A 57,095-nucleotide genomic window follows, 5' to 3' on the forward strand; every position below is an offset into this window, starting at 1 on the left:
CGATACGCCAAATAAAGGCAACAATGATATACCGCTGTTCGAAATTCATAAATCAATTGAGAAAAAAACAATCCGGGCTACAAACTAAAACTAAGGGCGGTCCTACTAAAAAGCGCACGGGAGCAGAAAAAGCGCCCGGAGAAGAAAATTAGCGCCCGGGGAGAAGAAAATAATAATATTTTATAACAATATTTTTTTCCTTAAAAAATAACTTATCATTGCTTGTTTTGTCCTTAATATAAATGGGGATATGTACGATGCTACATCTAAAGTGTTGTTGCACTTTTACATTTTAAATTTCAAAATTGTATATAAGTAAGTTAATAAATATAAATCAGAGTATATAGAAGAATCATGAAAAACATTGTCCTCGATCAAAATGTATATTTTGTTTTTTAAAAATAATCTGTGCCTGAGGTCTAATATTTTCGCAACTGCATGGTGAACACTTTTTTATACAGATGCTGAGATATATTTATTATATCATTTTATAAAACTAAAACTGCTTCAACATGTTCAATGGCTATGCTTATCAGGGTTTTAATGCTTAGACTTAAATTTAAACCAAACACCTGTTTTTTACCCCCTTGTTTTATAACTACAGTATATGTATAGTACTGTCTTTTTTCATGTGCTGATTTATTATGTGTACCTCTTTTAATTTTGATTAAATTAATATTTATCTATGAAATTTGGGTTGTCTTATACATTTTTCATTTTGATATCGTTTTTGAAAAACATGTCTTTTGATGTCTTACCTTTTAAAAATCTTCCGCATAAACTGTGATCCATTATTATCAATCTTTCGAAAAGTATTCATATATTATTGTTAAAATTTGAAATATTCATACTTGTTTTTGTGCTTTATTACAAATGTCTATTATCTGAATTTGCAAATTACTTCAACTTGTCTAAAATAAAAATAAAAATCAATGTTCATAACTTTGTCTCATGCCAATAAAATATCTATATATTTTCCCCGGGCGCTTTTTCTGTTCCCCGGGCGCTTTTTCTTATCCTCGGGCGCTTTTTCTTCACCCGGGCACTCCCGAGCCATTTTTAGTAAGACCCATTAAGGGAAACTCCCGACATGACTTTGTACGGATTGGCTGAGTCTCTTTATTGTTTTATTATTTCATAATTATGTATATCTATACTATTAAACGAGAAGACCTCATTTTTGGTGTCGCTTCTCTCCTTTCCACAATAAATTAATCAACACGCCTCTGTGTCCTATAGGTAGAGTGCATAGTCGCATTTGTCATCCATTCATATGATTATTCAGATTGAGTTATTTTGGAAGAAAAACGAGAAAAAAGGCATCCGGATATTGTCCCGTCATTGGACAAAATTTTAAGTCAGATTAGACTTCCGGTTTGCGTTTTTCTGTATACTTTGAACATACATATACAAAGAATAAAATGTATTTTCAGAATTCTACCTGCTATCATTTTCAAGTTTACTATCCACGGCGGTCACAGAGTGTATTAAATAGAGAGGGTCTATATACTATATCAATGACCACCATGGATCGATTAGTAAACTTAGAATTGAAAGTAAATACACTATATTTATATAGATCTATATAGTAATGAATGTTCATAATATACAGATAAGCGCTAAAAATATTCATGTGAACTTTTGATACCTTTTCTGAAATTCTCCAGTCATTAAATCTTTTACAAAATTCATTGATTACAAAAAAAAGAAGATGTGGTATGATTGCCATGTTGAGACAACTCTCCACAAGAGACCAATATGACATAGAAATTAACAACTACAGGTCACCGTACGACCTTCAACAACGAGCAAAGCCCATACCGCATACTCAGCTATAAAAGGCCCCGATAAGACAATGACAATGTAAAACAATTCAAACCAGAAAACTAGCGGCCTTATTTATGTACCGAAAAAGTGAACGAAAAACAAATATGTAACACATAAACAAACGACAACTACTGAATTACAGGCTCCTTACTTAAATATTCATAACATACTAAATGAAAACTATGTTATTGAAATTGATAGAAAACCGAAAATTGGGAATTTTGGAAATAAAGGAGGAGGGATCAAAAAAAAAAAGCATTTTCCTGTCCCAAATAACCTATATATGACTTATGATACTTTTGCTGAAATTCTCCAGTCATTCAATATTTTACAAAATTCTTCCAAAAAACACTTTACATACTTTAAACTACGCTCTGAATGCCCGCGATTTCGCGGGTGTGTTCTAGTTTAATATAAAGAAAGAAGATGTGGTATAGATTTTCCCATTTGGGCACATTTGTAAAAGGAGAGCAACGAACTATAATATAATAATGGCAATTTTCCTGACTTGGTACAGGACATTTTAAGAAAAAAATGTTAGGTTGAAAACAGTTAACCTATTGATTATTATATTAGAAAAACAGATCAAAACTTAAAAACATAACTTTTAATATATAACAACTGAACCAAGAAATGACATCAAGGTCCGATGGCACTTGCTAGTTTGGTCAAGTCATTCCATACACAAAAATATAGTAGACCTACTCTTTATAGTATCTGAGATATTGACTTTACCACGAAAAACTTAACCTTGTTCTTTGATCTATTAAATGAGGTAGAGGTCAAGGGAAAACTGTATGACGGGTATTAGGACATTGCAAGATAAGTACATGCAAAACACATTTTTAATATATATATATAAGAACATCAGAATATTAAACGAATATCTTTTTTTCAAGAAGTCACTGAACCTTGAAACTGAGATAAGTGGCAGTAGACATATGACGGAGAAAATCTTCACAATACTAGGTTTCTTTATTCAACAAGTACATAGTATGAAGTCCCAAGTCTTCTACGTACTGAAATATTACGTTTTTAGCAGTTTGTTAACGCTGCAGTGACTGTCACTGCTAGATCACTATTCCTTTGTCAAGCTTTTTGAATCAAAAGTCGCAGATTCGACAAAAATGTGAATTTAGATTTCAGTTTTCAGGTTTAATACACAATTGAATGATCTCATACTAGTATCCTTTTAAATGAAATAGTTTTTTTCTCGGCATTTGTTCATGCATCATATCCAACATTTCCTAATGCGGTTGAACACATATATGTGTCTGTAAACTCATTAAGTAACTAAATCCTTTATCACAAACATCACATTTATAAGGTTTTTCACCGGTGTGTGTTCTCATGTGTTTTCTTATGATCTGTACACTACTAAATCCTTTACCACATACACCACATTTATAAGGTTTTTCACCGTTGTGTGTTCTCATATGGGTCCTTGTGATCTGTACACTACTAAATCCTTTACCACATACACCACATTTATAAGGTTTTTCACCGTTGTGTGTTCTCATGTGGGTCCTTGTGATCTCTACACGACTAAATCCTTTACCACATACACCACATTTATAAGGTCTATCATCAGTGTGTATTCTCATGTGTATTTGTAAGCTATGACCACTAGGGTAACTTTTACTGCATTGGTCACATTTATACTTTTTGTCATCAGTATGAAAAGTACTGTGTCTCTGTAAGTTACCATTCTGCCTAAACCCTTTACCACATACATCACATTTAAAAGGTTTATCAGTGTGTGTTCGCATGTGTTTCTGTATACCATGAACATACCTAAACACTTTTTCACATACACCACATTTGTAAGGATTATCTCCAGTATGAGTTCTCATGTGTGTCTGTAAGGTACCATTCTGCCCAAACCCTTTACCACATACATTACATTTATAAGGTTTATCACCAGTGTGTGTTCTCATGTGTTTCTGTAAGTTACCATTCAGCCCAAACCCTTTACCACATACATCACATGTATAAGGTTTATCACCGGTGTGTGTTCTCATATGGGTCCTCATGCTCTGTCCAACACTAAATTCTCTGCCGCATACGTCACATTTATAAGGTTTATCACCAGTGTGTGTTCTCATGTGTTTCTGTAAGTTACCATTCTCCCCAAACACTTTACCACATACATCACATTTATAAGGTTTATCTCCAGTATGAGTTCTTATGTGTCTCTTTAAACCATCATTTGTACTCAGTTCTTTATTACATGTATCACATTTAAATATGTTGAAAGTCTTTTTATCAATGTGTGATCTCATATGCGCCTTCAGATTTGTGCCATTACTGCAACGTTCACCACACACTTTACATTCAAAGTCGTTTTCGGCAGCATTTAAAATGGAGTGTTCCTTTGACTTGCCTGTTGTCTTAACCTCACCTGAATTTGAGATGGAGTGTTCCTTTGACCTATCTGTTATCTTATCAAGGGAGATTATCATGGAATCAGCTGTATTTACGTTGTTAGACATTTTATTTGTATCTTTTCTTTCTCGTCCACTTCTTACATTTTCTGAGTGAACTGGAGTCTGATGAATAAATAAAACACATTTAACATAGCTGTATATAAATCAATTTATCCTGCAATCAACCAACTAGTGTACAAATAAACTCATCATAAATACCAGGATTAAAATTTTATATATACGCCAGACAGGCGTTTCGTCTACAAAAGACTCATCAGCGAAGCTCAGATCAAAATAAGTTAATAAACAGCTGCGCAATGAGCGCATGATATACCCGACGTCTTGTGTGGAAGTTTTATGCAATAATCGTAAATAGTTTCTGAGGAAGTTTTAAGCAATAACCATTTATTGTTTTTAAGACACGGTGGGACATGTGAAACCCCCCACCCTGTTTTTTTTTTTTTTAACAAATATCACTATAATAAAATTTTGAATCAAACCAAAAAATATACAGATCTTTAAATTAGTATAACAAAGAAGTGTGTACAGTTTCAAGCAATAATCATAAATTGTTTTTGAGATACGGCGCGACATGTAAAAAAAAACCCTCCCCTTTTTTTTCAAAATACTCAAGAACTCAAAAATGAAATTTTGAGTCATCACCAAAAAGTATACAGATCTTTAGATTAATATAACAAAGAAGTGTGTAAAGTTTTAAGCAATAGTCGTAAATCGTTTTTGAGATACGGCACAACATGTAAAAAAACCCTCCCCCTTTTTTACAAAATACTCAATAACTCAAAAATGAAATTTTGAATCATCACCAAAAAGTATACAGATATTGAGATTAATATAACTAAGAAGTGTGTAAAGTTTTAAGCAATAATCAAGAAACGCTTTTGAGATACAGTGCGACATGTGAAAAAAAACACACCCCTGTTTTAGTTACAAAGTGCCGTAACTCAAAAAGTTTAAATCTTATTTTCACCAAAAAGTATACAGATCATTTGACCATCATAAGAAACAACTATATTAAATTTGGATAAGTCGTTCTCAAGTTACGGTGCGACATGTTTACGCCGGACAGACGGACAGACAGACAGACAGACAGACAGACAGACGGACGGACACCGGACATTTGTATACCATAATACGTCCCCTCAAAATTTTGACGGGCGTATTAAAAGGCAAAATAAAATACGAAGTTGATGAGCATTGAGGACCAAAATTAAGTTTTGCCAAATACAGCTAAGGTAATCTATTCCTCAGTTAAAAAAAACCTTAATATTTCAAAAATTCGACATAGAAATAGTTACTTTATAAATATAACCATATCAATGATTATATTCATGTCAACACAAAAGTGCAGACTACTGGGCTGGTAATACCCTCGGGAAAATAAATCTCCACCAGCAGTGGCATCGACAAAGTGGTTGTAAATAAACACATCATAGATACCAGGACTAAATTTTGTATACACGCCAGATGCGCGTTTCGTCTACAAAAGATTCATCGGTGTTACACTTGAATCAAAAAAGTAAAAAAAGGCAAAATAAAGCACAATTTGTACAAATAAAACTGTTGTGCGAAAACCAAGAAAAATGTTTGTGTGTGCCCCTTTTTGGCCTTTTATTCCTATACTGTTGGGACCAAAAACCCCAAAATCAAATAAACTCATCATAGATACCAGCATGAACATTTTATATTTACGCCTGACGCACGTTTCTCTTACAAAAGACTCATCAGTGGCGCTCAAATAAAAACAATGTTTAAAATGCCAAATAAAGTTCGAAGTTGAAGAGCATTGAGGAACAAAAATTCCTAAAAGTTTTGCCAAATACAGCTAAGGTAATCTATTCCTGAGGTACAAAAGCTAACTTTTTCAAAAATTCAAAGTTTCAAAGAGGTTACATGTATAAACCTTGTGTTAAAATTTTGATTGACTTCTATTTACTTAATATTCTCAATTTATTATCCGGAAATCATCTGCTTCGGACGCCCCCGAGGACGACAACGACGACATGAAACCAATATAGGACCAAAATGTTTTGAATATTTGCGGTCGTATAAAAAGTACTCAAAAAAAAATAGGGGTTGATAATTTCTATCAAAATAAATAAATAATTGCAATTGTATTAAAGACCTACAAGAGTTTTAGTATTCTTTTCCTCATAAAATTAATCAAAACATAAACAAATCTCATTTTGGTGCCCTTGAAATATACTAAACTAGTTACAAAACCAGATGCTCCACGGTTAGGGCAAGTATGGACATAACATTCAAACTGGATTCAGTTCTAACTTTGGATTGTGATTAAATAGTTGACACAGCATAGGTTTCTGACACAGAATGAATGTGGTCTAATGAACTTTAAAATGTTTTGGCCTTTGAGCAATTCACTATGTTGTTGAATATTAATCCTCTCAAAAAAAATGTTTGAAGAAATTTTCTTTTTATTTATGAAATCTGAAATGAGAACAATTGAACAACCCCCTACCCAACCCATACCCCCCCCCCCCTTTTTCCCCGATTTTTTTTTTCACATCCCCCTTTCCTTTATTCCAAAACTGATCTAATGGAGTTTGCAACAATAACTAATAACTACTCATTTAAATGCATCATAAAATATTAAAATGTAAAAAAAAATGCTTGTCATCACTGAATGGTAAAGATTGTTTTAATTTATCAGTTGGTAGTAAAGGTGAATATACATGTACATTGTATGCGTATTGTATAAAACAATGATTAAAGTTGATTCAGTTACTATTCTGGACAAAGAAAGATAACTCCAATACAGTAGTTCAGGGAAAGCTTGTTCGCGACCTAGAATTCTGAGTGGGTCAAGCGTTTAATTAAAACTCATGCGAGAATATACGAGATTTGGTTGAACTGGGGGCAAAGTCATATATGGTACACATCAATATTCGGTGTTTAATATGCGTTTATTAGGACGCCTGCCGCTTTCCCGTTTACCTGTGAAGTCGTTGAGTGTCGTCTGTTTTTTGTTTGTTTATGTTTATGTGTAATAAAGTAAAATAAGTAATATTTTGAAAAATTTCGGGACATAGTGTTTAAAAATTACGGGAGAAAATTGGAAAAGAAAATTGAAATTACTGCTTGCAAAAACGAAATGTTTGATAAAGAAGGAACGAGGTCCTTCAAGTCCCTGGAAGCTGTTAAGATCTTTGAAGAAGTTTATGTGCAGAAATATAATTTTTTGTTGATTGAGAATAATTTCCAGAAACATGCTGGCGTAATGGCATTAATTGCCAAAACAGTATAGCATACAATGGTGACACTTCATAATTTATTCTCTTTAGCCTTTTTTCGGGAGAATATAGATAAACAATCTAAACCATATGATTGTCATGTAAGACAGAGCTTTTTGAAAAGTTGTTGCTGGTCATAACACATAGTCGTAATGAATGATATTATGCGATGTATTCAATAAAAAATAAACATCATGGCCTCATAAATGTTATGTTTTCAATATCATATAAATAATCTGACCGTTAAACCTTGGTACAGTATATACGTTCCTTGTTCAAACCATAATAAAAATATAAAGTTCCCATAAAATCAAACAGCTACAGCTGGCGTCATATGGAATTAAATTCTTAGCAAAAAAGCCGCACCCACTTATAAGATATATAAATGTCTTTACTCTGACTGTTGCATTTTGAACACACGAGTTAAAGTCCAGCGCAATATAGAACAAAATAGTTTCAACATTCATATATCATTATCATGATCTTGACCAGCATGGATATGCATTTAACTTGCAATTGGACGATTAAAACAAACGGTTATTGACGACTGCACGAAAACCTTCACTTCAGACAAAACATGAAATTAACTGTTCAGGAAAAACGAAGTCCATCTAGTAGTAAACTACGGAAAAGTGAAAATAAATATTTGCAAAATTTTGCCCTGGATACTGTATTTTGGACAGAAAGAAGCTCCCAATTTCCCGAAATTCCATTATATATATATATTGGAATTAACTAGATGTTCTGTATACAATATTATGTATGCTTCACAATATATCAAAATAAAATGCTGAACGACCCATCTCCCCCTCCTTTCAAAAATTGTCAATATCCGATGCATTTGAATTAAGCACAAAACATTTATGTAAATACACGCATGCAATCAGGGCTAGCATTTTGAACATATATTTTAATGGTACCTAACTGTCAGAATATGATTACGATTATTAAGGGTATATAAATTGTCTCTAACTGTCGCCTGGTGAGATTAATAGTTTAAGGTAAAACTTTATGATACCATATGGCCTAGGTGTTGATTGACTTTTATTTTTATGACCTAAGATCAGTTCCTCAGATATGGTAATGAAATAGCACCTGTACCTTCTTGAATATACAGACGATCTGCTAAGTGAACATCACAGCATGAATCTGTCCATTTTTGCATGAAGGTAACATTCAAAGTCAGGTGACATATATCTAACCGTTCCTTTTGTCATTAAGATTAATCAACATAACGGTCAAAATAATCTGTTTTAATATGTCAGTGCAATCTTCAGCTTTAGAAGAATGTAACAAACTTTGTATTTATAAACGATATAAAGTAGTATTTGGTTTTGAAAGATACTTAGATTTTCATTGTAATGTATCTATATTAACAAAATTGCATAGCGGCACACTTAGATTAAATGTTGAAGTTGGTCGTTATCTGAATACTCAACGAGAAAATAGAATTTGTATATGTTGCAATATGAATGTTTTGGAAGACGAATATCATTTTGTTTTATCATGTCCAACGTATAGATCTGTGCGCATAGAATTTTATATTTATTCTACTATTCTTGGCCAAATCGGCACAAGTGAGATAATTTATTCTAAATCTCTGACAGTAAAACTATGCATTTATTCAAATGCAGCCGCTTGGAAAATTAGATCACATATAATGTCATAATATTATTGTATACTCTGTAACTTCTGTTCTCTGCTGCCTTTTATTTGTTATATGTTGTTTATATTTTCGTTTGCCATAGCATGTGAAAATAAGTTATGCATATGACTACAGTAATAACGATGCCGATCTGGTAAATCAATAAACTGATAATGCCCCCAGTTTATCAAATCTCGTATCTAATTAGTCGATAACGCAAAATCACGATCGATCTTGCACATGCGCATTGCTTCCCTGAACTAGAGTATTGAAAGTCTTGCTATTACACAATATTGTGCAATTGATGATTTCTTGCAATTGCTGAATACTGTGCATTTGAAAATTTCTTGCTATTGTACAATACTTAATGTAATAATTTTGGATCCTGATTTGGATCAACTTGAAAACTGGGCCCAAATCAAAAATCTAAGAACATGTTTAGATTCAGCATATCAAAGAAGCCCAAGATTTCAATTTTTGTTAAAATCAAACTTAGTTTAATGTTGGACCCTTTGGACCTAAATGTAGACCAATTGGAAAACGGGTATCAAAATTTAGAACCTATATACACAGTTAGATTTGGCATATCAAAAGACCCCAATTATTCAATTTTTGATGAAATAAAACAAAGTTTAGTTTTGGACCCCGCTTTTGACCAACTTGAAAACTGGGCAAATAATAAAAAATCTAAGTACATTTTTAGATTCAGCATATCAAAGTTCCCCAAGGACTCAATTTTTGTTAAAATCAAACTAAGTTTAATTTTGGATCCTTTGGACCTTAATGTAGACCAATTTGAAAACGGGACCAAAAATTAAAAATCTACATACACAGTTGGATTCGGCATATCAAAGAACCCCAATTATTCAATTTTTAATGAAATCAAACAACGTTTAATTTTGGACCCTTTGGGTCCCTTATTCCTAAACCCCCAAAATCAATCCTTACCTTCCTTTTTTTGTCATAAACCTTGTGTTTAAATTTCATAGATTTCTATTTACTTATACTATTAAAAGTTATACATGTTATACCTGGCCACGTCCACTTATATTTGTTGTCTATCTTATAAGTTAAGGAATGTATCTCCCTCATGCAAAGCTCTGATTTCTTTCACGGATTTGGCTATACTTTTTGGACCTTTTGGATTATAGCTCTTCATCTTTTATATTAGCTTTGGATTTCAAATATTTTGGCCACGAGCATCACTGAAGAGACATTTATTGTCGAAATGCGCATCTGGTGCAAGAAAATTGGTACCGTTAATTTTATTACTACCACTGGGTCGATGCCTCTGCTGGTCGACTATTAGTCCCCAAGGGTATCACTAGCCCAGTAGCCAGTACTTCGGTACTGGCATGAAAATACTGATTTTTTTGTGTTATTAAAATTTGCTGTTACAAAATATTTGAAATTATTATAAATTAAGGAATGTATCTCCCTCATGCATGTCATGTAAAGATTGAATGAAAAATCATGTAACTAGTATGCACTATGATGGGACCTTGTTCCATGTTGTAAATTGTATCATCTATATAACAAATTTGTAAAACCAAGTGTTTTATTTTGTTACCAGTTTACTGAAGGAAATTGCCTCTTCAATATTTTGTTGTGGAATTGAGCTCTTATGATGCCTTGAAACATTTTTTTACTTAATTGAAAACTTCTGATATTAACTCCGATTTCATATAAGTTTACCTAATATTTTTACATAACTACATGGAAATTCAAATGCAAAAAACATTTAGTTCCAATTTGACTTTGATGGATGACATAAATAAATGAGCCCAATTAAATTCAAAATGGAAGTTAAAATCAGATTTATTTATTGACAAATTGAATAAATTTTGTTTTCCATAAATTTGTGTATAAAATATGTGCTTTCTATATTTAATTCTTTATTAACTTTGAGCCTTATGGCTCATCAGTATAAACAAGTACATGTTCAGTGTAAAAACATACGGCATAATATTACAAACAATATGCATAGTACACAACAGGTGATGTCATAAGTTTCATCAATACAAAATATCTTTTATTACAATAAACTTAATCTAAAGAGAAATGTATATACTTTCCTAAGTTACAGAGCTGTTTTGTGTTTTCACCTGACAATAATTCTATTACAATGTAGTTTTTAATTAGGGAGCTACCATTTGATTTTTATGGGGGGGCTAGGATGAAATTTGAAAAAAATAGGCAGGACAGGAGTTTTGAGTAAAAAAAAGGCAGGATGAGACGCTTGCAAAAAAAAAAGTCAGGACAACAATTTAGGTAAAAAAAGGTCAGGATAAACTAAAAAAAAAAGGCAGGATCGATTAAAGTGAAAAATAAAAAGGCAGGACAGAGATTACAGCTAAAAAAAAAAATGCAGGACAAAATTTTTCATCCTAGCCCCCCCCCCCCCCCCCCCCCCCATAAAAATCAAATGGTAGCTCCCTTAGATCAAGTATTAAAAAATTTACAAACATATAATGACAATCAACCACTTTTAACTTTATTGATATTGTTATCAAGACACCTATTGTTTATTAAAATAAATGGAATAGGCCGGAAAGACGAACTATGGCTCTGTTTCGGTCCGGTGCACTACCCCTTGCCTACGAGATCGGCAGGTACTCCAGGCCGCCTATTCCGATAGAAGAAAGACTCTGTGTGTTTTGTTACCTTGGTTATGTAGAAAATGAAAAACACTTCCTTCTTGAATGTGAACTTTATAGTGACTTACGGTATAATTTATTTTCCGAATGCTCTAAATATATTGATCACTTTAGCAATCTTGATATGGACGATAAATTTATACAAATCATGAACTGTTCAAGTATCCAACACTATTTGTGTAAAATGTTACATAAGTTTTTTATTCGAAGAAAATTATTTTCATAACAAATTTATTTTAATCAGAATTTACGTTCTTTAACGTAAATATTTTTACCAGTAGAAAATTTTAATACAGGCAATAATTTTTAAGCTTTATATTACATTGTATACGTCAATTTTAATCATAGTCCAGAAATTATTATATATTCAGATTTTTAATTTGTTTTTAAAAACTTTGATATAAGAAACAATTTTAATGAGTAATGTTTAGTTGTTTTAACTATTGATCAGTAATTGTATAAAGTTTTATAATGTTAGTGTCTCATAAGTCAGTATTTATGGCTGGATATTGATTGTTTTATGTGTAAATGTTATAATTGTTTTATATGTTTTATGGCAATCAATATGTGACACTTTAATCAAATTTATATATTTATTTATTTAATGGAAGTAGTGATTAACACCTGTAAAAACATTAATGGATGTGTCCATTATGTCCAAACAGAAAATAAAATTATACCTAATTAATTTGTCCTTTTTTGTTCAGATTTTTTGTTAATTAGGCAGTTGTTTAAAATTTGTAACAAAAAATAAAGATATATCTTTTACATAGGGAAAGGACACTTGTCTATAAATAGCTATTTTATCAAATAACACATGTTACACTGTACTTGTCTATAAATTATTTAAATAAGATAAATAAATTAAGGCTTTTTAAAAAACAATCACCAAAATTAGCTTTTTTGTGAGGATAAAAGGTTAGAAAAAAAATTTGATATTGCAATATACAATGTAATCATAAGTAATCTAAAGTAATCATGATAACTTTAAAGAAAAGTAATCTAATGTAATCAATTACATATGAAATAGGGTGTAATTGTAATGTAATCGATTACATTTTATTAGCAAAGTAATTGTAATTTAATCGATTACATTTTAAAGTAATCAACCCCATCCCTGCCCAAGTCAGGAGCCTGTAATTCAGTGGTTGTCGTTTGTTTATGTGTTACATATTTGTTTTTCGTTCATTTTTTTTACATAAATAAGGCCGTTAGTTTTCTTGTTTGAATTGTTTTACATTGTCTTATCGGGGCCTTTTATAACTGACTATGCGGTATGGGCTTTGCTCATTGTTGAAGGCCCTACGGTGACCTATAGTTGTTAATGTTTTTGTCATTTTGGTCTTTTGTGGATAGTTGTCTCATTGGCAATCATACCACATCTTCTTTTTTATATTATGGTGCAAAAACCAAGAAAAATGCTTATTTGGAACTATGTCCAGTGCACGATGTTTTGTCGATATTGTCAATATCGCAATGCCAACTTTATAGTGTCGTTATTGTGTTTATATTGTATCCTATCAATATGTTCTATACCTTTCTGTTTACATCGTTCACATCGTATACATCGGGATGTTGACAATATCGTGTCGACATCGTGTTTATATTGTATATATATAGAGTCTATAGCTTTCTGTTTACATCGTTCACATCGTATGCATCGCGATGTTGACAATAACGTGTCAACATCATGTTTATATTGTATATATAAATAAAATCTATACCTTTCTGTTTACATCGTTCACATCGTATACATCGCGATGTTGACAATATTGTGTCAACATCGTATATATATAGAGTCTATACCTTTCGGTTTACATCGTTCACATCGTATACATCGCGATGTTGACAATATTGTGTCAACATCGTATTTATAGTGTATATATAGAGTCTATACCTTTCTGTTTACATCGTTCACATCGTATACATCGCGATGTTGACAATATTGTATCAACATCGTGTTTATATTGTATATATATATATATATAAAGTCTATACCTTTCTGTTTACATCAATCACATCGTATACATCGCGATGTTGACAATATTGTGTCAACATCGTGTATATATAGAGTCTATACCTTTCTGTTTACATCGTTCACATCGTATACATCGCGATGTTGACAATATCGTGTCAACATCGTGTTTATATTGTATTTATATATATAAAGTCTATACCTTTTTGTTTACATCGTTCAAATCGTATACATCGCGATGTTGACAATATTGTTTCAACATCGTGTTTATATTGTATATATAGAGTCTATACCTTTCTGTTTACATCGTTCAAATCGTATACATTGCGATGTTGACAATATCGTGTCAACATCGTGTTTATATTGTATTTATATATATAAAGTCTATACCTTTCTGTTTACATCGTTCACATCGTATACATCGCGATGTTGACAATATTGTGTCAACATCGTGTTTATATTGTATATATAGTATCTACACCTTTCTGTTTACATCGTTCACATCGTATACATCGTAATGTTAACAATGTAGTGTCAACATCTTGTTGTTGTTGTATATACATTTTTTTTTCGTTCTTTTTATTAAAATAAGTTAACATGTTTAAGCAGTTAGTTATATAGTTAAAATTGTTTTCCATTTTTCATGTGGGCGTCTTTTATTGTTAACTATGCCATATAAACTTTGTTCAATGTTAAAGGCCATACGGTTATCTATAGATGTGCCAGTTAGTATGTGTGTACTGGAAATTTTACTTATTTGCAATCATACCACTTCTTTTTTTATAAATACCTTTCTGTTTAAATTGTTCACATAACAATGCTAACAATATTGTGTCAAAATCGTGTTTATATTTTATATTGAGTCTATGGTACGTATATAAACGTTAAACTAACTGCATTTGTTTGCACCTGTCCTTAGTCAGGAATCTGTCGTTCAGTAGTTGTCGTTTGTTGAATTGTTCATAAGTGTTTCTGGTTTCATGTTTTTTTTTACATTAGACCTTTATTTTTCCTGTTCAAATAGTTTTACACTAGTGTTTTTTTGTGCCTTTCACAGCTTGCTACTCGATAAAAACCAAAACTCCGTATTAATGTCAAACTTATAGGGGTATACTTATAAAAGATGCAACTTAAATAAAAAGTTGTCTCATTTGAACTTATACCGCATCTTCTTATATGTATACATCGCTATGTTAACGATGTCAACGATGTAAACAATATATAAGAGTTCAAGCAATGTTAACAAAGTTGACTAGATATCGGTTTAATATTGTGTACACGATGTACACAATATATAAGAGTTTAAACAATGTCAACGATGTTCACCTGACATCGTTTTAACCTTGTAAACATCACGATGTTAACGATGTCAACGATGTAAACAATATATAAAAGTTCAAACAATGTCATCAATGTTGACACGACATCGTGTTTACATTGTATACATCGCAATGTTAACGATGTCAACGATGTAAACAATATATAAGGGATCAAACAATGTAAACGATGTGACACGACATCGCGTTAACATTGTAAACATCGCGATGTTAACGATGTCAACGATGTAAACAATATATAAGAGTTCAAACAATGTCAACGTTGTTGACACGACATCGTGTTTACATTGTATACATCGCAATGTTAACGATGTCAACGATGTAAACAATATATAAGGGTTCAAACAATGTAAACGATGTTAACACAACATCGTTTTAACATTGTATACATCGCGATGTCAACGATGTATACATTATATAAGGGTTCAAACAATGTAAACAATGTTGACACTATATCGTGTTAACATTGTAGATATCGCGATGTCGACAATATTGAATAAACATCCTTCACTGGACATGAATGCTTATTTGGGCCCCTTTTTGGCCCCTAATTCCTAAACTGTTGGGACCTCAACTCCTCATATCAATCCCAACCTTCCCTTTGTGGTCATAAACCTTATGTTTAAATTTCATTCATTTCTATTTACTTATACTAAAGTCATTGTGCCAAAACCAAGAATAATGCTTATTTTGGCCCTTTTTGGCCCCTAATTCCGAAACTGTTGGGAACAAAACTCCTAAAATCAATCCCAACCTTCCTTTTGTGGCCATAAACCTTGCGTCAAAATTTCATAGATTTCTATTAACTTGAACTAAAGTTATAGTGCAAAAACCAAGAAAATGCTTATTTGGGCCTTTTTTGGCCCCTAATTCCTAAACTGTTGGGTCCAAAACTCCCAAAATCAATCCCAACTTTTCTTTTGTGATCATAAACCTTGTGTTTAAATTTCATTAATTTCTATTTACTTATACTAAAGTTATAATGCGAAAAACGAAAGTCTTCGGACGACAACGACGACGCAGACGACAATGACGACGACGCCAACGTGATAACAATATATTACGATCAAAAAAATTTCAATTGTTGCGGTCGTATAAAAACACTGAATCATTCTATATCAAATGAAGAAAAATTATCAGTTTAAAGAATGCAACCGATATTTTGTATTGTATTTTCTCTGGTATACTTTTAATTTCTAATGAAAAACAGCATATATTAATGAAGAACGTCAAATACAAAAATTCAATGTCGGTCAATAATTTCCATTAAAATGAAGAAATGGTTGCATTCTTTTACAATTATAGTTTATGTATTTTTAAAAGAAAATAAGAGTTTTGATATTATTAGTTACATAGGGTCCTATTGACCTAATACGGTATTTATGGGGTCAGTAAATTCCATATATATATCGTATTACGTCACTAGCACACTATGTAACGAATTCATCTTACGGACTATCTCAATGTGTAAAATTTAGACTTGTGATCTATCATAATGAGCAAGCCAGTCTTAAATACTGTTAGCATTAAGAAACTACTTCCATTGATCCTACAAGAATAACCAACAATAACAACTTGTTAGGAGGTGATACCTAAGGCCGTGTTCACATTGACCTAAACTCGGTGTTGTGTTAGTGTAACTCACACATAAACTAAACATAATTACGTTCCCATTGATAAAACTCAATGTTTACATGTAGTTTAAATCATGTTTTGTCTACATGCAGTCGATAGTCGATGTAGGCCTTATGTAGGTTAAGTGTACACAAATTAAACTATGCATTCAGAACTTTAATTTTCCCGTGTATATTTAAAATAAGATACGATTGTTATATAAAATTGATACTTACAACACTTATTTATATAGTTCTTTATAGAAAATTTGTCGAAACTTGATGTTTATTTGTTCTAAAAACACCTCACGTAGATAAACCCTAATATCAAGACCATCACCATTGCCGAACACATAATTAATTTGAAAAGATCTTCCCGAATCAACTGGACGTACACACTGACAGAAATATTTGTCACTGGTCTTCACTCAAACAACGATTCGCTCATAAATGCATTACTAAAAAAGAGTGAGGTTAATTCTTTGTTTGTGTAGTATTTAAGATCCGTTAAAATACAGTTAGAAATAAAAAAACAAAAAAACAAAAAAATTCCCCCTCCTTTTGCCAAATACTCCTACGAGAAAAAAATACCATTTGAAACAAACAGAAAAGATCGAAATGTAGTGATTCTTAACATCACAATTCTTTTTCTTCGTCTGTATGCACGCTGTCGCAGCCTCCGTTTTTGATGCATAATCGAGACATTTTTAGACTACTGCAAATCATCAAAAATGACTTTCTGAAAGGAGCATCCACTTTATTTCAAAAAAAGGGGGGGGGGGGGTTCCGAGTCAAAATTTTTCTCGCGCGAAAGTTTATATTTAGTTTTTTTTTCGATGGTACCAATTCAATATTTGACACTAATAATGTATGCGGAAACTTTTGATTCAGAATATTTGTTCATTCTAATCTTATGTATGACCCGATTTTTAATAATCAAATTGTGGAAAAATCCCCCCCCCCCCCCTTTTTTTTTAAAGTCAAATAGTCGTTCCCAAACTGCTAAAAAAAGTTGTTAAAAAATTTGAATTCTGTTCTGCATGTTCTACTACGTAATGAACATTTAAAGGACATATAGTTTACAATTGTGAACAAAACTTATGTACAGGTAGCTAAACAAGGTGTATAGATGTAAACAAATTTAATGTGAAACTAGTGTGCATTACATTAAACCAAATGTAAACATTTTTACTGTACACGGCGTTTGGTGTGAACACGGCCTAACACTTTCACTAAAATTAAATTGGCTCGTTTAATTCTCATAAAATTTTGACAAAGTATTTACTTTGACCCTTTGTCAAAAATATAAAAATATAAAAATTTCAAAAAAATTGAATCAACCGTTTTGTCAGAAAAATTACACTGGTTATATAGCGGTTTGATATACACCAATTTTGATCATTGAGAAGCTTAATATTCCCTTAACAACACAATGTTATTTAAACGTTCAGCTGACTTTACAGAGTTATCTCCCTGTAGTGTTAGGTACCACCTTAATGAATTTATTTCAATCCTAATCATTAATTTTTTCGTCTGTTGAAACCTTTAAGATTTTTCTCAGTTCCGTTTTGTTTTTATAAAGGGACGTAACGCTACTTACCATGTATGAAATAAGCCCCGCCTCCCTACTTCCTAATATGGAATATAAAGGAACGTAACTCAACTACTAACCATGTATGAAATAAGCCCCGCCTCCCTACTCACCTAATATCAAATATACACGGTCTTCACATGAACGCTTTTAACCAATCACATTCTTAGAAATGTATAGGAGGTAAGATATATATATTTATCATATGTTTAGTACAAAATACAGCAATTTTGTATATCTTATAAAGGTTCTTTTTTCCAGTCTGTATCACCTACCCTGTATCGCATACTCCGTATCGCATGGCTAAACCTGTATCGCATACCCCATATCGCATAGCAAAACCCTTATCGCATACCTGGCATGACGTCACAATTCGAATGACGTCAACGTTTGACCTATGACATTCAGTTGCTGTATTTCCTTACTAAAATCCGTATTTTTTCCAAAAATTAATACCCGTGGTCTTTAACATATATTGAGAATGTAATAAGATTATAGGGGACATTACGATGTGGATATTATAAAGCAAATAAGGATGTCTATATAAAAAAAACCAAGTCGGCTGGTAAAATACAGGAAAATCATAATAGAATTGAGAATGGTAATGGAGAATGTGTCAAAGAGACAACAACCCAACCATAGAGCAGACAATAGCTGATGTCCACCAATGCTAGCTTATAATTTCAGACGATTTTAAAAATAAATGGATATCCCAAAAATCTGATTCTATTAAAATATATGATAAACAGAATAATACATGGCAAAATCCGTATGGCATGCCGTATCACCACTCGACCAATATCAGCCCTCGGGACCTTCGGCCCTCTGGACTGAAATTGGTTTTTCATTGTGATACAGCATGCGATACGGATTTTGCCATGTATTATTCTATATGTATCCGTCCAATTGGTGTATATGTATTTTCAATTTCGCTGTCAAAGTAACTCTCACATAGCTTATTTGATGTCTTTGACAGATTCTATGGTTCATCAATCACAGATCAGTCATTGATCAGTAAAGCATCCATCACATTAAACAGTTACGACAGTGGCAAATCCAGAAATTTTCATAAAAAGGGGGGTGTATTGACTACATAAGAGGGGACTCGTTCCCGTCATACTTCAGTGGTGACCCTATGTAATCAACCAAATTTTATCCAAGAAAAAAGTACCAAAACAGAAGATTGCCCGGCCTCATGAAAACCCGCTTAATCCGCCTCTAAACGCCTCATGTACATGACATTTTTAAAGATGATTGAACTGAGCAGGCTTTTCAAGTGGGTCTCGTTGGGGTCTAAGCGTGACGTGGGATTGCTGATTATGTATAAGCGTGACACATGAAAGTCAAATAATTATGTCGTGAAAACGGGAAACGGGGTCTAGTGGGACCTGGGAAATGACAAAAAAATTAGAATTGCTTACGTACATATATATATATGTAGGACTCGGAACCCCGATGGTACTCCGAACCGCGATGGTCACGCTGAAGTGCGATGGTGTACGCTGAAGTGCGTTGGTTAACACGCTGAAGTGCGATGGTAACATTGTGACGTTAACTTGTTGATATATACGCTGAAGTGCGATGATGGTTACGCTGAAGTGCGATGGCGGCTCTGTCAGTCTAACTATAAAGTTGACTTTAATGAAACTGTGTGATGGTTTATTCCAGCTAAATGCGATGGTCTGAAGTAAGAACTCTATTGAATGAGGTGTGGTGTAGTGGTTAGCGTTCTAGCTTCGCATTTGGGAGATCGGTTTCAATTTTTAGTCAGGTCTAATAAAAAATACATACAATTCTAATTTGCTAATCATCCGCTTAGCACGAGAAGTATGGAGTCAGAAAAAATGGGCTAGATGGCATTAATTTAGTATACGCGATTCGAGTTGGAGGAAATGTCAAGTGCGCCAAAAAAAAAAAAGGTTCAGCGTGTCGGTCTATATAGTGCTACGCAGGGTCCATCTTATTTTATCAAATATAACTTGTTCTCGTCATATCATAGCCGAGAAATTGCTCATAAGACACTCATTCATCCATTTATATAATATCGTAACAGTTTTTAACAAATAAAAGCCATCAAGTACATGTATATATGCTTGACTTATAGCGAAACGTGACGCGAGTTCTGTGAAAACTTTAGAATAAGCTGATTTTCCGCTATTCCGCAGACTAACCTGTTGCAGAAGATTTATACTGTAAGAACAATACAATTAGACTTATATGTAGTGCGAGTTTTCTTACAAAGCAGAATTCATCTCAATAATAAAGCAAAATTATATCGACTCGATAAATATGATTGCTTTTAATAAATTTTATTCTATTTAAAAAAAAAATCACATATAATTTAGTGAAACATACTTGAACCAAAGACCCAGACATTTTATTGGTCGTACAAAATGTGTGCGGCATAACACCGAACGCTAGATAACCAATCTGCAGACCAAGATCATCTTTTAGCCGATTTGTTCCTTATGATTTGTAGCATGACTTAGTTATAAATTATTTTGTAACCTCAACCTCTAATGCTCAAAACTGTTCTGGACTTGAATTGTTCGTTACTTTGTTTTTTTTTTTTTTTTTTTTTTTTTTTTTTATTCCTTTGTTCGCAATAAATCTTAATCTTAATAATCTTATCCACCTGCCTGCAAATCCGTGTTGTTTAGAAAACGTCAAAACAACTAAAAGTCCTGCTAAACCATCGCACTTCAGCGAAAGGACCATCGCACTTCGGCGTAGACCATCGCACTTCAGCGTGACCATCGCACTTCAGCGTCCCCATCGCACCTCCGAGTCCTACATATATATATATATATATAGTGTAAGCAGGATACAGGAATCTGATAAAACAGTAAGCCAGGATCCGAACCAGAGTTCACGAAAACTTTCAAAAGTGTCAGCCCTCAGGATTTCACCACCAAATTTTGCATAGGACTGACACAATTTTAGTATTTTTCAATAAATTGATAGTGAGGACCAGCAAATTTTCTTCAAGGACCACAATGGAAAAAAAGATTTCGCGAACTCTGTGGGAATTATAGTTAACCAGTACCATTGTAAACTCGTACCAACGTCAACTCTTACCACTAAAAAAAAACTTGTACTAATGTAAACTTGTACAACTGCTAACTTGTACCAACTTATTTAAATGCATTTGATTGGTGTTTAATTATAAATATATACTGTTATTTTTCTCAATACCTCTTAAGTCTGTAAAATATAAAAACAAATTGGAATGTGTATTTTGTTAGGCATAAAAATATTATAATCTTAGGGAGCTACCATTTGATTTTTATGGGGGGGGGGGGGGGGGGGGGCTAGGATGAAAAATTTTGTCCTGCATTTTTTTTTTAGCTGTAATCTCTGTCCTGCCTTTTTATTTTTCACTCTGTTTGGTCCTGCCTTTTTTTTTTAGTTTATCCAGACTTTTTTTTACCTAAATTGTCGTCCTGACTTTTTTTATTTTGCAAGTGTCTCATCCTGCCTTTTTTTTACTCAAAACTCCTGTCCTGCCTATTTTTTTCAAATTTCATTCTAGCCCCCCCCCCCCATAAAAATCAAATGGTAGCTCCCTTACCGTCACTTTGATTTTCGCAGCTGTCAGAGTACCAGGTGCAGCGATGTGGTTGTGCTGTATGGAAGGAGGAATGAAGACACCGTCTTTCTCATGTAGTATAACACCACAGTGTATAGTCTTGTTCCTGACAGAACACTGCCAGATTCTAGCACCATTCTTCTCGCTCTAAAAGTAACAGAAAATATTTTATTAAACATATATAATACCATATATAGTTGACAAATAAACTTTGTGTTACAACATGTATGTTCATTTATATATGTAATTTAATGTATTTATGAATATTGAAATATTTATTCCAAATGCATAAAAATCATAGTTATTCCAATTATCTATACACCTGGAAATTGGAAAAAAGTATTGCAACACCAAATTGAAATTGAATTAAAAAAAACACTCATTAATTTTTTGTGATATAATTTGGTAAAATAGAACTAGTTAAACATTATTTAAGTATCACCTGAGTTTAATCAATAAATATCGACTCGATAAGTTTTTATCTGCACATGCAGCTACTGTACCCGTAAACAGCAAAAAAGATGTTTTGATCCTCATTGTTTTCAGCACTTTAAATAACCAAGTTTTTAAAATTATGTGATTGACACCTTATAATGGGTCCTTGACAACTCTTAACTGCAGCAAGATGGCAGATTATCAGCATAAGAGAAGCAGGGATGTCGCTGTAACAACTGCACGCATTGTTGGTCATCACCATTCCACTGAAGTCGTTTTGAGAATAAAAATCAGGCAATAAAAGCTGTGAAAGACCTTCCGAGATAATGAACACCCCCTATACCATTTGCTAGAGAAAATCAAGCATAATGAAGGTTGGTCAGAAGGAAACCCATTGCATACAAGACAATCCTAAAATAAGAGTGGTGGCCATACAAGAGCCTTTTAACAAGAACTGTTCGAGATCAACTCATCGCTACTGGTTACCGTGCGATAATACCATTTCGGAGACCTTTGCTAACGAGCAGACTTACAGTTTTCCGTATCCAATGTAGTGCAGAGCTCGCTAAAGTTGGAAATTAGCATCGTGGAGGAAGATCCAATGTTCAAATGGAATTTGGTTCATCTTGCTTGGCCCGATCGTAGCCCGGCTTTGAACCATATTGAGCTTATATGGGACACTATTGGGCGGAAAGTGAGCGAAAGGACACCCCAGTTCAAACACAACATGAAATAAACAATTCCCTTCATCAGAAATGGTTGCTGCTACCTTAGCAACAAATTAGTCGATTTATGGCAGGAATCAGAAGACGTTAAGATGAGGTTATCCGTTTGAATGGAGGCTGCGCACAAAGTACTAATTCTTTGGGGTATAACGATCAACCATGATGTGAACAGTCATCTGAAGATTAATTTTGAAATGTCTGACATTGTAAAGTTCGACTACAGTGAAACTTGTCAAATGCGTTTTTTTGTACAAAAAACACTTCATTTTGTTAATGAAATTGTGGTTATATTAATAATTTTTTTTTAAACATTTTTTTTTCGTTGCAATGCCAATGTTATCGTGAACTATGTTTCAATGATATTATACACATATTTTATTATATTCCATCAAATAAAAGAGGCTGATTTTTCAAATTTTAAAAAATCAAGGTGTTGCAATACTTTTTTCCATGTGTATATTTATCTAATTATCAATATTTAAGGATAATTCAAAATACAAATGTATTTCTTTGTTTACTCATGCCATCTCATTTAATTTAATTATCAGATTATAGTAATTAAATAATTCAATTAAAAAGATCAAAGTATAATTAAATCTTGTATAATAATTCTACAAACATAAAATAAAACATGTAATACACATCAAAATCAAATAGTTAAAAAAAATGTTAATGAATTTCAAAGCATATACAATAAATAAATTTGATGTTCCTTTCTTGATGTTATTCAAATATACTAAAAAAAATATAAATTCATTACCTTCAATGTGTATGAAAATCCAATGTTGTCCACCAATTTGGGCTTCCCTCGCTGTGTTGCATTGTCAATGACAGTGTATGTGACTGGGCCAGCTGGAACATCTTCATCATCGTCGTAAACTGAGTCATCTGCAATGTTTCTATAAAAAAAAATTCAATCAAATTTTATGCTGTATATTTTAAAAATACTTTGATACAAAGTGAACATGGTATACAAATTAATAAATAATTGATGATTATATAATCTTAAACAGTATAAATATATGAACATAATAAATCTCTTTTGTAATAATCTTGAACCGTACAAATACAAATTTGATGTAGATTTGTGTCATTCAGCGATCATACCACATCCTACTATATCTAACAAATTCTTAAACGATATCAAACTTAGGTACGACGCATAATAAAGCAAACACTAATCATTCTTCAAGCCAATATAAATGATAAAATAAACTTACTCTTCTTCAACGTCAGAAGGAATATCAAAGGGCAGTTCTACGTTGAATGAAGCATGGAGACTGTCATCTTCTTTCTCTGTTTGCATAGGTTCTTCTGGCAGGTTTGGTTGCTGAAATTGTCTGTTTTTAACCATCTGGCGGTAGTTATACCTTAACAAAATAGCTTAGCGTAAACAAAAACATCTATATGTATGTTATAAATACATTCTCAGATCCGGACATCCTGGCATTTAATCCCGCTGCAAATGTTTGCACCTGTCCTAAGTCAGGAATCTGATGTACAGTAGTTGTCGTTTGTTTATGTAATATATACGTGTTTCTCGTTTCTCGTTTTGTTTATATAGATTAGACCGTTGGTTTTCCCGTTTGAATGGTTTTACACTAGTAATTTTGGGGCCCTTTATAGCTTGTTGTTCGGTGTGAGCTAAGGCTCCGTGTTGAAGGCCGTACTTTAACCTATAATGGTTTACTTTTTAAATTGTTATTTGTATGGAGAGTTGTCTCATTGGCACTCACACCACATCTTCCTATATCTATTTAAATTTTTCAAAAGGTGATGCAGATAGAATTTCTCTAGATTTTTCATCTATTTGAAGGTGATAACTGATTATTTATATTGCTGATTATTTTTTAACCTGAGGATATAGTATGATAAAAATCAAAATAGAGACATTATATAGTGTCTTTAACAATATTAAGTGGGTAAAAGTACTAGATTCAACTGGTGTCAATATATATCAATTAAATTAATTTGCATTGAAGTCTATGGAAAATCTAGAGGATTCTTATCCGCATCATCTCTCAACATTGTTTACATAACACAAATGCTAATCATTGATTGGTCAGTTACATGTTGTGATGTCACTGCAGATCTGAGAATATTCTGCACAAAGATAAATGGAAAAAAAATTGGAGACAGAACAAAATAAACAAGAATAAATAATGTTTTAAAAATCAATCTATTAAAATAAAACATCACTTTAAAGTGGTGAATATCATGAATATTGTTATTTACAATTAAACAGGTTGGAAACAAACCCTCTATATCTTAAAATAGCAAGGAACACTTTGAAAAATTGTCTAAAGATCGAAAATTAATGCTATTATAATGTTAATATATTGTTTTTAAATTGTTAAATTGACGTTCCATAGAAACATAAATTTTATTTAATTTACATTGTTAAAACAAACTTATCTTATTCCAGACTTAACTAATCGATCAGATCGGTAATCGAACACTAATCGATCATATTTGATCAGTAATCGATTGATGACTTGAAGTCATCGATCAGTAATCGATCAAACTCTCTCAGGAGTTTGATCGATTAGTGATCGATTAGATTACTGATCGATTTAAGACCGATTACTGATGGATAAGTGATTGATAATTGATAGATTAGTGATTGATTATTGATAGATTAGTGATTGATTATTGATAGATTAGTGATTGTATCATTATATTTCAATGATTGATAATATATTTTATGTGCTTTGTTATAGTGACAATCATTTAAGTTGGGTTTTTTTTTTTCTCAATAAATTAAGTACAAGTAACATTATAACACTTAATAACACAATATGAGTCTGTGTTGTCTTCCTCAAAGCTTAATAGCTGCAATGTAATACAAATTTCCTAGCATTTCATGAACACAGAGAAGGATGGAGCTTCACATATGATTAATGTAAAGTCTTTAAGTGCACTGCATTTATGGATAACTGTCTCATTGACATCATAACACACATTCTTAAATTTTTCAGTTTGATGATGATAGACAAAAAAAAATATAATTAAAACTTAACATATGTGCAACATTACACAGAGGAATAGAAGAGAATAACTAGACCAATCAAAAGAAATGTTCATTTAATGTTTTAAGGTTGTAAATCTTAAAAAAAAAGAATATGCACACAACCAAGTGGGTAATGGCTGCTCCATGGCCAAGATCTGTTATTTGAATCAAACTGTGTATTTTTCAATGGCAGAAACAAAAATTACAGATATCAGCTAATTTGCTCATAATAAGTCATTGATAATTTAAAATGATAATTTAAAAGTATGAATCTGCAAAATACTTTATTTCAAATATTTTTCTATAAACAAGGTTATTTAGAAAGTTCTGAATGTCCTCTTTGTTCTTTAAACGGCATGTTCTATTTCTTCAACCTGAAAGATATAATGTAAAGTATAAAAGCAACAGCAACTTTATGTCAGCCCACCTGAATTACAATTGTATGGATATGATTAAAAAAAAAAAAACAATCTGTTTGCTTCATTTTAATTCATTAAATCATGAGTCAGATATATTTTAGCCTAATATAGTTATAATATGCTGAAGTGACAAAGGGTTGTGGACAAAGAGATTTGTTTTGAAGATTTAAATCTGAGATAAGGCATAAGAACTGGTATAATTAATTTTGTTCTTTTACTATGCATATTTTTTTTTTCGTGGAATATGGTAACCTGTGTTTTTAATTTACCACATTCAGCCATTAAAATCTGTGTCAATTATATATGCATCTACATCGTTCAATTGATTTTTTAAAGTAATTTATCATGAGGAAAGAAATCCAATAATTTAAGAATTCGATTGATTAACTATTGGAATTTAATCTTAAATGTTATTGGTGGAAGATGAAGAATTGATCAGATACATAAGAAAGGACCGACCATAGAAATTTGGTAGTAAACTGAAAATACAATAATAAAAAAAGATGTTTGTATTTTGACAATAAAATATCTATCTAACAATCAACAAGAATCCAAATGATATTGATGTCACCATATATATATGGCCTTCGACAATGAATAATACCAATATGGTTTACTCAGATCTTACTAGGTTAATGTTTCAAGCACTAAAACTATAAAACAAGACAAATAAGTCTGATTTTGGGATTGACACAATGTTCAGATCAAAGTGTTACATTCAAAGAAATTTTTTTTTAGAACATTTACTACTTAGACCATTGGTCACCCTGGTCCATTCAAATTTGAGGGCCTTCTCTTAGATAAACCCACCTGATAAGGAATATCTAATTCCTCTAAATCCTTTGTCACCTTTTCAAGGATCAGTCTTCCAACCCAAATCACATATTGGCAAGGCTGCTCAAGCCCTCCTCCTCGGCTCCACCTACTTGGCTTGCTTGGTTCATCCTTGTCAACGGTTGGTTTACTAAAATATAAACATTCATGATACAATATACTGTAATATAGCCAAGACTCCATGTAACATTTTCCTATAAGATAAATTATGTTGTTCCGAATCAATAGATTATCGTTCAGATCTTCCAAGAGTAAATTGATGGCAAGAGTTATGAGTTTGCTTATCTTCTAATATTGGTGAAACTTTTTAATAATTTTGAAGAGAAAAAAAGAACTTATAACAGGAGGACATTGAATTTTCTATGAACGTTGACTGTTAAAGCAATAATTTCTACTGATAGTTTTGTTTTAATGATATATTATTGCATCACATGCTTTTTTTAATACATGTACCTTGTCATATTGGCACACTCCAAGACATATTTATTGCCACATGAATCTCCTTCTCTTAAACTTAGATTGAATCTTCCATTGAAGTCAGATGTACCTTAGAAACAGGAAGTTTCAACAGAAAGTAAATGAGCAATGGCACTTAAAATCCCTAAACATGGTATAACAGATTGAGCATTTTTCATGACGTAGAGGATACTGACACAAGACCAAAGATATTGATTTATATTTCTATATGTTGCTTCTGGCCATGCACAGACAAAATAAAAGGGGGGTTGGGGTGTAATTTATACTTATTCATAAGCTATCAACCACTAAAAGAAAATAAGTCAAAGATTTACAGATATCCTTTACCATATATGCAAAACATATTTTACCAAGCGGTAGTATTGGTATTTCTTTTTGCGTACCAGTTCATTTTGGGGTTTTCATTTAAAGTATGTCGATTTTTTTTAACCAGTAGAAACCATAATTTAGATTTTAACTACTAAAGTTTCAAGTGTTGGTTGTAAATTTCAGGATAAAAACATTATATTTACGTTGTTGAAAATATAAAATTAAGTTGTACTTGCTGCTTAAAGGGAGAAAAGCTCGCTTTTGGTCCCATTTCTAAAGTTCATAAAAATAGATTTTATATTTTTCGACATATATTGTATATATTCATGTTTGACCCAAAACGATTTCTGTGAACTAAAAATTGTCAAGTTCTTACTAAGTTTTATATAGTATGAATGAAATAAATGGATGCCACTCAAGATTGTCTATTGAAAGATTTTGTATATTTTTTGTTGAAAAATATTGACACAATATAAACACAAGGAGATGTTGTATAAATGCCATTGAGACAACCATCCACCAAAGTTCTAATGAAGTGAATTTAAGCAATTGTAAGCAATTCAACCGTACTGCCTTCAACAATGAGAAATCCCCGTACCTTATACATGTTATAGTCAGCTATAAAAGGCCCCAACATGAAAAATGTAAAGCAATTCAATTGAGAAAACTAACAGCTTAATTAATAAAAAAAAAAGCCACCCAAATTAAATAAAACAAATAGGACAGACATGAACCAACAACAACCACTGAAATAAAGTCTCCATGTAAAGAATAACACGGGGTTGAACATGTTTTAAAGAAATCTGTCATTCCTAAAATAAATTCCAAGCAGGTTGACTCAGCAAATTAAAACATTAGTTTGTTTGGATATAATATAATAGTCCATTTTGAGAACACAGATGTTTATGCTGTTATATTACTAATTTTTACTTGCTTTGAAAACAAAGAGTTGAATGATATGCAAAAAAGATGACTTTGGCATATATATAGTCTCACTGTCTTGGGGAGATTCGCAGGTTAAAATCCTGATACAAATAGTGCAAAATTCAGAAATGAAAACTGTTTTGTGCCTCATCTATTTACTTGTCCTGAATATATGCAGAAAACATAAGCCACTGAACGCTAAGCAAACAACAGTCACTTTGGTTTATCTAACAAAGTGTATAAGGTAATTCCAACATCACTCATAGAATTACTTACCACCATAATTCATATACAGTTCCAGTTTCATTAGAAAATATGTCCACATTATAGAATAATTCTTGAAGTCCTTTTGGTACACGTCCGTAGACTGGACCACTTGGTCCTGGAAGCACATGTGCTACAATAAAGGCTTTTTTGTCAAGAGGATTGTGTGGCTCGGCACTAACCTCAAGGTATTCCATGCACACCTTTTCAGAACTTGCATGTCTGCCTTTAACAACAGAATTTATAAAAACTCTGAATTGTAATTTTTTGTACAGGTCATAGAATTGATCTCTTGACAAATTAAAGGTGGCCATCATGAATCCAATACTAAATTATAAAAAGAATCATGCTGTTTAGACTTAATCCTATGATTGAAACATAAAACCACACACCCTGCTGTTCATTAATAGCCAGTAATAGCCATGGAAGTATGTAACAGCAAGTATGTTACATAACCTCCATGAGAAGAAGTTAAAGTATTAAAGACTGAGATAAGGATCAAATAACATAGTGACCACTTGGGAGATTTAAGGCAGAGTTTGAACAACACCTGAGTACAACATCAATCTTTTATTAACACATTTTAATATTTAAAAACACATTTTAGAAAAAAAAATGATTGTTGAAAGTTAATTATCTCTGCAACATTAATACTATGGAACAGTCACCATATATCACATGCATACATGTCATTGCATGTGTAATTTCGTTTTATCAAATTTGATGCTACATGTTCAATTGATCATAGGTTGCGTTACTGAGATAACAGTTACAGGAAATTATTAATCTTTTATGATAATATCATCATGACTATCTACGAATATATAGGTGGACAAGCTGCATGGTAGCATTCTAGACAATTTTCTTATAATTTAGATATTGAAAAAAAAATCTATCTTCCTTTTGATTTTAAAAAATCCACATGAATCAAAATGATGATTTTAAAAATAAAGTTCATTCAACTAAACATGGTTAAGGAACAATCATTTGATCTTTGAGAGGTAGGACCTTACTTTATAATAACTGGAAACAAATAACTTAATTACCCCCACCCCCTTTTCAAAATAAAAAAGAATTGTTTGTAACCCAAATACAGTTAGGAAATTAAATACACTGTAAGTAATTATTTTACCCATTGCAGGATAAAAAATGAATATAATCTGTCCCAAAAACTAAAGCCAACAATGGTTGTAAAAAATTATAGTGCTGACCAAAATGTGAAAAAGAATAATACATTACCCCCACCCCCCTTTTCAAAATAAAAATGAATAATTTTGTAGCCCAAATACAGTTAGAAAATTAAGTCCTATTAAAACACACAAATTCACTGTTAGTAATTATTTACAAAGATATCAAGATCATCTGGAATGTTCTGTGAAGAATGTTCTTTTCCTGCTGGAAAATTTCTGGCTCGTTGATTGTTGAACCAAGTCCTTATTTGGTGAATTTCCAAATTAAGGACTTCAGCTATCAGTTGCTGTTTCTTTGTTGCTGGTCTGTCATCTTTTCTATATAATTTGACCAACACAGCCATTTGAACTGCAGAAAATTTAATAGCTTTAGATCCCTTCTTTCTTGGCGGAGTAGGTGTAGCACTGTATGCTGAAATAAAGATTAAAAAAGGTTAAGTTTTTTATGATAATTTTGGGTCTTTCAATATTATCTACCAATTTTTTTTTTTTTTTTAATCAAAAACAGGAAATGAAGCTAAGTTACTGTTATACAATGACTTTCATTGAGGAAACCTAAAAATATAAATTACACCAAAGCATTTTATATGAAATAAAGTATGCTTATACAAAAAATTAAATTAATTACAAGTTATGGTTTTGATGCCACATGTATTGAAAGCATGTTTATCTGATATTCTGTTGTTAATTATTTGCTAAAAATAAATTTAGGTCTCTTTAGGTTTATCTTATAAAGTGTCAGCCTGTTGTCAAGATGCGCAGTTTTTGTGCATTTAAAAAAAATAACATTCTAGGTAAACATGAATTTTTATTAAGGGTCGACATCAAAAGTTCAGTGTAGGATAAACAACTTAATTCACATAGTTTTTACACTGGACAGCCCCCCCTTTTTTTCCCTCCTCAACTTAATCAGGTAAAATTGATTGACCAATTATGTAAAAATCGATTTTAGATAAACAGAATTTGCAGCAATTTTAACCCCACCCCCAAACTATTTGATTTAAGTTTTTTTTTTATCCTATATTGATCTTTTAATGTCATCCCTGAGTTATGTACCAGGTACTTCATTAAATCTACAGTTTTAAAAGAAGACCGTAATTTGACCTATATAAATGGTTTACTTTTATAAATTGTGACTTGGATGGAGAGATGTCTAACTGGCACTCATACCACATCTTCTTATAATGTCTAATTTATCAGTATAAAAATATAAAGGTCTTATTTGGAATCATTATTTTTATGCCCCACATATTATATGTTTTATCAGTCTGTGGGTCCGTCCATTTGTCTGTCTGTCCAACTTCAGGTTAAAGTTTTTGGTCAAGGTAGTTTTTCATGAAGTTGAAGTCCAATCACATGTTCCCTATGATATAATCTTTCTAATTTTAATGCCAAATTATGTTAAAAGTATTGGAAAACAATTTAATTTTTGATTTTGAGAAGAAGGTCTGTTTAAGTATTATGTATATTGTAAATTCCTTGGTGAAAAAAGTATACTTTATGAAATTTTAAATTTTTTTTATTAATGAATAAAATCAATGAGACGACGGATAATTATGCCTCATGCAAAAAAATTGTGATGGATAGAATAGTTCTTGATCATGTGACTCTGTCCATCAGTCATTTAGTCCTGTTCTTGTTTTTTTCTAATCTTACTTAAATATGATAAAACTAAAAAGTATAAAAAGTGCCAACACCAACATGGCTCGGAAGGTAAAATATATCAAAATCTTCTCTATATCAATAAAGATGTGTTAACTTACCCCTTTGCTGTATCATACTTCTTTGGGTTTCTTTCTGGGCAGCTGATGATGATAACCAGGTTTGCATTTTGTCATACAACTCCCGGCCTCGAAGACTGAGTTCTTTTGAAGATTTCAGTCTTGAGGCCTTTGCATAAAGTTCACTTATGGTGGACTGGCTACACTTTAAAATGTTCTTGGCTGCCATTCTCTGTGATATTCCAAATTTCTTTAATTTTTTACGAAATAACTTTGAAATTGTCTCAATGTCCATTAGATTAGAATCATCCGACTCTGAATCTGACTCCTTGTGTGGTTCTTCATTGTCATCCGGTGCTCCCTGGTCTCCTTCCTCCTCTTCCACAGAATCCTGGTCTCCCTCCACTTCCACAGAATCCTGGCCTCCCTCCATTTCCACAGAATCCTGGTCTCCTTCCACTTCCACAGAATCCTGGTCTCCCTCCACTTCCACAGAATCCTGGTCTCCCTCCATTTCCACAGAATCCTGGTCTCCTTCCACTTCCACAGAATCCTGGTCTCCCTCCACTTCCAAGGACCCCTGGTTTCCCTCCTCCTCGTCACTTGACAATTTCTGTACCTTTTTCTTTTGCCTTTTAGGGATTTCTATATTAGGCATGTCATCATCTGATGAGTCCCAATCATACACATTTGAGGGTATATCTTTTGACCCACAAAGTTCTTCTGTATTGTTTTCACTGTTGGTTTCACTGTCACTTAGCAAATCAAACTCATTTGAGCATTCAAAAACGTTTAATATCTCCTGCTCAGACATTTCAATTATATTTCCAAATTTTGCTTTTAAAAAAGGTCCAATATATTCTTCAGCAACGTAAATTTCCAAAATTAGTAGTATGTTCACATTAACAGGTTGTTTGATACTGACTGACTCCTTTCATGTTATACCCCATAGGGATACAACCCCATGTGCACAAGAAACAGGAAATCACACACTACTTAAATTTCCTATTAAACAGATTAATTTATGTTACTTTTGCTGTTTTGATAAATTAAATGTTTGGAATAATTTGATTAATTTGATTTTTGGTAAATGCAATTTTCAAAATAGAAGAATAATTTGATGTCAAACTGAAAGTATTGAATTCAAATATATAGTTTATTTAAAAAAAAAAATTATATTTCAAATCTGAATAACAAGGGTATATTTATACATTTAATATCACACAAATAAAAAATAACGGTCTTTTGAAATATATAAATTTAAAATCAAAATTAAAAGAGACATGTACAAAAAAACTGGCTTAAAGAGGACGAAGAATATGATAAATTGTTGGCATTCATTAGTATAAAGTCATGAAACACCTATCTTTTTACTGTTAATACTTTAAAGTTTATTCTGGAAATCATTTCAAGATTAAGACAATAAGTATCCTGATTAATATTTAAAAAAAACCATTATATTTATGGTTTTTATATTTTACTGTTCATGTGTCTTTTTAATTGGGGCAGTTTTAAATAATTAAAACAATATCTAAAGCTAAAGGATATTTTTTTATACTTTTGCATATTATACATTGTATTGGTATATGGTCTAATTGTTTGACAGTCAACATGAATTTATTTATATAAACCGTTTCACAAGGTAAAATGACATTTTCTTTTCATTTGAATAAATAAGATGTACAAGAAACATATCCACTAAAAAGAAAAAGAAAAGGAGGGTTGAAGTACATGTCCTGGACGTACATAACTTAAAAATTACATATTAAATGTTCTTGTGGTCAGTGGTCGGATTACCATAGTTACACATAAAAGTTTCATGTCCAGGCATTCGACTTTCTTATCTGAATCAGCAGGGGGGCTGATAAGAGGTTGTAATATGTTGGAAAGATTAATTAACATCAATAAAATGTTGCAATCTAATATCTCCTAAATTTTAGAATACAAGCTGGTGGTTAGTCTTATAACTGTAAATATCTTTTAAACTATCCATTCATTTCTAATTGGATATAATTGGTTAATTAGACTATCTAACAGATCAAGTGTATTTGACCTCAAGCACATGTCAGTAAAGGTTACTAGTTGTAAAACCTGGATTATCATTAAGAATTAGGATTAATTTTCATCTCATGAATGAGAAATATATGATGTTGACCATTTGTTAGATTCATATATACCTCCTTGATATAACGTAACAGATTAATATACATGTATATAACCACTGGATATAACCTGGATATAATACTGGATACTATAGTGATACATTTCAACTAGCACAATGGTGACTATGTGTAAAAGATTCAATTTATTGATATTTATAGCTGTCATTCTTCATGTTGGACTGATCCTGACATCCAAGCATGAAATGCTGAAATCTGCAATACAATCTTCACAATTTAAAAGGGATGTTAAATTTGATAAAAACTCAGTAACTTGCCTCAAATGTAAAGTTTTGATCTCCACTGAATCTTCAAACCACTTCAGTAATGTTTTGCGTCATTTTAATTCCGAAAGTCATAAATTCAAAACGCAGTGGTGTGTAAAGGATGATTCTGTAAAAAATATCTTGAGCGTTGTTTCATTGAAGCAGAAATCAACTTTATTGACTTTTTTTGGAGGAAAGATGAAAGATAAGAAGACACAGTCACAGGTTCCTAACGCACCAATTCCAGTTTCAAATACCAAATTACAGTGCGAGATAGACCGGGAATCTGAAATTACTATTAAAGAATTGCAGCTGAAAGAGAAACTGCTCCAACAAAATACAGAAATGAACAAATGTAAAGCCAATGAACTTTGTTATGTATTTCAAAACGATTATCAAGAAAATAAGAAAGATGAAGGGAATGATATGCAAAACATGCGATTTTATATGGAAACATTAGCTTCAAATATAGAAAAACACATAACATGCAAAGAGGATTTAATGTTGAATGAAATAGAGACAAAGAAAACAATCTTATTACAAATTGAGAAATTTAAATATCAACAGATATCATACACTGTAAATGCAATAGAACTTTCTGATGATATGAAAAACATTAATCTTAAATTTCTTCAGGATTTTATTGGTGACAAATTAGCTATTTTTTCCTCTATTCTTGATAAAAAAAGATTTTTCCAGGAGCGTTTTACAACAACTGAATTAATAAAATCACTTGAGGAAAAAGGACCAGATCCAAATTCTCCAGATACAGATGTCTACATAAAATTTTCTGTTTTGCTCCAGAAAGAAAACTGTCTCTCTGATTTCCTTGGAGATATATTACAAAATATGAACAAAAGGAGACCAATTTGGAGTGAATCTACACTGAACTTGTATAGTCTTCTGTTAAATTATGGTGGACCAGTAGCAGTTGATCTTATGAGGAGAAATCTTGGAGGACCAAGCCTTTCAAGAGTTTATGTACAGGCCAGACAGACCATACCTATTGAAACATCGTTGACTGAAACATCCTTTAGGAATGCAGCAGAATTTTACAAAAAAGTGTGTAAGGATGTTGATATTAAGTCAATTATCTTTACTATTGCTGTTGATGCAACACCAGTTCTGCCCTTAATAAGAGCTAAAGGTAACAAACTCTTAGGTTTTGCAACAAACAAAGACATTATTGTTCAATCAGCAGAAGATGTTATACAAGTGTTTAAAGATGATTCCTTACTTAGAGCACAACAAACTTATGTTTTCGCATTAGTGCCTTTACGTTCTGACATTCCATACTGTATATTAGCTGCACCGCCAGTGGTAAAAGGTGAAAATCAAGGCACAGCTTTAAATTGGTTGATCAAATCCAAGGAATGGGGACAACAATACAATTTGAATATTTATGGTTTAGGAGCAGATGGTGATTCTAAAATAAGGTCATTCTACGTACACCGATATCTTAAAAATCACGCTTGTAATGACTTCACAATTGACCGACAGGACTTTACATTTTCCTTACCCCAGAATCAGTTTGATAGTATAGATTGTCCTTTTCCAGATCCTAGACATCTTCTTAAGAAATGGAGAAATCAGTTATTGAATATTCGTCGACTCTTGATTATGGGTGATCATCTGGTCCAGCTGGAACATTTAATGGAACTTGCTGACATAGAAGAAATAAAACATACTCTAGGTCTATGGAAAACAGATATACGTGTGAACGACAAACAGAATGTCAATGCTGCAATAAGACTTTTCAATCCAAATGTGCAATCTCATTTGAAAGAATATGGAGGTGACAAATATGCTGGAACAATCGTGTATCTTCATCTAGGTCAAATTTTAAATGAGATCTACTTTAATAAGGAACTTTCTATCCGCAAAAGAATAAAGTTTTCCTGGACACTTGTTCAATTCTGTCGACTTTGGAAAACGTGCATTGTTCTTTCAAAATATAAAACAGACAAGACTTTTATAAGTGATCAAACATACAATGATGTAATTATAGCCGGCCATTCAATTATCTTAATGACAAAATTGCATTTTCTTCATCATAAAAACCAACCATTTGAGCCATGGACGTGGGGCTCAAATTCTTGTGAGGATATATTTTCTAAAAGTAGATGTTTTATCAGAACTAAAAACAATTTTTGTTATGCAGAATTTTTAGACATTTGTAGACGTATTCAGAAAGTTACAGAAACAGAGTCTGATTTTAACAAACCATCTAAAAAACAAGTAGTTTTAGGAACAAATCTCACAACGGATATAAATATTCTTATAGAGGAAGAAATGAGACATGGTGATATTTATGCCAAAAAACTCCTTGAAAAAACTGAAATGCATACCTTATTACAAAAAGCAGGTATAATTGATGAAAACAACAAAATTGATATCAGCACATGGAGTAATAAACAACAAATATATCATAGTGATATTGATGAATTAGAAGATCTTTCTCAAGATGAGTTATTAAGTCTCAATGATGAAGAAATATTATTTACAGTGGTTGCCAATGATGTAGAGTTATTGCATAGTGCAGATCTTCTGGACATGGCTTGTGACGACATCGTGGATCATGATAAAGACGAAGAATTGAATCTAAATGGGTCTGAACAGTCAAGTAATTCTGAAATGCATGCACCCTTAGCTGATGGACCAGTGGCTTTGTCTACATCTCTGACAGAAACCCACCAGACAACTGGACAAAATGAGCAGGTGATACAAGAAAAAGAAACTAGAAAGAATACACATATCTTTTATAAAGGAAACTGGTATCATATAAGTCAATTTGTGTCATGGGAACAGGGTAAATTCTACATGCCAAAACAGTCACGTTTAAATAGGTTTTATTCAAATTATGCCATATTTGATAAATTTTTACCACCCGAGAGTCTTTTAAATCAAGATAAACATTTAACCAGAGGAGATTTTATAGCTACTTGGAATAATGGAATTTTTTGCTTTGGAAAATTAATGAGAATAGTTAAGCCATCTGTTAAAGGAAAATGTGCACATCCTCAATTTATTTGGAAAAAAAGCAATGAAGGTGCTGCCACAACAGATTTTGCAATTCAAATTCTCAGGTCAACTAACAAGCAGCAAGAAACAGTACCAGGCAGTCTTATTATAACAAAAACATTTAAATGGGTTTCATCAGCTGAATTTGTCTTAAAACTCATTCTACAACCTAAAGATGGATACTTCATTATGGACAGTTCATGTAGACAACAACTAATTGATGGTATGTATATGCTTTATCTCCTTGTTTAACTCTGAAATAATTCAAATTTAATAATACAGAAAAAATAACTTAAAAAAATTTACCTGAAAATCTCCTCATTTCCTTTAGGGAGTTGTTACAAATCATTAGTACATCTCAGGTCTATTTTACCATAGCTTTACATACAGCATTTATGTAGATTCAAAAAAAATAATCCGAATACCGATATGATGCAAATTAACAAACCTTGTTAAATCATGTACAAACTGTAGTACATGTATTCAAATCAAACAAAACACATTTTATTTTCATTTTTACTACTGAACAATACATATGGTATTATTTCCTTCTTACATGTCTAATGATGGTCCTAACTAATACTTTAAATGTGTATTTAATTCATGTTAATTATAGATCATAATTGTGGCAATTAAACCAGATCTTTATTTTATTAATTTAGCTATTACATACCTACAAGAGAATGACAAAAAAGAAGAAAAAAGGCAAAGGGAAGACAAAAAAAGGAAGTTTGATGAGAAAAAATCAGGACCTCCAGAAAAAATGACTGGTAAGTTTCACATTAATTTTAAATAACAATGACACAGATTTAAAAAAAAAAAGGCAAATGCGTTGTTTTTAATCTTCTGTGTTAATTTTTGTTTTGTTTTATTAAGATATAAAATTCTGAATTCTTATTTCATTTAAAAATGTCACATTTGAATGTGCTGAAATTTTTTTTCTTCAACTTTTGCAGTACAGATACTGAAATCACTTTTGAAAGAAAATGGTGTGAGGTTTACCAGCAAAGACAAGAAAGCCGATCTTGTGAAGTTGGTCAAGGAGAAGATAAGTTCATCAAACCCATCAAGAGGTAATTTTTTACTGATTTTTATATAATTATTTTCTTTCATAGACAAATGAATCTTCTGTGGCATTAAAAATGCTAAGATGCGGTCTCGAAGTAGCATGCAAACCTTTTGGGTGAACATGCATGTTAAAATCTCACTCCACTGTGTCAATTTAGTCTAAAGCATGTGAAATATTCATTTCTCCCAAAGAAACATATAACTTCCCGCTGGACCTTCAACATTGATCAATCTATTCATATGTATACGATTGCTTTCATTTACATATTTGTCAATATTCATATTTATTAAGTTCTAGTCCTGAAATCTGAATATTCACTTTCCTTTGCTAGATATTCAAAAACCAAACATCCATCCAAAAGGATAGTAGTGATTCCAATCAAATATTCAAAATATCAAAACACAGAATAAATCAAAAGGCATAAATTAATGGCTGCATAAACTTATTCACTCATGTTGTAAAAAATGCATACATTTGTATCTCATTATTCAGATATAAGTTATCGATAACAAACTTTATTTTTTTCATAGAAATACCTTCCCAATGTGAAAGTGAAATGGAGCAGAGACACAAAAAGAGAGACATAGGGGAATCAGCTCAACATGTGAAAAAGAAGAAAATAAAGACAATAATGATTAAAAGAACAATATTCTTCACTTTTTACAGCATACCATTTGACTACAGCAAGCACTATCTTTATACAATCTATCTTCATTTTCTTGAAATATTGTTGATATTATTTGGTGTTCATTTTCACATTCACTATATGTTAACTGTTTTTTATATACTTCTGAGTATTTTATGGGAATATATTTTAAGAAACCACCTGATATGGTTAGCACGTCCACAAGCTGAATGTTATAACATAGTTTAAAAACACTGTAAAAAATATTTTTTTTATATCTTCTTATGTTGACATTAAAAAAAAATATGTAATTTTGTTTTGTTGTGCTTCAAATGTACCACGAATGTGGCAGAAAGAGGTTATTTTATATCTTTCTTGAATAATTATTTCTCAATGATACAATCACTAATCTATCAATAATCAATCACTAATCTATCAATAATCAATCACTAATCTATCAGTTATCAATCACTTATCCATCAGTAATCGGTCTTAAATCGATCAGTAATCTAATCGATCACTAATCGATCAAACTCCTGAGAGAGTTTGATCGATTACTGATCGATGACTTCAAGTCATCAATCGATTACTGATCAAATATGATCGATTAGTGTTCGATTACCGATCTGATCGATTAGTTAAGTCTGGCTTATTTTAATACATGAAAAGTGTCTCAGATTTAAATAATCATCCAAAGAATTTAGACATAATCAACATTGATAAACGTTATTGATCGGTCTGATATGACATATGTAAGCGAGTGTAAGGTTTGGATAAATTGAACTTCATAATTTTATGATCATAAATTTTTGTTGAGAACGTAGTGCAGATTTCGGAAATTCCTCAGTAAAAAAATGTTATTTGCGGTGAAGTTTTTGTAAAAAGTTTGAAATTATTATATAAAGTAACAATGCTTACTTATAAGACTTGAAGTTTAGTGTAGACTGGTGACTGTGTGTATAAATAAATCAAAATAATACAGGCATGAAATCAATGCGAGATAACCACAAATTAATTTCTATGGAACGCCCATACAAATAAAAATCTTGCTGTGTTACTCTATCACTGTGTATCATCGCCACCGGAAATTGGGTACTAACGAAGCGGAGAGAAATAGAAAAAAAACTAAACAAGTTAAGAATTCATTCAATTTAAAGCATTTCCACTCATTGGATGAGGGTGCCGCTTGAGAAATGATTTTCTGATATATAATTCTTTAAATTATTAGGCAGATAAGTACAAAATTGATACAAGATTGTGTTTTATACTCCAAAACTTGCCACTTAGTACCGGAAAATTTCGAGGTCGATCGTCCTCTGTCGCCCCATTCTCAAGATATCGAACTGTTTTTCATTATTTTTCCAGACACGTTTTTAGATTATTATAGTGTGGCATCATAGCCAGAAATTACTAACGCTTTTGCTAATAAATATTCATAATATGTAAATGAGAATTGTACCACGTGTTAATAGTTTGAACTGGACTGGCTTGATATCAATAAAATCTTTAAAACACGGATATTATAAGTTGCCCGTCACACAGTCCTTGATTATAATCACTCTGGTATTTCCGTGAAGTTGTCAGGCGGTCAAAATCAAAACAATGAACGCGAATTTAGTCAATTGTTCGTGTTTTCGTGAGTTAATTCTTCATGAAATAGGACCATTTTCACTTTACGTGGGAACCTAGAGTTTAACGACTACACATACAAGGTTTGGACTTGCTTATTCTTTGGACATTCAAGTTTTAAATTTCACCCCGGCAACCTGTTTTTCTAATGACCTTGTTAGCCAATTTTCGACACTAAGTTTGCAAATTTGACGTTTAAGCCATTTTAGCCTGTATTTTATACTGCAATGTTAAAAGCCTCTCGCTTCGATTTTTAAATAGCTCAGGAACCTGTATTTTTGCAACAGCAGTCATTATGTTTCGTTTCAATGGTGTACGCTCAGGACGTTGGGTGTGCTAGTCTTCTTTAGTCGTAATATTACTTTTTAGTTGATATTATAATTAATCCACGCTCAGAACGTTGGATGTGCCAGTCTTTTATCGCCATAATATGACTCTTTTTTTAGCATAATATTACTTTTCAATCTACATTAGAATTAATCCACGCTCAGGACGTTGGACGTGCCAATCTTCTATGACCATAATATTACTTTTCAATGTACATTAGAAATAATCCACGCTCAGGACGTTGGATGTGCCAGTTTTCTAAAGTCGTAATCTTACTTTTTAGTTGATATTATAATTAATCCATGCTCAGGACGTTGGATGTGCAAGTCTTTTATCGCCATAATATGACAATTTAGATGACAACAGAATTAATCCACGCTCAGGAAGTTGGATGTGCCACTCTTTTTTTTACCATAATATTACTTTTCAGTGTACATTAAAATTTAATCCACGCTCAGGACGTTGGATGTGACATTCTTCTATGACCATAATATTACTTTTCGATGTACATAAGAAATAATCCACGCTCAGGACGTTGGATGTGCTAGTCTTCTTTAGTCGTAATATTACTTTTTAGTTGATATTATAATTAATCCACGCTCAGGACGTTGGATGTGCCACTATTTTTTACCATACTATTACTTTTCAATGTACATTAGAATAAATCCACGCTCAGGACGTTGGATGTGACAATCTTCTATGACCATAATATTACTTTTCGATGTACATTAGAAATAATCCACGCTCAGGACGTTGGATGTGCCAGATTTCTAAAGTCGTAATATTACTTTTTAGTTGATATTATAATTAATCCACGCTCAGGACATTGCATGTGCAAGTCTTTTATCGCTATAATATGACAATTTAGATGACAACAGAATTGATCCACGCTCAGGAAGTTGGCTGTGCCACTCTTTTTTTACCATAATATTACTTTTCAATGTACATTAAAATTTAATCCACGCTCAGGACGTTGGATGTGCCAATCTTCTTTGACCATAATATCACTTTTCAATGTACATAAGAAATAATCCACGCTCAGGACGTTGGGTGTGCTAGTCTTCTTTAGTCGTAATATTACTCTTTTTTTAGCATAATATTACTTTTCAATCTACATTAGAATTAATCCACGCTCAGGACGTTGGACGTGCCAATCTTCTATGACCATAATATTACTTTTCAATGTACATTAGAAATAATCCACGCTCAGGACGTTGGATGTGCCAGTTTTCTAAAGTCGTAATCTTACTTTTTAGTTGATATTATAATTAATCCATGCTCAGGACGTTGGGTGTGCAAGTCTTTTATCGCCATAATATGACAATTTAGATGACAACAGAATTAATCCACGCTCAGGAAGTTGGATGTGCCACTCTTTTTTTTACCATAATATTACTTTTCAGTGTACATTAAAATTTAATCCACGCTCAGGACGTTGGATGTGACAATCTTCTATGACCATAATATTACTTTTCGATGTACATAAGAAATAATCCACGCTCAGGACGTACGGATGTGCTAGTCTTCTTTAGTCGTAATATTACTTTTTAGTTGATATTATAATTAATCCACGCTCAGGACGTTGGATGTGCCACTATTTTTTACCATACTATTACTTTTCAATGTTCATTAGAATTAATCCACGCTCAGGACGTTGGATGTGACAATCTTCTATGACCATAATATTACTTTTCGATGTACATTAAAAATAATCCACGCTCAGGACGTTGGATGTGCCAGATTTCTAAAGTCGTAATATTACTTTTTAGTTGATATTATAATTAATCCACGCTCAGGACATTGGATGTGCAAGTCTTTTATCGCTATAATATGACAATTTAGATGACAACAGAATTGATCCACGCTCAGGAAGTTGGCTGTGCCACTCTTTTTTTTACCATAATATTACTTTTCAATGTACATTAAAATTTAATCCACGGTCAGGACGTTGGATGTGCCAATCTTCTATGACCATAATATCACTTTTCAATGTACATAAGAAATAATCCACGCTCAGGACGTTGGGTGTGCTAGTCTTCTTTAGTCGTAATATTACTTTTTAGTTGATATTATAATTAATCCACGCTCAGGACGTTGGATGTGCCAGTCTTTTATCGCCATAATATGACTCTTTTTTTACCATAATATTACTTTTCAATCTACATAAGAATTAATCCACGCTCAGGACGTTGGATGTGCCAATCTTCTATGACCATAATATTACTTTTCAATGTACATTAGAAATAATCCACTCTCAGGACGTTGGATGTGCAAGTCTTTTACCGCCATAATTTGACAATTTAGATGACAACAGAATTGATCCACGCTCAGGAAGTTGGCTGTGCCACTCTTTTTTTTTACCATAATATTACTTTTCAATGTACATTTAAATTTAATCCACGCTCAGGACGTTGGATGTGCCAATCTTCTATGACCATAATATTACTTTTCAATGTACATAAGAAATAATCCACGCTCAGGACGTTGGATGTGCTAGTCTTCTTTAGTCGTAATATTACTTTTTAGTTGATATTATAATTAATCCACGCTCAGGACGTTGGATGTGCCAGTCTTTTATCGCCATAATATGAACTTTTTTTACCATAATATTACTTTTCAATGTACATTAGAATTAATCCACGCTCAGGACGTTGGATGTGCCGATCTTCTATGACCATAATATTACTTTTCAATGTACATTAGAAATAATCCACGCTCAGGACGTTGGATGTGCCAATCTTCTATAGTCGTAATCTTACTTTTTAGTTGATATTATAATTAATCCACGCTCAGGACGTTGGATGTGCCACTGTTCTTTAACCATAATGTTACGTTTCGATGTACATTACAACTAATTAATACTAGTACTCAGGACGTTGGACGTGCCAGTTTTTTATGGCCATAACATGCCTATTTACATGACATCAGAATTAATTTACGCCCAGGACGTTGAATGTGCCAGTTTTCTATGACCATAATCCTTCTTTTAACTGTACATTAGAATTAATCCACGCTCAGGACGTTGGATGTGCAAGTCTTTTACCGCCATAATATGACAATTTAGATGACAACAGAATTGATCCACGCTCAGGAAGTTGGCTGTGCCACTCTTTTTTTTTTACCATAATATTACTTTTCAATGTACATTAAAATTTAATCCACGCTCAGGACGTTGGATGTGCCAATCTTCTATGACCATAATATTACTTTTCAATGTACATAAGAAATAATCCACGCTCAGGACGTTGGATGTCCTAGTCTTCTTTAGTCGTAATATTACTTTTTAGTTGATATTATAATTAATCCACGCTCAGGACGTTGGATGTGCCAGTATTTTATCGCCATAATATGAACTTTTTTTACCATAATATTACTTTTCAATGTACATTAGAATTAATCCACGCTCAGGACGTTGGATGTGCCGATCTTCTATGACCATAATATTACTTTTCAATGTACATTAGAAATAATCCACGCTCAGGACGTTGGATGTGCCAATCTTCTATAGTCGTTATCTTACTTTTTAGTTGATATTATAATTAATCCACGCTCAGGACGTTGGATGTGCCACTGCTCTTTGACCATAATGTTACGTTTCGATGTACATTACAACTAATTAATACTAGTACTCAGGACGTTGGACGTGCCAGTCTTTTATGGCCATAACATGCCTATTTACATGACATCAGAATTAATTTACGCCCAGGACGTTGAATGTGCCAGTTTTCTATGACCATAATCCTTCTTTTAACTGTACATTAGAATTAATCCACGCTCAGGACGTTGGATGTGGTAGTCTTCTATGGTCATAATATTACGTTTCAATTGATATTATAATTAATTCACGCTCAGGACGTTGGATTTGCCAATCATCTATGACCATTATATTACTTTTCGATGTACATTAGAATTAATCCACGCTCAGGACGTTGAATGTGCCAGTCTTCTATAGTTTTAATATTATTTTTTAGTTAATATTATAATTAATCCACGCTCAGGACGTTGGATGTGCCAGTCTTTAATGCCAATACTATAACTGTTTAGATGACACCATAATTAATCAACGCTCAGGACGTTGGATGTGGTAGTCTTCTATGGTCATAATGTTACTTTTTAATTGATATTAGAATTAATCCACGCTCAGGACGTTAGATTTGCTAGTCTTCTATGGTCATAATATGACTTTTAAATTGATATTAGAATTAATCCACGCTCAGAACGTTGGCTGTGCCAGTCTTTTATCGGCATGATACGACAATTAAGATGACATCATAATTAATCCACGCTCAGGACGCTGGATGTGCCACTCTTTTTTTTACCATAATATTAATTTTCAATGTACATAAGAATTAATCCACGCTCAGGACGTTGGATGTGCGAGTCTTCTATAGTTGTAATATTATTTTTTAGTTGATATTATAATTAATCCACGCTCAGGACGTTGGATGTGCCAGTCTTCTATGGTCATAATGTTACTTTTTAATTGATATTAGAATTAATCCACGCTCAGGACGTTGGATGTGCTAGTCTTCTATGGTCATAATGTTACTTTTAAATTGATATTAGAAATAATCCACGCTCAGGACTTTGGATGTGCCAGTCTTTTATCGCCATAATATGACAATTTAGATGATATCAGAAATAATCCACGCCCAGGAGGCTGGATGTGCCACTCTTTTTTTACCATAATATTACTTTTCAATGTACATTAGAATTAATCCACGCTCAGAACGTTGGATGTGACAATCTTCTTTGACCATAATGTTACTTTTCGATGTACATTAGAATTACTTAATACGCAGGACGTTGGACGTGCCAGTCTTTTATGGCCATAACATGCCTATTTACATGGCATCAGAAATAATTACGCCCAGGACGTTGAATGTGCCAGTCTTCTATGACCATAATCCTTCCTTTAACTGTACATTATAATTAATCCACGCTCAGGACGTTGGATGTGCCACTCTTTTTTTACCATAATACTACTTTTCAATGTACATTAGAAATCATCCACGCTCAGGACGTTGAATGTGCCAGTCTTCTATGACCATAATCCTTCCTTTAACTGTACATTATAATTAATCCACGCTCAGGACGTTGGATGTGACACTCTTTTTTTACCATAATATTACTTTTTAATGTATATTAAAATTTAATCCACGCTCAGGACGTTGGATGTGCCAATCTTCTATGACCATAATACTACTTTTCAATGTACATTAGAAATCATCCACGCTCAGGACGTTGAATGTGCCAATCTTCTATGACCATAATATTACTTTACAATGTACATAAGAAATAATCCACGCTCAGGACGTTGAATGTGCCAGTCTTCTATAGTCGTAATCTTACTTTTTAGTTGATATTATAAATAATCCATGCTTAAGACGTTGGATGTGCCAGTCTTGTATCGCCATACTATTACTTTTCAATTGATATTATAATTAATTCACGCTCAGGACGTTGGATTTGCCAATCATCTATGACCATTATATTACTTTTCGATGTACATTAGAATTAATCCACGCTCAGGACGTTGAATGTGCCAGTCTTCTATAGTTGTAATATTATTTTTTAGTTGATATTATAATTAATCCACGCTCAGGACGTTGGATGTGCCAGTCTTTTATGCCAATACTATGACTGTTTAGATGACACCAGAATTAATCAACGCTCAGGACGTTGGATGTGGTAGTCTTCTATGGTCATAATGTTACTTTTTAATTGATATTAGAATTAATCCACGCTCATAACGTTAGATTTGCGTGTCTTCTATGGTCATTATATGACTTTTAAATTGATATTAGAAGTCATCCACGCTCAGGACGCTGGATGTGCCACTCTTTTTTTTACCATAATATTAATTTTCAATGTACATAAGAATTAATCCACGCTCAGGACGTTGGATGTGCGAGTCTTCTATAGTTGTAATATTATTTTTTAATTGATATTAGAATTAATCCACGCTCAGGACGTTGGATAAGCTAGTCTTCTATGGTCATAATGTTACTTTTGAATTGATATTAGAAATAATCCACGCTCAGGACTTTGGGTGTGCCAGTCTTTTATCGCCATAATATGACAATTTAGATAATATCAGAAATAATCCACGCTCAGGAGGCTGGATTTGCCACTCTTTTTTTTACCATAATATTACTTTTCAATGTACATTAGAATTAATCCACGCTCAGAACGTTGGATGTGACAATCTTCATTGACCATAATGTTACTTTTCGATGTACATTAGAATTACTTACTACGCAGGACGTTGTACGTGCCAGTCTTTTATGGCCATAACATGCCTATTTACATGGCATCAGAAATAATTACGCCCAGGACGTTGAATGTGCCAGTCTTCTATGACCATAATCCTTCCTTTAACTGTACATTATAATTAATCCACGCTCAGGACGTTGGATGTGCCACTCTTTTTTTTACCATAATATTACTTTTTAATGTATATTAAAATTTAATCCACGCTCAGGACGTTTGATGTGCCAATCTTCTATGACCATAATACTACTTTTCAATGTACATTAGAAATCATCCACGCTCAGGACGTTGAATGTGCCAATCTTCTATGACCATAATATTACGTTTCAATGTACATAAGAAATAATCCACGCTCAGGACGTTGGATGTGCCAGTCTTCTATAGTCGTAATCGTACTTTTTAGTTGATATTATAATTAATCCATGCTTAAGACGTTGGATGTGCCAGTCATGTATCGCCATACTATTACTTTTCAATGCACATAATAATTAATCCACGCTCAGGACGCTGGATGTTCCACTCTTTTTTTTATTATAACATTACTGTTCATTGTACATTAGAATTAATCAACGCTCAGGACGTTGGATGTGCCACTCTTTTTTTTTTATTATAATATTACTTTTCAATGTACATTAGAATTAATCCACGCTCAGGACGTTGGATGTGACAATCTTCTATGACCATAATATTACTTTTCGATGTACATTAGAATTAATCCACGCTCAGGACGTTGGATGTGCCAGTCTTCTATGACCATATTTATTACTTTTCGATGTACATTAGAATTAATCCACGCTCAGTGACTAATTTGGAAATTAGTATGGCGTTCATTATCACTGAACTGGTATAAATTTGTTTAGGGGCCAGCTGAAGGACGCCTCCGGTTGTGGGAATTTCTCGTTACATTGAAGACCTGTTGGTGACCTTCTGCTGTTGTTTTTGCTATGGTCGGGTTGTTGTCTCTTTGACACATTCCCCATTTCCATTCTCAATTTTATTCTATATATAGTCGTAATATCACTTTTTAGTTGATATTATAATGAATCCACGCTCAGGACGTTTGATGGGCCAATCTTCAACGACTTGACCATTATATTACTTTTCAATGTACATAAGAAATAATCAACGCTCAGGACGTTGGATGTGCCAGTCTTCTACAGTCGTAATCTTACTTTTTAGTTGATATTATAATTAATCCATGCTTAAGACGTTGGATGTGCCAGTCTTTTATCGCCATACTATTACTTTTCAATGTATATAAGAATTAATCCACGCTCAGGACACTGGATGTTCCACTCTTTTTATATTATAACATTACTTTTCATTGTTGTTTTTGCTGTGGTCGGGTTATTGTCTCTTTGACACATTCCCCATTTCCATTCTCAATTTTATTCTATATATAGTCGTACTATCACTTTTTAGTTGATATTATAATTAATCCACGCTTAGGACGTTTGATGTGCCAATCTTCAACGACTTAACCATCATATTACTTTTCAATGTACATTATAATTATTCCACACTCAGGGCGTTGGATGTGTCAATCTTCAATGACCATAACATAATATTTCAATGCTAGTTTTAATTAATCCACGCACAGGACGTTGGATGTGCTAGTATTTTATGGTCGTAATATTACTTTTGAGTTGATGTTATAATTTTTCCACATTCAGGACGTTGGATGTGGCAATCTTAAATGACCATAGTATAACATTTCAATGTACATTTAACAGGTCGAGAACTCTAGATTTCCTGACGTCAGAATATATTTGCATAGTAATTTCCCAAACACAAGGCCAATATGGCCTTGAAAAACTGACCAATCGGGTCAATGAACTTCAATGCATTGTGGGCTACTACGAGTATACTACTACTTGAAAACACGTGGAATTAGTGGAAAAACTGTCAAATAATACAGTGTCTGGGACTTTCTAAATAAATGTTTTTGCTATGCGAATATGTTTATTATAAAATATATAACATAATCTTCAATTTGCATGCTCAGATTAAAAAAGTATTGTTTACGGGCTTCACATTTCGACTTTCTTTTTCGCCTTGTTAAAGTAGTTGAACAGGTTTTTTCCATTGTTATGCATTGTACCTGTGCAATAATTTCACGGCGTGATACAGTGATATTTCGTATGAAGTGACCACTGTCCAATATGAACATTGTTTTAGCTCTTTTAAACCTGTATGAGTCTTTCCGAAATATTTCTGCCTCGAAAAACACGAAAACTGGCACTAAAACACTTCCAGCTGTACTGGCTGGGTGCATACACTTTTTATCAGGACCTGAACTAAAAGTAAGAACATCATAATATTCAGTATGCTAAAAATAAATGTTATAAAAATGGGGACGATAAATAGTTTCATATATTTTGTATAGTTTCATCCATCGATAAAGTCCGTCTGTCGCTAATTTTATCCGAAAATATACCTCACAGGTATTTTTATCGTTCGGCTGCTGTCCTATTGAATAACTGACGTATGTGCAATATCTCCTATTATTTAAATCCACTGGGTCATAGTGGGTCCAAATTACCTATTAGTTTTTTCTAGAACGTGCTTTGTATATAGAAATAAGAAGATGAGGTATGAGTGCCAAATGAGACATCTTTCCATCCAAGACACATTCTAGTAGAGTAAGCAATCATAGATTCAATGCTAAAAAGTAAGCTATACACAGCTACTTTTGCATAGGTACTATTTCTGTACTAAAAATTTGTACTACTGGAAATTTACTTTAATATTTAGTACTATTTCTTTACTTTAGAACTATTGTAATATTTAGGTACTTGTATTTTACAGTACTTGATTTGTACTAAATATTTTAAGAGATTTGAAATAGAAAAACTTTCAAAATGCTGAAAATGTAATAACCAAAAATCTGTAGTACCTAAATTTCAAGTACAAATAAAGTACTGTAAAATACAGGTACCTAAATATTACAATAATTTTAGAGTAACAAAATAGTACTGAATATTAAAAGCAGATTTCCAGTACTACAAATGTTTAGTACAGAAATAGTACCTATGCAAAAGTAGCTGTGTATAAAGGGACCACGAGTGCAAAACAATCCAAACAGCAACAAAAAAAACCAACAAAACAACGGCCTTATTTTATATACTCAAGGAGAAGAAATTTATCCAATGAATAAAAAAAAATGCAATAGGTTTAGACCCAACGCTGCATTTTTCACAAAACATATCAAAGTTCCCACTTTGTCACACATAAACATGGATAACACCATTAATAATAATAAACTTTATTGCCAAAAAAAAAAAAAATAAACATGTTTGTGACAAACTGCAGAAAAAAACGAACAAAAACACTCATATTAATGATTTGATTAAGGTTGGCAAAAGTCCGAGTCCGTTAAAAAAAATCAAAAAAATCCAATATCTCCATCTGAAAAAAAAAAGAACTTTGCAAAGACGAAAACAAAATGAAACTACAGTTGCTTGCTTCACTACCTTCAGAACAAGGGGAACAGTTTGAAAGTCCCGAATACTGAAATATGTCAAAAACTTAACTTATAGGTTTTGTTAACACTGTCAGACAAGAATTTAAAAAGGTCTTGTGGTGTAGTTTTGATGAAATATGAAAGATGATATGGCTTTGTGTATGTTCTGTACCCGTCAAATTCTGATTAGGGAAATATTACTTAGTGTTCTACAGACGTCCGTAAATATTTCATAATTGAAAACCGCACCTTCTGAAAGACGTTTGTATACAAAAATAAGGAAATGGGATATGCTTGCCAACGGGACAATTATCTACTTAAGCTCAAATGAAGTGGATGAAACTAATGACATGCAATCGTAATACCTTCAACAATGAGAAAAACTCATACCGTATAATTCAAACACTTGTTTCTTCGCATAGAAACAACTCTTCGTTAATCTGAGCATGGAACGAATACTTTATATTACGAACTATAAATGTGTTTTACTAACCCTCTATGGATCCGTAGGGGGTCAGTAGTGAACCTTATAATTTATATTATCGGGAAAATACGCTTAGGACGTTTGATGTAGCTAACCGTATAACGAATTTATCGGACGCTGGACTTTGTAAACCATTATTTGACTTTTCAGTAGACAACAGAGTTAATCCACGCACAAGACGTTGTCTATCTTTCAATTTTCATATTATCACTTTTAAAGGACATCAGAATAAACCCACGCTTAGAACTTTGTAGTTGCGTTCAATTCAGTTATGGCCATATTGCCATATTTATGGCCATAACAGGATATTTCAAAGTTAATTTAAAACTTAGGGTGTTGAATTTGCATCCCTGATATGAACATTTTATTACGTAAAAATGTGTAAAAAAATGTCGTCCTGTCAATAAATCTATTTATAGGACATTCGGCGAGTATACATCTTATGAACATTTATTTGAACAATAAGTGATAATCAAAGTAAATTTCTGCTTAAGACGTAAAGGTGTATACCTTCTATTAGTAAGTAGAAATTGAAATATTAAATCAAGCTCAGGAATGTTTCAAACGTATTTATTTTGACTATTCTGTATGATTAATGATCATTTTTGGAATGGAAATGGGGAATGTGTCAAAGAGACAACAACCCGCCCAAATAAAAAACAACAGCAGAGGGTCACCAACAGGTCTTCAATGTAGCGAGAAATTCCCGCACCCGGAGGCGTCCTTCAGCTGGCCCCTAAACAAATATATACTAGTCCAGTGATAATGAACGCCATACTAATTTCCAAATTGTACACAAGAAACTAAAATTAAAATAATACAAGACTAACAAAGGCCAGAGGCTCCTGACTTGGGACAGGCGCAAAAATGCGGCGGGGTTAAACATGTTTGTGAGATCTCAACCCTCCCCCTATACCTCTAACCAATGTAGTAAAGTAAACGCATAACAATACGCACATTAAAATTCAGTTCAAGGGAAATCCGAGTCTGATGTCAGAAGATGTAACCAAAGAAAATAAACAAAATGACAATAATACATAAATAACAACAGACTACTAGCAGTTAACTGACATGCCAGCTCCAGACTTCAACTAAACTGACTGAAAGATTATGATTTCATTATATGAACATCAGGCACAATCCTTCCCGTTAGGGGTTTAGTATCATACCATCATAACATATATGAGAAGAACATAACCCGTGTCATGCCAACAACTGTTTTTAGAATAAATGTGTTTAGTTCCGATGCAAAGACCTTATCAGTGACTCAATATTAACGCCAAAATATGCAATCTTTAATGACTTGACAACAGTATCGTAATTATATCCCTTCTTAATAAGTCTATTCAAAGGTTTTGTAAGTTTCTGAGGTGAATACTGACACCTTTGTGCTTTATAAAGAATATTACCATAAAAAATTGGATGTGAAATACCTGAACGTATTAGAAGTCTGCATGTTGAGCTATATTTACGAATGATGTCTTTATACCGATGATAAAATTTAGTAAATGTTTTGACTAGTTTGTGATATCGAAAACCCTGGTGTAACAATTTTTCAGTAATACATAAATTTCTCTCGTTAAAATCTAAAACATTGTTACATACACGAGCGAATCGTACAAGTTGAGATATATAAACACCGTAAGATGGTGACAAGGGAACGTCACCATCTAAAAACGGATAATTAACGATAGGAAATGAAAAATCATCCCTTTTGTCATAAATTTTAGTATTCAGCTTTCAATTAGTGATATAGATATCAAGATCGAGAAAAGGGCAGTGGTCATTGTTAGTATTAGCTTTATTTAAAGTAAGTTCAACAGGATAAATTTCATTAATATACATACTGAAGTCGTCATTATTGAGAGCCAAAATATCATCCAAATATCTAAAAGTATTATTAAATTTGTTTATCAGATGTTGTTTCGATGGGTCTTTTGCTTATTTTTGTCATAAATTGTAACTCATAACAATACAAAAACAGGTCCGCAATAAGTGGTGCACAGTTAGTCCCCATTGGAATTCCGATAATCTGACGATATACGGAATCCCCAAAGCGAACAAAAATGTTATCTAGCAAGGGCATATATAGTATCAAAGCATGTCCAATTAACATAGTTTTTTTTATTGCTACTAAAAATGACCTAAAAGAGTTTGAACATATATATTCACATTCTGATTTTTTGAATGCCCATTAAATTAGGTGTGTGAATTTTTTCTTAATGAGAATGTGAGGCAATGTGGTATACAGGGTAGAAAAATCAAAACTCTGAATAGATTCAAAATCACCAATATAAGCATGCAATTTATCAAGTACTTCCCACGAGTTCTTGACACTCCAAAAGTAATTTATTCCACTATTTTCGAAGGCCTTATTTGAACAATTTATTATCAGGTTTTTAATTGTACCAAGAGTGCTGGTAAGAAGAATAGACAATTTAGTAGTTGAACAATGGCTTGAAGACGAAATAAATCTATATTTGTAAGGGGTTTTGTGTAGCTTCGGAAGCCAATACATAGTTGGGACTTTCATTGTATTTGGCTCTGCTTGTAAAGCGGTGCCTAAAAGTTTATGTTTGTTACAGATTTCGTTTTCTGAAAATGGAGTAAGTTGGAATGTTGGTGAATTGGTGATTTCCTTTTTCAGAACCTCAATGTAAAATTTACGTCAAACAATAATAATATTATTAGCAGCTTTATCTGCCGGGACAAAAACAAATTCCTTGGCTAGTTCTTTTAGTTTATGTTTGATACGAGAAATAGGTTTATTGTTGTTATTGTTTATAGTAAAATGTTCTTTAAAATGTTGAATACGTATATCAACTATCTTCACTACTGAATTAAAAAAAGAGTCCAAAGATTTTTTGTCAGCTTTTTCCCGTTTTATCCATTTCATACAGTAAGTATGGAGTGAGTCGTGGATGATATTACGACACTCATTCCAATTAATAATTGACGGGGGACGATATCTAGGTCCTTTACTGAGGAATGATTTTAACTCTCGGTCTTGAACGATGTTAAGATCTCCTGTTATAACATGGGAAATGGGTCCATAAATATATTCGGAATTACTGCAATTACATGAAGTAGGTGTATTTTCACTGATATTAACATCTTTACACAATTGACTATAGTTAAACACAAATTTCCGGGTAGATTTCTTGTAAATATAACAAATAAGAGGTAGCTCAGTATTGTCAAAATATCCAGGAATTTGTTCTTTAACAGAATGGTCGTTAAATATACCGGCAATATTTACAAAATCAAAGCCTTTATTGACATACTTAATTTTAATAAAATGTTTTTTATGATCTTCAGGGCGATCAATTTTGAGAAATAATTTAGAATAACAATATGCCATAATAATTTGAACAATTTCATACTTAGGACTGCTATATGAAATTGTGTTGCAATCCTCCAAAATTTTATTTAACTTATTAACCGGTAACGAACAGAGTTTTGTTAACAGATAATGTCTGCTGTTGTTTTTTGAAATAGAAATTAGGTCCGAAATATTGGTATGATTGGCCCGAAATTTTCTTTGATTGCGATTTGTTCTACGACCGTGAGAACGTTTTTTACGAACAGTTTTAGAAACTATATCCAAAATGTTAACGGAATTGGTTCTAGATATATTACCAATTCCCATGATATTATCATTTAGACCGAGAGGGTAAACTGTCTGTAATTTTTTAATCCAATTTAATTCAATTATTTTCCGTGATCGTACAAACTTTGAATGCGATTCACTAGGCTGCTTATTTACTTCTTCTAAAGGTTGAACTGCTAAATATTTGAAAGGATGGTTGTGCTTCTTAAGGTGTTGGTAAATAATACTTTTGAATTTATTGGGTCTTTTAAAACGATACAGATGTTCTTGAGTGCGTTTAGATAAATATCGTCCAGTTTCTCCTACGTACTGAATACCAAACCCCGGTTTGTTTCATGTGAGTAAATAAATAATACTGTTTGTTCTTCAAGTTATATCAGTTTCAAAATTTAAAGAAAATGTGCGACCATTAAACGTGGACCTTACCGTATTGTTGGTGGAAAGACGGGGACATGTAAGTAATTTTTTGGCATGACACTTATCGATAGAAGGGTAACCACGATTTTTATTGTTAAAAATAGATAAATAGATCAGCGAGCAGGTCGTTTTTGTACATTATATAAGGTATATTAGGTAAATACTATAAGATTTTTCAGATATATTTACCATGGACGTTTTTAAAAATTACTTTTACAAATTATATTGGGATTCACAATTATTCTTATGATTATGTACTCGTGAATGCAAACAAATACAGATAACATTGGTAGTTTCTCTTTTTACCGGAATAAAGAATGCACATACGAATTAGGTACGATTTAGTTACCTAATAAAGATTATAATGACCATAACAATTATACTAATATTTATTATAATAATAAGAGCATTTGATGAAGATTTAAAGAATTAAACGCAGTATATATTTTGTTTTTTTTTCTTTGAATTTTCATATTACATAACATCTTTTTCGATTCATGCAAGTTACTTTAAATATGTTAAAAGTTTTTGTTATGATCAGTCAATCTTTGGAAACTAATTTAAAGCGAGATAACTATGACACATTTCAAATATATAATACAGACACAGTTATCTTTCCTTAGCGTCCTCTCCGTGGACTAACGTTCTCAGCGATGATTACGCTGTTGACCCCTTATCTAATACAGAGAGGATACAAGGAGATTGAAATCGAAAAGTACATAACTGAGGCATTATCATGTAATAGATCTGATTTAATAAGAAAAAAGGCCAAACAAAACACAAAGGAAATTCCTTTAGTATTGGCAACGAAATGTAATCCATGCATTCATAAATTAAAACAATGCATTAGTAAACATTGGGACCTACTAAAACAGGATGCAGGTTGCAACGAAATATTTTCAAGCAAACCAATAATTGCTTATAAAAAGCATAAAAATATTGCAGATCTATTGACAACGACAAAATTAAAATAAATTGATATAGGTAAATCCCTGATGATGGCGGGCCTACAATGCTTAAACCCTTTCATAAATGTTATACATTTATCAATAGCATATAATACAAAAACCGCCGAAACATTATATTAATGTCGGATTGATGAAAACCAATTGAAAGTCTAGTAATACTAGCATCATGTGATCAATATTTTGTAATTTAATTACAATAAAGTACTAATAGTATGTATACGGAGTCTTCCGAATAAGATTTTTTGCTATCGGAATTCAGACTGATGTTGGAATACGTGGATGTTAGGTGTCACTTTTATACAAAGATAAAAAGCATTTGAAAGTCTAGTAATACTAGCATCATGTGATCAATATTTTGTAATTTAATTACAATAAAGTACTAATAGTATGTATACGGAGTCTTCCGAATAAGATTTTTTGCTATCGGAATTCAGACTGATGTTGGATGCTGGGATGTTAGGTGTCACTTTTATACAAAGATTGTCACTTTTATACAAAGTAAACAAATGAATGATAGCCAACAAAAGGTACCAGATTAAAAATTTAA

General features: G+C 32.4%; 2 protein-coding genes across 3 annotated transcripts; both read right to left on the reverse strand.

The window, feature by feature from the left end:
- Nucleotides 1-2,658: 2,658 nt before the first annotated feature.
- Nucleotides 2,659-40,396, reverse strand: LOC143051594 (uncharacterized). Of its 2 annotated transcripts, none has more exons than XM_076224484.1 (5): nt 40,296-40,396; nt 24,310-24,459; nt 23,850-23,988; nt 21,912-22,076; nt 2,659-4,376 (listed from the first exon to the last, which is right to left on the reverse strand). In XM_076224484.1, the coding sequence occupies exons 2-5, from the start codon at nt 24,441-24,443 to the stop codon at nt 3,075-3,077; spliced, it is 1,740 nt and encodes a 579-aa protein (XP_076080599.1). In that variant the 5' UTR covers nt 24,444-24,459; nt 40,296-40,396; the 3' UTR covers nt 2,659-3,074. The 2 variants fall into 2 exon arrangements, with proteins under 2 accessions (XP_076080599.1, XP_076080600.1); XM_076224485.1 differs by having other exon boundaries at nt 40,300-40,394.
- On the reverse strand, nt 26,115-29,640 carry LOC143051605 (uncharacterized). The gene is made up of 3 exons (XM_076224503.1): nt 29,339-29,640; nt 27,329-27,482; nt 26,115-26,473 (listed from the first exon to the last, which is right to left on the reverse strand). The coding sequence occupies exons 1-3, from the start codon at nt 29,638-29,640 to the stop codon at nt 26,447-26,449; spliced, it is 483 nt and encodes a 160-aa protein (XP_076080618.1). The 3' UTR covers nt 26,115-26,446.
- Nucleotides 40,397-57,095: the final 16,699 nt, after the last annotated feature.

Source organism: Mytilus galloprovincialis, chromosome 11, assembly GCF_965363235.1.
Source record: "Mytilus galloprovincialis chromosome 11, xbMytGall1.hap1.1, whole genome shotgun sequence".
Classification (NCBI taxonomy): domain Eukaryota; kingdom Metazoa; phylum Mollusca; class Bivalvia; order Mytilida; family Mytilidae; genus Mytilus; species Mytilus galloprovincialis.

Coding starts and splice junctions, on each gene's coding strand:
- LOC143051594 (XM_076224484.1), bottom strand. CDS start 24,443: ATGGTTAAAAACAGACAATTTCAGCAACCAAACCTGCCAGAAGAACCT. Junction 22,077..23,849: donor GATTTTCATACACATTGAAG/GTAATGAATTTA, acceptor TGTTACTTTTAG/AGCGAGAAGAATGGTGCTAG. Junction 4,377..21,911: donor CTGCGAAAATCAAAGTGACG/GTAAGGGAGCTA, acceptor TTTATTCATCAG/ACTCCAGTTCACTCAGAAAA.
- LOC143051605 (XM_076224503.1), bottom strand. CDS start 29,640: ATGGCCACCTTTAATTTGTCAAGAGATCAATTCTATGACCTGTACAAA. Junction 27,483..29,338: donor ACTGTATATGAATTATGGTG/GTAAGTAATTCT, acceptor TTTATATTTTAG/TAAACCAACCGTTGACAAGG. Junction 26,474..27,328: donor AATTAGATATTCCTTATCAG/GTGGGTTTATCT, acceptor TATATCTTTCAG/GTTGAAGAAATAGAACATGC.